Source organism: Chionomys nivalis, chromosome 15, assembly GCF_950005125.1.
Source record: "Chionomys nivalis chromosome 15, mChiNiv1.1, whole genome shotgun sequence".
NCBI lineage: Eukaryota > Metazoa > Chordata > Mammalia > Rodentia > Cricetidae > Chionomys > Chionomys nivalis.
The window spans coordinates 69,757,991-69,829,647 of NC_080100.1; the positions used below are offsets into that span (position 1 = coordinate 69,757,991).

At 45.6% G+C, this 71,657-nt stretch overlaps 2 protein-coding genes and 3 pseudogenes across 3 annotated transcripts; 3 read left to right on the top strand and 2 right to left on the bottom strand.

The window, feature by feature from the left end:
- The first annotated feature begins 14,936 nt into the window (after window positions 1-14,936).
- On the top strand, window positions 14,937-15,602 carry LOC130887267 (transcription initiation factor TFIID subunit 10-like; annotated as a pseudogene).
- A 373-nt stretch (window positions 15,603-15,975) lies between these two features.
- LOC130887265 (splicing factor U2AF 65 kDa subunit-like) lies at window positions 15,976-53,233 on the top strand. 2 transcript variants are annotated; one of them, XM_057789581.1, is made up of 2 exons: window positions 15,976-16,027; window positions 52,076-53,233. In XM_057789581.1, exon 2 carries the CDS (start codon window positions 52,130-52,132, stop codon window positions 53,231-53,233), a length of 1,104 nt encoding a protein of 367 aa, XP_057645564.1. In that variant the 5' UTR covers window positions 15,976-16,027; window positions 52,076-52,129. The 2 variants fall into 2 exon arrangements, with proteins under 2 accessions (XP_057645564.1, XP_057645563.1); XM_057789580.1 differs by lacking the exon at window positions 15,976-16,027 and having other exon boundaries at window positions 51,812-53,233.
- LOC130887227 (splicing factor U2AF 65 kDa subunit-like) lies at window positions 28,608-29,350 on the bottom strand (annotated as a pseudogene).
- Window positions 29,521-30,186, bottom strand: LOC130887266 (transcription initiation factor TFIID subunit 10-like). Its single transcript, XM_057789582.1, has one exon. It carries the CDS (start codon window positions 30,184-30,186, stop codon window positions 29,521-29,523), a length of 666 nt encoding a protein of 221 aa, XP_057645565.1.
- On the top strand, window positions 44,116-44,611 carry LOC130887268 (transcription elongation factor A protein-like 8; annotated as a pseudogene).
- Window positions 53,234-71,657: the final 18,424 nt, after the last annotated feature.

Here is a 71,657-nt window from a genome sequence, read left to right on the forward strand (position 1 = left end):
CCAGCACTCGGGAGACAGAGGCAGGAGGATCTCTGGGAGTTTGAGGCCAGCCTGGTCTAGAAGAGCTAGTTCCAGGACAGGAACCAAAAGCCACGGAAAAACCCTGTCTCGAAAAATCACACACACACACAAAAAAAATCCAGCTTGATCAAGCAAGACCACCTGAAAAATCTCCAGGAGGAAGAGATAGCCCAGATGTCTGAGGTCTACATCCAGAACAGATTAAGACTGCTGCCTGAGATGATCAGGACTCACAGGATATTCCAGTCAGGACTTGACTATAACTCTAAATTTTCTTTAGGTCCCCATTAGATTATCAGCGGCCCCCAATCAGCAGGAAGTAGCCTGAAAAACTACACCCACTTTCCCCAAAAAGATGAACTAAGAATGTTTTCCTTTGATTATATAAAAAGAGGGGGAAGTGGTGTGGGAGAATTTTCTGTATTCTGTCAAACATGTTTTAAATAAACGCTGGTTGGCCAGGCTGAAGGATAGGTTGGTAAACAAGACAGGAGTAGAAGAGGAGAATGCTGGGAAGGAGGAAGCCCTATCCTCACAGGGCAGACCAGACCACCAAAGAAGCAACAGGGGAGCTGCCCAGCTAGAAAAGGTACTGAGTCATTTGGCTAGCATAGATAAGAACAGTGGGTTAATATACGTGATATGAGGGTGATAAAAAGCCTGAGCTAATGGGCCAATCAGTTTATAATCTTATGGAGACCTCTGTGTAATTTTCTTTGGGGCTTGCCGGTTCTGGGGTAAAGGGTGGGATGGAAATCCCCACAGCTGGCCCTCATGTTACAGACACCTGTCATTCTCTTGAGCCTCCTGGTGAGTCCCAATCAAGTGGAAAGCACTGTGTGAAGGCTGGTAAGAAACCCCCTTGTATTGACCAGTGAGCCAAGCTAGTTCTTTGTAGGGGGTGGGGGTGGTGGGGAGTGGGTTGGGGTGCTGCCATCCTGAGGTCATATAGAGGCAGATCACAGTTTATTGGGGCCGCTGTTGCTGTTTGTATTCGGGAGTGTGCAACAATTCGGTTTTTTTCATCCAGATAATGACTGTGATCGACCCGCAGAATGACAACTGGGTTGCTGTTTTTACTATTATGAGAGTTGCCACAAGTGTTTGTGTGCAGGCTTTGAGGGGGCTCAGTTTGTCTTCCTCTCCTCCTCCTTGTTTGCAATACCCGCCCCACCATATAACTGCTGTTATATGGAAGTATTCTGGGTACATTGATTTGAATAAATATTTGTTGAGTGCTTATTGCATGTTAGGTATCGTCCAAAGGCCCAGGGTCTGTGGGGAATGAACCAGGTAAAGGTCACTGCCCTCCTGGAATCTCTACCCTTCTCTCTGGGTCAGAAAATGCTAAGGAGAAAGTAACAACAAAGCAGAGGGTATGCCAGGTGGGGACAGACACTAGACCAGAGGCAGATAGAATTTGTTGAGCAAACGGGTAGTGAGTGAGAAAATGTTTGGGGAAATAGTTTTGGGATAGGGTGAGGGTGCCATAACAGATGCAGAAATCCTGGGCCAAGGCCCAGCTCGGTTTACTTCGATGGAACAGCCCATCAGGGAAGACATCTCCAGCGCTTCTCTGAGGAGCCATAGCATGTTGTGAGGGGGCTTCCAGAGCCGAATGCTATGGGACACGCCACCTGTGAAGTCTTTGAAAACCTCCATAGTGCTGCCCCCTCCTCATCCCCGCCGCTGCCACGGCCTCCTAGGGTCCATTTAACCTGCAAGCAGACAGTGTGCTGTTAAGCGCCAGGCTGGAGATGTGAACTGGAGGGAACAGTCAGGCAGAATGGTGAGGGAAGTGAGACATGCCTGTCTCCTCCCCTGGTTCAGCCAGTGTGCCATGGCCCTTGGCCAGGCTTCTGAAGTCCAGTCTGGTTCCTAGTCCGGTTAACTGACTTGCCATATGCCTTCTCCAGCAGGATGCTCCAGAATTCCTGGCGCTGGGCACCATGCATGAACAACAGCTTGTTATTCTTAGTGGGCAGTCGGTCATCCACCACCACATTCATCCACTGCCAGAACTGCCAAAGCTGTGGGTGGCAAGGGGACATTTCTCTGCATACAGGTGAACTTTATCCCCAGAGCGTCTCCTGGTGGCCTTTCCGAGAACATACATTACGATTTTTGTAAAAAAACTGGTGTGTGTGTGGCGGGGGCTGGGGGGTGTTATGTTATTTCTTTCCTACCACCTTCTAAGTTTCAGGGATCAAACTCAGGTCATCAGGTTTGGGATAAGTGCACTGAAGGCACCTTGACCAAGGCCCTTAGAATACGTGAAGGAAAGATAACAAAAGCCCCCAAATTTCTCGAAGTAATCAAAGCCAGGTATTGCACCAGTGACAAGAAAACCCTACCCATGGGGCTGGAGATTTGGCTCAATGCTTAAGAGTGCTGACTGTTCTTCCAGGGAGCACGGTTCAATTTCCAGCTAATGCATATAAAATTAGAATAAATCAGTCAATGAACAAGAAAAGAGAAAAGAAAACCCCACCTTCATTTAGACTAAGGGCCTGTCTTGATAAAAGACATCTGGAGGTTGAGCTTTCAGATCTTAAAATCTTCTCCCTATTCTATGACATTCAGAATTGTTCCTGGATCAGCTAAAGGGTCAGGTCATACAAAATACATGGTGGAGATTTTCAGTGTCATGATAACCATGTGTGTTCCTGAGAATGTGCATGCATGTGGGTTCAAATGTGTGTGTGCTCATGAGTGCGCTCACACACAAAAATGGGAATGGGGAAAGAACAACAAACAACTAATTATTTTTTTTAGCACTTTCAAAAACTTAGCTGACATGATTTCTTCCATGAGTGGGTATTTCTCTAAATATTGTGAGAAAGCTATTTCAATTAGTGCTATATTTGGGAATCCAAGTAAGTGCATACATGATCTCTCTCTCTCTCCTCTATCTTTCTCTGGTGGTTTGAATGAGAATGACACCCATAGGCTCATATATTTGCCTGTTTATCACCAGGGAGTGCAAGTATTTGAAAAGATTGGAAGCACAGGGAGGTGTGGCCTTGCAGAAGTAAGTGTCTCACTGGAAGTGGGCTCTGAGGTTTCAAAAGCCCAAGCCAGGCCCAGTAGTTCTCTCTTCCTACTGCCTGTGGGTCAGGATTGTAGCTCTCAGCTCTAGATTCAGTGGCATGCTTGCCTGCGTGCTGCCAACGCTCCCTGCCTTGGTGGCAATGGACTAACCTCTGAAGCTGTAAGCCAGCCCCCAGTTAAAGGCTTTCTTCTATAAGAGTTTCCATGGTCATGGTATCTCTTCAAAACAATAGAACAGTGATTCAGTCTCCCTCCGTCTCACCCTGCCTTCCTCCCTCTTCCGTCACTTCCCTTCACCTGAAAATGGAAGATGCTGGCATAGTTTTCCTTGACATTCTGCCCCTGGACATCACATAGAACAGCAGTTTGGGACATGTAATAAGGGTGCCAATGGCAGCTAGCAGCCTGCAGTCCCCTTAAAGGCAGACAGGAGGGGTTGATACTTGAATATCCCCAGTGTGTAGAGGCCCCAGATCCCAGTCAGGGGAGCATCCCCCAGATCTCCCCAGCAGAGATAGCTCTGCCTTTTACTGAGGTGTGTTGGGTAAGGGGCCAAATGGAAAAACTGAGGCAGAGCTTGGGTTCTGAAACAGTGAGGACATTTTTAGTTCAGTCTGGGGAGCCACAAATCAGGGTATCATTTGTGGTTTGGGGGAACTTGGGGAGGCTGCATAGCACCCTGCTTTCCTATTTGTTGAACATATCCAATAACCCTTCTGTATGATTCCTTGTGAACGGGCTTGAGATGCGGTCAAAGGCCCAAGAGGTCTCCCTAGAAAACTTCTGCCATCTCATCTCAGTATTTAGGTGGCAAAGGATAAAAGCATTCTAAGTTCCTTGGTCACCAACCCGGTCTACAAAGTGAACTGAAAATGTGCTCACTGGGCTATTCAAGGATCAACCCCTCCTGTCTGCCTTTAAGGGGACTGCAGGCTGCTGGCTGCCATTGGCGCCCTTACTGCGTATCCCAAACAGCTGTTCCCTGTGGTGCCCAGGGGCCAGAATTTCAAGAAAAACTATGTTGGCATCTTCCATTTCCATGTGAATGGAAGAGTGGGAGGAGGGAGGGAGGGAGGGAAGGAGGGAGGGAGACGGAAGGAGAGAGGAAGGGATGAAGGGAGCATGAGTCACTGTTCTATTGCTTTGAAGAGACACCATGACCATTGTAACTCTTATAGAAGAAAGCCTTTAACTGGGGGCTGGCTTACAGCTTCAGAGGTTAGTCCATTGCCACCAAGGCAGGGAGCGTTGGCAGCACGCAGGCAAGCATGCCACTGAATCTAGAGCTGAGAGCTACAATCCTGACCCACAGGCAGTAGGAAGAGAGAACTACTGGGCCTGGCTTGGGCTTTTGAAACCTCAGAGCCCGCTCCCAGTGAGACACTTTCTCCAGCAAGGCCACACCTCCCTGTGCTTCCAATCTTTTCAAATAGTTGCACTCCCTGGTGATGAACATGCAAATATATGAGCCTTTGGGGGTCATTCTCATTCAAACCACCAGAGAAAGATAGAGGAGAGAGAGAGATCATGTATGCACTTACTAGGATTCTCAAATATAGCACTAATTGAAATGGCTTTCCGACAATATTTAGAGAAATACCCGCTCATGAAAGAAATCATGTCAGCTAAGGTTTTTTAAGTGCTAAAGAAAACAGTTGTTTGTGGTTCTCGCCCCAATCGCATTTGTGTGTGTGCACACGCATGCACACACACACACATGTGAACGCACGTGCGTGCCCATTCCCAGAACACACTTGGTTAGCATGATACTGAAATTCTCCACCATGTATTTTGTATGACCTGGCCCTTTCGCTGATCCAGGAACAATTCTAAATGTCATAGAATAGGGAGAGGATTTCAAGATCTGAAAGCTCAACTTCCAGATGCCTTTTATCAAGACAGGGCCTCAATCTAAAGATAGATGGGGATTTCTTTATTTCTTTTCTTGTTCATTGACTGATTTATTTTAATTTTATATTCATTAGCTCGAAATTGAACCTTGGTCATTGGAAGAACAGTCAGTACTCTTAACCACTGAGCCAAATGTCCAGCCCCATGGGTAGGGTTTTCTTTTCGCTGGTGCAATACTCAGATTTGGAAACTTCGAGAAATTTGGGGGCTTTTGTTATCTTTCCTTCATGTATTCTAAGGGCATTGGTCAAGGTGGCTTCAGTGCACTTATCCAAAACCTGATGACCTGAGTTTGATCCCTGAAACTCAGAGTGTGGTAGGAAAGAAATGACATAATACAAACATATACACACACACACATAAACACACACATGCACACACAAACACCCCCCCAGTTTTTTACTGAAATCTTAATGTGAGTGATTACTGCTAGTATGTTCTCGGCATGGCCACCAGGAGGCGCTCTGAGGATAAAGTTCACCTATATGCAGACAAATGTCCCCTTGCCACCCACAGCTTTGGCAGTTCAGGCAGTGGATGAATGTGGTGGTGGACAACTGACTGCCCACTAAGAATAACAAGCTGTTGTTCGTGCATGGTGCCCACGCCAGGAATTCTGAAACGCCCTGCTGGAGATGGCCAATGCCAAGTAAGTTACCCAGACTAGGAACCAGACTGGCCTTCAGGAGCCTGGCCGAGGGCCAAGGGCCACTGGCTGAACCAGGGGAGGAGACAGGCATGTCTCACTTCCCTCACCACTCTGTCTGACTGTTCATTCCCTCCAGTTCATATCTCCAGCCTGGCGCTTAACAGCACACTGTCTGGTTGCAGGCTAAATGGACCCTACGAGACCCTGGCAGGGTGGTAGCACTATGGAGGGTGTTGTGGACTTCACAGGTGGCGTGGCCCAGAGCATTCGGCTCTGGAAGCCCCCTCACAACATGCTATGGCTCCTCAGAGAAGCGCTGGAGATGTCTTCCCTGATGGGCTGTTCCATCGAAGTAAACCGAGCTGGGCCTTGGCCCAGGACTTCTGCACCTGTTAAGGCACCCCCACCCTATCCCAAAACTCTTTCCCCAAACATTTTCTCACTCACTACCCGTTTCCTCAACAAATTCTATCTGCCTCTGGTCTAGTGTCTGTCCCCACCTGGCATACCCTCTGCTTTGTTGTTACATTTTCCTTAGTATTTCTGACCCAGAGAGAAGGGCAGAGATTCCAGGAGGGCAGTGACCTTTACCTGGTTCATTCCCCATGGACCCTGGGACTTTGGACGATACCCAGCATGCAATAAGCACCCAGCAAATATTTATTCCAATCAATATACCCAGAATACTTCCATATAACAGCAGTTATATGGTGGGGGCGGGTATTGCAAACAAGGAGGAGGAGAGGAAGACAAAATGAGCCCCCTCAAAGCCTGAACATAAACACTTGTGGCTACTCTCATAATAGTGAAAACAGCAACCCAGTTGTCGTTCTGCGGGTCAGTCACAGTCATTATCTGGTTGAATAAACCGAATTGTTGCACACCGCAGAATACAAACAGCAGGTTCTCGTCCCCAGGAAAGCCATCTTTGGGGTGAGTTTCTGACCTGCGCCAGCAGCCCACGACAGGAAACTCAAAAGTTCCTCATCCCCACCCCACTACACTTCCTGGGCTCCCTGCAGGGGCTCTACTCCCTGCATACTGCCTCTCTTCCTATCCCACCCAGCTTGCATCCAGTACCCTCCTCCCCTTTGCCTGCCTTCCCTCTTTGGGCACATAATGCCACCCAGCTCAGCCTGCCTGGGCGCTGGGGTCGAATCCTAAGGGCAAGCGGGTGGGCGGGAGTTTCTGTTTGTCAATAACCTGCCTGCACCAAGCAAGGTAGGTGCTTTGTTTACGAACTACCAAACCAGGATGGAGATCTGTTCTCGGAGCCAGGAGAGCCATCCTTGGGATGAGTTTCTGACCCATGCCAGCAGCCAAAGACAGGAAACTCAGAAGTTCCTCATTCCCACCCCCCTATACTTCCTGGGCTCCCTTCAGGGGCTCTACTCCCCACATACCGCCTCTCTCTTCCTATCCCACCCAGCTTGCATCCAGGACCCTCCTCCCCTCTGCCCGCCTGCCCTCTTTAGGCACATAACACCACCCAGCTCAGCCTGCCTGGGCGCTGGGGTCGAATCCTCAGGGCAAGCAGGTGGGCGGGAGTTTCTGTTTGTCAATAACCTGCCTGCACCAAGCAAGGTAGGTGCTTTGTTTATGAACTACCCAACCAGCATGGAGATCTGTTCTCGGGGCCAGGAGAGCCATCTTTGGGCATGGAGATCTGATCTCGGCATCAGGAGAGCCATCACTGGAGCACCAGGAGAGATATCACTGGGGAGTTCCATCACTGGGAAAGTACATCAGTAGGCAAGGAGACCTGATCCTGTAAAAGAAGATCCATAGGGGAACACTCAGAGGAAGAGATGGGCAGGCGCCAATGCAAGAATTCAACCAACAATCTGAAAAAAATATCAAACCACCAGAACCCAGTGACCTCACAACAGGAGGTCATGAACACCTTAATCAAGAAGAAGTAGAAAAAATCGACTTTATGAAAGTGATTGATGCCCTTAAACAGCATGTAAAAAATGCCCTTATAGAAATGGATATGAAGTATAACAAAAAGTTTGAAGAATTGAGTAAATCAGTGAATGATACCCTAGGAAACCAAGGAAAAACAATCAAACAGATAATGGAAACAGTTCAAGACTTGAAAACTGAAATGGAAGCAAAGAAGAAAACACAAACAGAGAGCCGGCTGGACATGGAAAATCTAGGTAAACAAATAGAGACTACAGAAACAAGCATAACCAACAGAATACAAGAGATAGAAGAAAGAATCTCAGATTCCGAAGATACCATAGAGAAAATAAACACGCTGATCAAAGAAAACAGCAAGGCCAACAATCTCTCATCACAAAACATTCAGGAAATATGGGACACAATAAAAAGACCAAACCTAAGAATAATAAGAGTAGAAGAAGGGGAAGAAGCGCAGCTCAACGGTCCAGAAAATATATTCAATAAAATTATAGAAGAAACTTTCCCAACCTAAAGAAAGATATACCTATGAAGGTTCAAGAAGCATATAGAACACCAAATAGGCTGGATCAAAAAAAAAATCCCCTCGCCATATAATAAAACACAAAGCATACAGAATAAATAAAGAATATTAAGAGCTGCAAAGGGAAAAGGCCAAGTTACTTATAAAGGTAAACCTATCAGACTTACACCTGACTTCTCTATGAAAACCATGAAAGCCAGAAGGTCCTGGATAGATGCATTGCAGAAACTAAGAGACCGTGGATGCAAGCCCAGACTATTATACCCAGCCAAGCTTTCGTTCACTATAAATGGAGGAAACAAAATTTTCCAGGATAAAAACGAATTTAAACAATATGTAGCCACAAATCCAACCTTACAGAAAGTAATAGAAGGAAAATCACTAACCAAGGAGTCCAACAATGACCACAATAACTCAGACATCTAGAGACCCTTCACCAGCACACCTCAAAGAAGGAAAACACACAAACTCTACTACAAAAAAAGTGACCGGAGTTAACAACCACTGGTCATTAATATCACTTAATGTGAATGGACTCAACTCACCTATAAAAAGGCACAGGCTAAGAGATTGGATACGAAAACAGGACCCAACATTCTGCTGTTTACAAGAAACACACCTCAACCACAAAGACAGGCACCTATTCAGAGTAAAGGGCTGTGATAAGGTTCATCAAGCAAATGGACCTAAGAAACAAGCAGGTGTGGCCATACTAATTTCTAACAAAGTTGACTTCAAACTTAAATCAATCAGAAGAGATGGAGAGGGACATTTTCTACCCAAACAGAAATAGTTCATCAGGATGAAGTCTCAATCCTGAATATCTATGCCCCTAATATAAAAGCACCCACGTACGTAAAAGAAACATTGCTAAAACTCAAGCCAGACATCAAACCACACACAGTAATAGTAGGAGACTTCAACACTCCTCTCTCACCAATGGACAGGTCAATTAGACAGAAACCTAACAGAGAAATAAGAGAATTAATGGAGGTAATGAATCAAATGGACTTAACAGATATCTATAGAATACTCCACCCAAATAGAAGAGAATATACCTTCTTCTCTGCAGCTCATGGAACCTTCTTGAAAATTGACCACATACTCGGTAACAAGCAAACATCCAGAGTTACAAAAAAATATTAGTAACCACCTGTATCTTATCAGATCACCATGGATTAAAGCTAGAATTCAACAACAATGCTACCCCCAGAAAGCTTACAAACTCATGGAAACTGAACAGTCAACTACTGAACCATACCTGGATTAAGGAAGAAATAAAGAAAGAAATTAAAGTCTTCCTTGAATTCAATGAAAATAAAGAAACAACATACTCAAACTTATGGGACACTATGAAAGCAGTCCTGAGAGGAAAGTTCACAGCACTAAGTGCCCACTTAAAGAAAACAGAGAAAGCACACATTGGAGACTTAACAGCCCACCTGAAAGCTCTAGAAAAAAGAAGCAGACTCACCTAGGAGGAGTAGAAGACAAAATAATCAAACTGAGGGCTGAAATCAACAAAATAGAAACACAGAAAACAATTGAAAGAATCAATGAAACAAAAAGCTGGTTCCTGGAGAAAATGAACAAGATTGATAAACCCCTATCCAAACAAATCAAATGGCAGAGAGAGAATTTGCAAATTAATAAGATCAGAAATGAAAAGGGGGACATAACCACAGACACAGAGGGAATTCAGAGAATCATTAGATCTTACTACAAAAGCCTGTATGCCACAAAACTGGAAAATGTAAAAGAAATGGACACTTTTTTAGATGAATACCATATCCCAAAGTTAAACCAGGACCAGGTGAACAACCTAAATAGACCTGTTAGTCACGAAGAATTAGAAGCTGTTATGAAAAAGCTCCCATTCAAAAAAAGTCCCGGACCAGATGGTTTCAATGCGGAATTCTACCAGAACTTCCAAGAAGACCTAATACCTATACTCCTTAGTGTATTTCACAATATAGAAATAGAGGAGTCATTGCCAATTCCTTTTATGAAGCTACAGTAACTCTGATACCAAAACCACACAAAGACTCAACCAAGAAAGAGAATTACAGGCCAATCTCACTCATGAACATCGACGCAAAAATCCTCAACAAAATACTGGCAAACCGAATCCAAGAACACATTAGAAAAATTATCCATTATGATCAAGTAGGCTTCATACCAGAGATGCAGGGCTGGTTCAACATACGCAAATCTATCAATGTAATCCATCATATAAATAAACTGAAAGAAAAAAAACATATGATCGTTTCATTAGATGCTGACAAAGCATTTGACAAAATTCAACATCCCTTTATGATAAAAGTCTTGGAGATATTAGGGGTACAAGGGTCATACCTAAATATAATTAAAGCTATTTACAGCAAGCCAACAGCTAACATCAAATTAAATGGAGAGAAACTTAAAGCCATCCCACTATAATCAGGAACACGCCAAGGCTGTCCACTCTCTCCATACCTCTTCAATATAGTCCTTGAAGTTTTAGCAATAGCAATAAGACAACATAAGGGGACCAAGAGGATTCGAATTGGAAAGGAAGAAGTTAAACTTGCATTATTTGCAGATGATATGGTAGTGTACATAAGTGACCCCAAAAACTCCACCAAAGAACTCCTACAGCTGATAAACACCTTTAGCAATGTGGCAGGATACAAGATCAACTCCAAAAAATAAGTCACCCTCTTAAACACAAAGAATATGGAAGCAGAGAGGGAAATAAGAGAATCATCACCTTTCATGATAGCCACAAACAGCATAAAATATCTTGGGGTAACTCTAACCAAGGAAGTGAAAGATCTATTTGACAAGAACTTTAAGGCATTGAAGAAAGAAATTGAAGAGGATACCAGAAAATGGAGGAATCTCCCCTGCTCTTGGATTGGGAGGATCAACATAGTAAAAATGGCAATTCTACCAAAGGCAATCTATAGATTCAATGCAATCCCCATCAAGGTCCCATCAAAATTCTTCACAGATCTTGAGAGGACAATAATCAACTTTATATGGATAAACAAAAAACCCAGGATAGCCTAAAGAATCTTATACAATAAAGGAACTTCTGGAGGCATTACCATCCCTGACTTCAAACTCTATTACAGAGCTACAATAATGAAAACAGCGCGGTACTGGCATAAAAACAGAGAAGTCGACCAATGGAATCGTATTGAAGACCCGGATTTTAACCTACAAACCTATGAACTCCTCATTTTCGATAAAGGAGCTAAAAGTATACAATGGAAGAAGGAAAGCATCTTCAACAAATGGTGCTGGCACAACTGGATGTCAACCTGTAGAAGAATGAAAATAGACCCATATGTATCACCATGCACAAAAATCAAGTCCAAATGGATCAAAGACCTCAATATCAATCTGAACACACTGAACCGGATAGAAGAGAAAATGGGAAGTACCCTACAACACATGGGCACAGGAGATCGCTTCCTATGTATAACCGCAACAGCACAGACATTAAGGGCAACATTGAATAAATGGGACCTCCTGAAACTGAGAAGCTTCTGTAAAGCAAAGGACACTGTCACTAGGACAAAAAGGCAGCCTACTGACTGGGAGAAGATCTTCACCAACCCCGCAACAGACAAAGGTCTGATCTCAAGAAACTAGACTTTAAAATGCTAAATAACCCAATTAAAAAATGGGACACTGATTTGAACAGAGAATTCTCAACAGAAGAAGTTCAAATGGCCAAAAGACACTTAAGGTCATGCTCAACCTCCTTAGCGATCAGAGAAATGCAAATCAAAACAACTTTGAGATATCATCTTACACCTGTCAGAATGGCTAAAATCAAAAACACCAAGGATAGCCTTTGCTGGAGAGGTTGTGGAGAAAGGGGTACCATAATCCATTGCTGGTGGGAATGCAAACTTGTGCAACCACTTTGGAAATCAGTGTGGCGGTTTCACAGGAAATTTGGGATCAACCTACCCCTGGACCCAGCAATACCACTCTTGAGAATACACCCAAGAGATGCCCTATCATATGACAAAAGCATTTGTTCAACTATGTTCATAGCAGCATTATTTGTAATAGCCAGAACCTGGAAGCAACCTAGATTTCCTTCAATGGAAGAAAGGATGAAGAAAGTGTGGAATACATATACATTAGAGTACTACTCTGCGGGAAAAAAAAAATGACTTCTCGAATTTTGCATGCAAATGGATGGAAATAGAAAATACTATCCTGAGTGAGGTAACCCAGACCCAAAAAGAAGATCATGGGATGTACTCACTCATAATTGGTTTCTAGCCAAGGATAGGGGCCACTGAGTCTATAATTTGTGATCCTAAAGAAGCTAAATAAGAGGGTGAGCCCAAGGAAAAACATATAGTTATCCTCCTGGCTATGGGAAGTAGACAAGATTGCCGGGCAAAAAATTGGAATCTTGGTGGTGGGGGGAGATGGGGGTAGGGGGAGATGGGGAGAGAAAAGTTTGAAGGAGAGGATGGGGGGATCTTGGGGAAATGGGATGATTGGAGATAAAGGAAGATTGGATAGGTGAGCAGGGAAGCACATATTTTAGTTAAGGGAGCCACCTAAGGGTTGGCAAGAGACTTGAACCTGGAGTGGCTTACCAGGTGCCAGGGCAATGTCCCCAGTTATTTCCTTGGGCAGCTGAGGATAGGGAACCTGAAATGACCCTATCCTATAGCCATACTGATGAATATCTTGCATATCACCATAGAACCTTTATCTAGCGATGGATGGAGATAGAGACAGAGGCCCACACTGGAGCACCAGACTGAGCTCCCAAGGTCCTAACTAGGAGCAGAAGGAGGGAGAACATGAGCAAAGAAGGCAGGACCACGAGGGGTGCACCCACCCACTGAGACAGTGGGTCTGACCTATTGGGAGCTCACCAATGCCAGCTGGACTGTGACTGAAAAAGCATGGGATAAAACCGGACTCTCTGAACATGGCGGACAATGAGAGCTGATGAGAGGCCAAGGACAATGTCATGAGGTTTTGATCCTACTTCAGGTTCTGGCTTTGTGGGAGCCTAGACAGTTTGGATGTTCACCTTCCTAGACCTGGATGGAGGGGGAGGACCTTGGACTTTCCATAGGGCAGGGAACCCTGACTGCTCTTGGGGCTGGAGAGGGAGAAGAAGAGGAGTGTGGGAAGGGGAGAGGGGAGGGAGGAGGGAGAGGGAAATGGGAGGCGTGGAGGAGGTAGAAATATTTTTCAATAAAAAAGTAAAAAAAAAAAAGAATGCAAACAGCAACAGCGGCCCCAATAAACTGTGATCTGCCTCTATATGACCCTAGGATGGCAGTACCCAACCCTACTCCCCGCCAACCCCATCCCCTACACAGAACTAGCTTGGCTCACTGGTCAATACAAGGGGGTTTCTTACCAGCCTTCACACAGTGCTTTCCACTTCATTGGGACTCACCAGGAGGCTCAAGAGAATGACAGGTGTCTGTAACTTGAGGGCCAGCTGTGGGGATTGACAGAATACAGACAATTCTCCTGCACCACTTCCCCCTCTTTCTTTTATAAACAAAAGAAAACATTCATAGTTCATTTTTTCGGGAAAGTGGGCGTAGTTTTCCAGGCTACTTCCTGCTGTTTGGGGGCGCTGATAATCTTATGGGGACCTAAAGAAAATTTAGAGTTATAATCATGTCCTGACTGGAGTATCCTGTGAGTCTTGATCATCTCAGGCAGCAGTCTTGAATCTGTTCTGGATGTAGACCTCAGGCATCTGGGCCGTCTGTTCCTACCGGAGCCTTCTCAGGTGGTCTTCCTTGAGCAAACTGGATTTTTCTTAACTCAGAATGAATCCACAGCCTCTCATTTTCTGTGGTAACAAAAGCAAAATCTCTTCTCCAAAGTAACATGCCTTTTACCTTCAGTTTTCAAGCCAAGGTATTTTCAAAATACCTATCTTGGGTTAGTTCAGCAGCATTTATAAACAAAAGTCTTTTAGCAGCTGTTGCTCCTTCCTCAGCATTCAAGCAGTTCAAAGAGAGCATAATAGCATACAGTATCAAGATTCTCTGTGTATTTTCCATCTTTATGCAGCTTTATTTTAACCTCTTACGTTTATTTTTATTTTTACTTTTACTTTTTGAGACAGGTTCTCTGTATATCTGGAATAACTCTGTATACCAGGCTGTCCTTGAACTCACAGAGGGAGAAGCACCAGTCTCTGCCTCCCCAGTGCTAGGCTTAAAGGTGTGTGCAACCACAACTTGATCTCACAGAGATGAGTCTGTCTCTGCCTCCCAGGCATTGGGATTAAAGGTGTATGCTACTACCACACCTTGAAGTCACAGAGATCAATCTACCTCTGCCTCTCTGCCTTGCAAGTGTTGCGATTAAAGGTGTGTACCCTGGTTCCTGGGGTGCATCTTGAGGACAGTTTCTGGTCAGCTAACTAAAGCATTCTGTTTGTGTCTGGTCAGCTAACTAAAGCATTCTGCCCCACCTGGAGATTAGCTGCAGGGCTTTGACTCCACCCTTGGTATGGAAATTTCCCACCTGCGTGGGTGGAAATCCTAATGCAGCAGCTAGGTATATAAGGATTTCCCCAAGGTTGAATAAATGGCATTCTGCTGATCTCCTTCGAATGACCTAGGGCTCTTTGTGTGTTCTTTCAATCTCCAGGCCCTTGCCTGACCTGCAGAAGGTACAGTGGCCCGCGAACTGTACCGAGGGTGTAACACAAAATCGGGTGTTACACACCCAACTACTTTCTTTCTTTCTTTCTTTCTTTCTTTCTTTCTTTCTTTCTTTCTTTCTTTCTTTCTTTCTTTCTTTCTTTTATACTTTTAAATCTTTACCTGGGGGTTCGCGGCCTCTCCCACCAGCCCCATGAGCTGCAGTGGCTTGGGTCCGGACCCCGAGGCGGCGCTGCTGGCCTGTGCTGCCTGAGTTTCGCATCCGGGTCCGACGCCTCAGGTGTCTGCTCCCGCCAAGCTGCCCACCAGCACAGCCTCGGAGAGCAAGGCCAGCCCGACGGGGACGGCAAGGGGACCCGGGGCTGGAGTTGCCACTCTGGCCGCCGGCCCCATAGCGGCGCCAGCCAGGGAGCCTGAGGAGCTGCGCCAGCCGGCCTTGGTGGCAGTGGGCTGCGCGGCTCCCCCTGAAGGGGCAATGTCTAAGGGGGTTTACGCCCTGCCGAGCACGCCCAACAGAGAAGTGAAGCCCATAGTGTCCAGCACGCCACCGGTGGACTTCTTGATGCAGCTGGAGGATTACACCCCTACGATCCCAGATGCAGTGACTGGTTATTACCTGAACCGTGCTGGCTTTGAAGCTTCAGACCCACGCATAATCCGGCTCATCTCACTAGCTGCCCAGAAATTCATCTCAGATATTGCTAATGATGCCCTACAGCACTGCAAAATGAAGGGCACAGCCTCTGGCAGCTCCCGGAGCAAGAGCAAGGACCGCAAGTACACCCTAACGATGGAGGACTTGACCCCAGCCCTCAGTGACCATGGCATCAATGTGAAGAAGCCGCACTACTTCACCTGAACCACCTAACCCAGGTGTATTTGTCTTTCCCTCTGTCCCCACAACAGCCTGTTTTCATAATAAACTTTATTGTGGAAAAACAGCAACAACAACAACAACTAACTTTACCTGGGACAGGTGGCAAGGTGAGGGGAGAGTTGGACAGGGCCCCACGTGGCCGCATAAGCATGTGGGAAGTTGACGAGTTCGAGCTGAAGCTCAACAAGAATAAATAAGAACGGGACAAGGAGAACCTGCATCGGAAGAGTAGCCGCAGCCACTCTAGAAGCTGGGACCTGAAGCACAGGAGCCGGAGCCGAGATCTGCACAACCGGGACCAGTGCAGGGTCTCATGAGTCAGACTAAGGCGAAGCAAACCTTTGACCAGAGGCGCTAAAGAGAGGCACTGTGGATTGATTCGTTCCCCTCGCCATGAGAAGAAGAAGGTGCATAAATACTGGGACGTGCCACCACCTGGCTTTGAGCACATCACCCCAATGCAGTACAAGGCCATGCAAGCTGTGGGTCAGATTCCAGCCACTGCCTTTCTTCCCACGGTGACTCCTGATGGTCTGGCTCTGACCCCAACGCCCGTGCCTGTTGTTGGCAGCCAGATGACCAGACAGGCCAGACGCCTCTACGTGGCAACATTCCATTTGGCAACACTGAAGAAGCCATGATGGACTTCTTCAATGCACAGATTCGCTTGGGGGGATTGACTCAGTCCCCTGGCAACCCAGTCTTGTCTTGATTTATCTGCACAGCCAAGAATTTTGCCTTTTTGGAGTTCTGCTCAGTGGATGAAACGACAGGCCATGGCCCTGGATGGCATCATCTTCCAGGGCCAGCCACTGAAGATTCGAAGGCCTCATGACTATCAGCCACTGCCTGGCATATCAGAGAACACCCATCTGCACTCTTTGCGTTAGAATCCATTTCGCCAGATTCGGGCAAGGGGCTCGAGGCTGAGGAAACACAGGCAGAGACAGACCAACACACAGACCTCCAATCGCTGGTACAAAAGCCCTTCTTTAATAGCACCATGGAGGCTTAAGGACCCTGCAGTCAATGGCCAACAGGTGAAAATCCCATCCTCTGATCCTCTAGGCAAACCACAGCTTTCAGTAACTTCAATTAGAAGGGTCTAGTGGGGAAGAGCAGCTGACGGCCGGTACTCAATTAGTCTCAAACATTCTTCCCATTTCCGCAGTGAGAGAAGTCCTCAGCAAGGTCAGCAGTCTCTCACTGAGCCCTACTCTTGAGACTTTTATCTACATAACAAGACAATCTACTTATTCTCCATGCTGCTCTGCGTATCTGCCACCCCTACTTTGTCTCTCACTCCAGGAAGCCTCGTGATGCTATCATTTCTGTTGCTCAGGATGGTACACTGGCCACAATGCTTGCACCCTTACGTTTTTCCCTATAGAACTCCCATTAGTCCATACATAATGAAAATTGATTTCCCCCATCAATCTGTTTTCAGATCAGTTTCACTTATACACTAGGCAAAGAATTTTGGAAAGTCAAGGGACGCAGCAAAGCCTTGGGCAGAATTTACTGTTGTCTGAGGCATAATTAAGGAACAGTAAAGAGGCCAGGCCTGCCTGGAGTAGACAGTAAGAGAGGCAAGAATCAGAGGCTGGGGACTGGAGAGATGACTCCATGGTTCAAAGCAGTTAGCTGCCCTTGCAGAGGAATCAGGTTCAATTTCCAGCATCCACATGGTGGGTCACAACCATGTGTATCTCCAGCTCCAGAAGATCTGATGCCCTCTCCTGGCCTCAGCAGGCACTGCATGCATGAGGTTCATAAATATACCTGTAGGCAAAGCCCTCATATACATGAATTAAAAATGAATAAGTAGGGGGCTGGAGAAATGGCTCAGAGGTTGGGAGCACTGACTGCTCTTCCATAGGTCCTGAGTTCGGTTCCCAGCAACCACATGGTGGCTCACAGCCATCTATGAGCTGTGCCCTCTTCTGGCATGTAAGCATACATGGAGGGAATGTTGTATACATAATGAATACATAAATCTTTAAAACAATAAATAAAAATAAATAAGTAGGGGCTGGAGAGAAGGCTCAGTAGTAGTTAGGAGCACTAACTGCTCTTCCAGAGAATCTGGGATTTCGTTCCCAGCACCCACATGGTGGCTCACAACTGTCTGTAAAATTCCAGTCCCAGGGGACCTGATGCCTTTTTCTGGCCTCCATGGGCAATCCTGTAGTTTATAGACATCCTCACACACAAACAAAAACAAAACAGAACATAAATATACCTAAAATAATCATAATACTGTTTTGTTTTCCTTTTTTGAGACAGGGTTTCTCTGTAGCTTTGGAGCCTATCCTAAAAACGAACTCTTGGAGATCAGGCTGGCCTCGAACTCATAGAGATCTGCCTGCCTCTGTCTCCCGAGTGCTGGGATTAAAGTGAAAGACCCCCATACTTGAAAAACCCCCATGCCCATGTTCTATGTTAAACTTTGCTGAAATTCAGTTGGGCCCCTCAGCTCAGCAGCCGATGCTAAAACTGGATATCTATGGGTTGCAGATTCACTGACTAGGTAAGAAGAGGGAATGCTCCACCCCCCCCCCCAAGGCAGTCTATCCAAATTGTCAAACTTGCTGCAGAGTGCTCTATCTAGCTTTGTGGATTTTGGGGACTATTCCACCCCCCACCCAAGACATCCTATCTAAATTGTCAACCTGCTACAGGGTGTTTTATCTGGCTTCATGGTTTTTTGGCGAAATTTGAGAATAGACACGGTGCCATCCCCAGGGTGATCTAAGCCCGCCAATTTGAAAATGCTGTTGCTAGACAAGCTTCTTATGTAACTCCTAAATCCTTATAAATACATGATGTGCCATCAGCCTGGCGTGCTCAGTAACTTAATTGTAACTTAGTTGCTGCAGCATCTCAGGCACCTGTGTAATCAAAAGACACCTCTTGCTGATTGCATCTGTTGGCCTGAATTATTGAGACTGGCAGATTTCTCCCACCACCCTTGAAAACGAGGACTGTTCATCTTCTAGGTTCCACCAAGATTTACCCCCTCCTCAATAATTCATATAACCATCAGGAGGTAAGCTGGCCGGCCGTTGTGTGTTTCTTTGTATGGTTGTCTCTCCGTTTGAAGTCGTTTGTATGTACAAACGCTCTGTAGGCTAAGCGAAGGATGGTGCTAACGGGTTCCGTACTCCTCACTAGCCACCTGGCAGATGTGCCAGGGATTCTGGGGCCCCTATTTTTGGGGGTCCAATTTGTATCTGAGGGTGATCAGGCCATCCTGTTGGAGGATCGGAGACACTTTGCCTCTGCGCCTCCATCTGAACTCTGCTTTATGCCAGTCTATTGCTGTGCAGCTTCTGGCCTGCTGTCTGTGCTGTCTTTGTTCACTTTGTTTTATGTTTCATGTTTTTAGTTTTATGTTATGTCTTTTTGCACTCGGGTTTAATTCTGATAACATGGGGCAATATGTAACCACCTCTCTGACTCTAACTCTTTTTTTAAAATATTTATTTATTTATTATGTATACAATATTCTGTCTGTGTGTATGCCTGCATGGCAGTGGAGGGCATCAGACCCCATTACAGATGGTTGTGAGCCACCATGTGGGTGCTGGAAATTGAACTCAGAACCTTTGGAAGAGCAGGCAATGCTCTTAACCTCTGAGCCATCTCTAAGCACTGAGCTATCTCTCCAGCTCTTCTGACTCTAACTCTTAACTTTAACGAAAATCTGCAGACCCAGCTGTGGTAATCTGAAAGAAATGCTGGCAGTCTGCCCCTTCCCATGCCTCTCTAGGCTGTGCCTTCCTGGGGCTGCGCCACTGAACCGCCCTGCTTGCAGTTGCTATTACTGGAGAGTGCAGGTCTCTGGGGCAGGGAGCAGGGCCCGCAGGAGCAATCTTTGCAACCAGGTTGGGCATGGCAGGCCACCCTGGTCACTGTAGGATTTGGGGGGCAGCCGTGGTCTTGCTGAGGGGACTCTCCCGGCAGCCATCACCATAGGTAAAAAAGCAGGCCCAGGGAGAATTCGCCACAAGCTCCAGCTATGTTGCCCAAGCTAGGAACCTCTGTGCACAGTCCCGGGCACCACGCTGTGGGGACTCTCAGAGCAGCTGCAGCCTCCCCTGTCACAAAGGGGCTCCAAGGCTAGGAGCCTCTGCTCCTGAGCTCAGCTGCCAACAATCCTTCCCACCTCTACTCACAGATAGCTCTCCCTGCTACTGAGTGGAGAGATAGCTCAGTGGTTAAGAGCACTGCCTGTAATGTGAGATGTCCTGGGCTTGATTCCCAGTGGAGACAGGGTGGCTCTTGGCTGTCTGTCCTGAGGTCCTGCACCCTCTCGTGGTATGAAAGAGATGAGCTTAGATCAAAATGGCTCTTTTGATTCTTTATAATGTTTATGGATATTTAAAAACATGATTTTCATTTATTATTGATATAAAAGAAAAACATTTGGGGTTCTCTTTAGTTTCTGTCTATGGTAAATTAATTCTGCTATGTAATATAGGCCGAACCAATACGGGGTCTCGCTATTGTGCAGCAAGTGCTCTTGACTGTGGTGTCATCACTCCAGGACAAAGGCAGAGCAAGCATCATGTCTGCAGAGTGCTTGGGTTATTGTCACCCGGCCTCTGAAAACGAAAACGGGGTGGCTGGTTCACAGAAGAGAAGACCAAAGCTTCAAGGGTATCAAGAAGAGATGCCCTTCCTGCTCACAGATGGGAGGAATGGTGAGGCATTCATAAGGCACAGCGAAGAAGTGAAGACATTGGAGGCCTTGAGCTCAGCCAGGGAGAGCAGAGATGATGGGGTCCCTTTGGAGGGCATTGTTTGACAGCACTGACTCAGATAACAGAGCACAAGGACTGGAGGGATGGCTCAGAGGTTAAGAGTGCTTGCTGTTCTTCCAAGGATGCAGGCTTGGTTCCCAGCACCCACATGGGAGCTTCTTGGGTACCTGCACCCATGTGCATATACCCACACATAGACACATAAATTAAAATAAACAATCAGTGGCTGGAGCTATTCCTCCATGATTTAGAGCACTGGCTGCTCTCCCAGAGAATTCAGGTTCAATTCCCAGAACCCACATGACAGTTCACAAGCATCTGCAACTTTAGTTACAGGGAAGCTGATTCTTTCTTCTGGCCTCTGAGGGCACCAGGAACTCATATGATGCACAGATATGCATGCATGCAAAACACCCGTGCATATTTAATAACAAAGCAACAACAACAAAATATAGCACTTGGGAGGCAGAGGCAGGTGGATCTCTGTGAATTCAAATTTGGTCTAAATAACAAATTCCAGGCAGGGCTACATAGTGAGTGAGATCCTGTTTCAAAGAAAGGAAGAAAGGAAGAGAGAAGGAGAGGAAAAAAGGGAGAGAAAGAGAGAGAAAGGAAGGAAGGAAGAAAGAAAGGAAGGAAGAAAGGAAGAAAGGGGGAGTGACAGAGAAAGGGAGCGAAGGAGGGAAGAAGGAAGGAAGGAAGGAAGGAAGGAAGGAAGGAAGGAAGGAAGGAAGGAAGGAAGGACAGAAGTTCTCAACAAGGGAGACTATTTTACCCAGCCTAAGGATTCTTGGCCATGTCTAGAGACTCTGTTGGCTGCCACAGCTGGAGGCTGGTTGCTATTGGCTTCTAGCAGACAGCACCCACAGATGAGCTAACTACTTTACAATGCTTGGGACAGCATTGCCTCTATATGGACCAAAGGTCACTCATCCTGAGATGTCAGCAGCTCTGCAGAGGCTGGAAAATCTGGGTCAGATCTCAGGCCATCTACACAGGGAAGTGAGTGACTTGGGTGCCTTCCACTCTGAGCTTTCCTGGGAGGCCTCTGTCATGGCTGCACTAGGACTGAGGGGGCTCAGCCTCTGCTGGAGGTCTGCAAGCATCTCAGAAGGTCCTGGCACCCAAGAGAATTGGACATCACCATGGACAGCCCAGGCCATTTAAGGTGAGCTTTACCTCCTCATTTCCCTGCAAGTGCCGTCCAGGATCATCGTCCACCTAAGAGTCATGTCTCACCATTCTGACTGTAAAGGTTGGTTAGAACCCCCATTTGGGTTGCCAGTGTCTGAGCTTGTTTCTTAGTGCTGACAGCAGCGAGTCATAAACCCTGCTTTGCCCCCCACTGCCATTGCTATGGCTAACATTTCTAAAGAAGACAGCTGCCCCAAGTCCTTTCGCATGGTGTTGTGGGGCCTTGTGCTGCAAGTACAGCAACCATTGTCATCTTTGTCAAGAGTAGGTGGGATTACTAGCAATGGACTCTCAAGACAAAAGCCACTGGATTCTCACCTAGGTCCCAGCCACTCGATTTTGTGCTTTCTAGCCACCTAAGAGACTTGGTGACGCTAGACGGCAGTGACACACACTTTCAATCCCAGTACTCGGGAGGCAGAGGCAGGTGGATCTCTGACTTCAAGGCTAGTACAGTCTACAGAGTGAGTTCCAGGACAGCCAAGGCTGGGATTTTTGTTTTATTTTCCAGACAGGATCTTACATAGCCCAGGTTAGTCTTTGTCTTGGTTTGGGTTTCTACTGCTGTGAAGAGACACCGTGATCATGGCAACGCTTATAAAGGAAAACATTTAATTGGTGTTGCTTACAGTTTCAGAGATTTAGTCCATTAACATCATGGTGAGAAGCATGGTGTGGTGCAGGCAGACCTGGTGCTGGAGAAGAAGCAGAAGAGTTCTACATCTTGATCCACTGGCAATGGCAAGTAACTGTCATATTGGGTGTGGCTTGAGCATATGGGAGGCCTCAAAGCCCACCTCTGCAGTGACACACCTACTCCAACAAGGCCACACCTCCTAATAGTACCCCTCCCTATGGGCCAAGCATTTAAAGACATGAGTTATGGGGGTCATACCTATTCAAGCCACCACAACCATGAACTGACTTTGTAGCAAGGATGACTTTGAACTTCTATCCTCCTTTCTCTATCTCCAATGTGCTAGGATTACAGGGCTGCACCAACATCCCTGTGTGGTGCTAGGGATCAAACCCAGAGATTCATTCTCTACCAAGTGTCCAGTATCGCTAATCCTGACCTAGTGTTTCGTCTGATCTGCTCTGATCTTCCCTGCATATTTCAGGGATCTCATGAAATGATTAGGATTTAAATATAATAGCTTTAAAACCCACCAAAAGTGAGTGGGGGGGGCTCCTTTGGGAAAACAATACCCACACTTCTGTTTCACTTTTTCCCTGAGTTGCTTTCTAATAATCCCTGTTCTTCAATCTGATAAAAACGTTCTATAATAAACTTCAAATCTGGGGGCTAGAGAGATGGCTCAGAGGTTAAGAGCACAGACTGCTCTTCTAGAGGTCCTGAGTTCAATTCCCAGCAACCACATGGTGGCTCACAGCTGTCTATAATGAGGTCTGGTGCCCTCTTCTGCTGTGCAAGCATACATGGAAGGAATGTTGTAAACATAATAAATAAATAAATCTTTAAAAAAAACAATAAACTTCAACTCTGCTTCATACTGATTTTTATGAAACTCTTTTCCGTGCCAAAGGATTTTCCTGTGTGGAGGTCTCTAGACTCTCTGGCCCAGAGGATTAAGGGAACTAACTCCTCAAGTGCCTGCAGACAAGGAACAGTGAGTGTCTGCACCCCTTTACCACTGATTACTTCATCTAGCCTGAGGCTGCAGAGTCTCTGCTGCTATTGTAACTACTCTCCTGAGAACGCTCTCTAGGATTACTGCAATAGCCATTAGGCTATGTTTCTACTTCTCTTTTAGGGCCCAAAAGGTTTTCAGAAAGCATGAATTGAATCTGCCCTCCTCTCTTCTGTAGTAGGGGCTGCGTGCCTCTTCCCACAGCCCGGCTCATGGTTGCCTGGCTAGCTTATGCCCCAAAATAATGACACACAAACTCTATTCATTTAAACACTGCCTGGCCCATTTCTATTCATGTATGTAGCACCCCAAGGTGTGCTTACCAGGAAGATTCTAGCCTACGTCCATCCTGGGTCAGAGCTTCATCGCATCTACCAGGGAGAGGGGAGCATGGCGTCTGCTCCAGAGAGCAGAGCTGTCGAGTCTGAGCTCACTTCCTCTTCCTCCAAGCATTCTGTTCTGTCTACTCCACCCACCTACATTTTAACCTATGAGGGCCAAGCAGTTTCTTTATTACTTAACCAATGAAATCAACAGATTGATATATGACACTCCCACATCACTTCCCCTTTTTCTGTTTAAACAAAAAAAGGAAGGCTTTAACTTTAACATAGCAAAATTACATATGACAAAACAGTTATATCTATTTTATCTTTTATCATAACAATGGAAAACTATAACTATCTATCTATTCTTCAAATCCATCAAAGACGCCAGAAGAATACAATATTACCTAAGCAAACAAAAAGTAAGCAATATTCAAAACTCTAGAAACGACAGAGACATCTCGCTGCCTGGACAGTCACCCAAAGTTTCTCTGTACCGTTGGGGCATCCATCTTCGGCCTACAGGCCCATCGTATCCAGAGACTTTTCCATGAAGCAGGAAATTTAAAGGCAGTTCAGTCACTATCTGCTAGGTCCTGCAGAATGTCTCACAGACTCTTTCATAAATCAGGAACCCCGAAAGATCATCTCACCTTTAGGCAAGTTCAGCAGTCCTCTCTCTGCGGGTTCTTTGTGTCCAGTTTATGCAATAGTCCAGGCAAGAACAGTTTCTTGCCCAGATGGCTATCAGACTCCATAAGGATCCTCTTCGATGCCATCTTCTTCTTGAAGTAGATTGGTGCTGCCAGGAGCAGAGTGTCTCATTGTCATGAAAAACCCTAAGTTATTAAAACATTTAAAATACCATATTCTCTAGCCTTTGAAAGATATGATGAATGCCTATCTGAAATATATGCATGCACATCTAGAAAATCTAACTAACATGACTACAAACTTGACTATTATTGATAATTATCCATTAACAACCTATAGACATTACATTTTTAAGTGAACTACACAATCACAATACCTTAATCAATATCAGAAATACATATACATATAATAAAATTGACCTTAAATTAATATCAGTAAACCAAGATTCATATCAATGCAAATTATTCACATCTATATCATCTCCCTCTTTAAATGTAAAAGAACATTTATAAACAATATATGGGAACATGGGCGCAGTTTTTTCTCTCCAAACTGCTTCCTGCTGAATGGGGGCGCTGTTATTCGGGTCTTTTATAGGATAACCTGTTGTCTGCTAGGTTCATCTCAGTTGGCAGTTGAGCGAAGCAATTTTTTAAGGGTGTTCACAGCAACCCTTCAGGAGGGCATGGTCTATCATACCATATTGTGATCAAAGAAGCAATCCACGGTGTCTCATCCTCTGTGAAAACAAAAGAAGAAACTCTTTTCCAAAGTATCATATCCTTAGATCCAAATTCTGAAGTCAAGGTATTTTGAAAATATCTATCTTGGATTAGTTCAGCAGCATTTATAAACAAATATCTTTTAGCATCTGTTGCTCCTTCCTCAGCATTAAAACAATTCAAAGAGAGCATAATAGCATACAGTATCAAGATTCTCTGTGTATTTTCCATCTTTGTGCAGCTTTATTTTAACTCTATTTTGTTTACTTTTACTTTTATTTTATATTTTCTGTATATCTTCGTCCTGGAATAACTCTTTAGACCAGGCTGTCCTTGAACTCACAGAGATCTGTCTGTCTCTGCCTCCCAGGCAGTGGGATTAAAGGCGTGTGCTACCACACCTTGAAGTCACAGAGGTCAATCTCCCTCTGCCTCCCAAGTGTTGGGATTAAAGGTGTGTACTACCACACCCAACTACTTCCTTATTTTTGTTTTTTTTTTTTTTACTTTTAAGAACTTTATCTTTCAGCCTCAATATATTTTTAAACACACTGTAAATCATTTAAAATTTTCTTTGTCTTTGAATCTCTCTTTACTGTATCTCTCTCTTTTTCTGACCACATGAGTCTTTAATTTACCAAGCAATATCAGTAGGACGAAAGCCGTGGCTTTGACGGCTGGATCAAGTCATTCCTTAGCTTTCCAGCCTCATTGCTGAGGTACCGGCTGTAGCCATGTTTATCACCACAACTCTGTGGCGTTTCAAGGTCTTTGCCAACAAGCAAACTGCAGCATTACATCCACAGACAACAATCAAGTCCTCTCTGTAGTCGGCCCTCCCGCCTCAAACAGTCAGAGTTTGCCCTGGCAGGATGGACCAGAATGCCAGCATTTTAAAACAGCACAACTTTTTTTTTTTTTTTTTTTTTTTTTTTTTTTTTTTTTTTTTTTTTTTTTTTTTTTTTGCTACGGCCGAAAACAAGCATTCAGTCAGCTTTTATCAATACCATTTAAGTGTTTCGTGGCAGGACCTCTTAATGAGCTGCAGGGTTTTGCAGCTGAAGCTGAGTCAGGAAGCCTCTCTTAGATGAGAGTGCTTGCTTGCCTCTAGCAGGCAGAGCAGACCCAAGAAATTGTTGCTACCAAGAAAACACACTTTATTCTTTCCCAAGCTTTCTCAGGCTTTCTGTAGATTCAGTGCCCCATGTCTGGGCGCCACTCTTCCAATGGCCCATGGTTCCCACCTCATCTTTAAGTCAGGAAAGGCCTTAGCAGTTAAGGCCAGGATTTCAGGATGTATAGCTCAGTAATAGGCCTCTCACCGACAAAATTTGGGGACCCGGGTTTCACTCCCAGCTCTGAACCAGGCAACCCAAAGCCAAAATATAAACAAACACCACAAATAAACAAACACAAAGGGTTCTGCGATCACCCTCAGGGGCCATGGATAATGTGACCTCTCTTCCTGATTGGTTTCTCCCTGATTTCATTTCTAACTCATCTAAAAAATGTTTTATGGCTTTGTAAGGATATTCATAATTTCTTTTCCTTTAAAAAGGAATGATGAGCTGGGTGGAGGTGGCACACGCCTCAAGGGTGGTGGGAGAAATCTGCCAGTCTCAATAATTCAGGCCAACAGATGCAATCAGCAAGAGGTGTCTTTATTGATTACACAGGTGCCTGAGGATGCTGCAGCAACTAAGTTACAATTAAGTTACTGAGCACGCCAGGCTGATGGCACATCATGTATTTATAAGGATTTAGGAGTTACATAAGAAGCTTGTCTAGCAACAGCATTTTCTTGGTTCTCAAATTGGCGGGCTTAGATCACCCTGGGGATGGCCCCGTGTCTATTCTCAAATTTCGCCAAAAAACCATGAAGCCAAACAAAACACCCTGTAGCAGGTTGACAATTTAGATAGGATGTCTTGGGTGGGGGGTGGAATAGTCCCCAAAATCCACAAAGCTAGATAGAGCACTCTGCAGCAAGTTTGACAATTTGGATAGACTGCCTTGGGGGGTGGAGCATTCCCTCTTCTTACCTAGTCAGTGAATCTGCAACCCATAGATATCCAGTTTTAGCATCGGCTGCTGAGCTGAGGGGCCCAACTGAATTTCAGCAAAGTTTAAAATAGAACATGGGCATGGGGGTTTTTCAAGTAAGGGGGTCTTTCACTTTAATCCCAGCACTCGGGAGGCAGAGGCAGGCAGATCTCTATGAGTTCGAGGCCAGCCTGATCTCCAAGAGTTCGTTTTGAGGATAGGCTCCAAAGCTACAGAGTAACCCTGTCTCAAAAAAGGAAAACAAAACAGTATTATGATTATTTTAGGTATATTTATGTTCTGTTTTGTTTTTGTTTGTGTGTGAGGATGTCTATAAACTACAGGATTGCCCATGGAGGCCAGAAAAAGGCATCAGGTCCCCTGAGACTGGAATTTTACAGACAGTTGTGAGCCACCATGTGGGTGCTGGGAACGAAATCCCAGATTCTCTGGAAGAGCAGTTAGTGCTCCTAACTACTACTGAGCCTTCTCTCCAGCCCCTACTTATTTATTTTTATTTATTGTTTTAAAGATTTATGTATTCATTATGTATACAACATTCCCTCCATGAATGCTTACATGCCAGAAGAGGGCACAGCTCATAGACGGCTGTGAGCCACCATGTGGTTGCTGGGAACCGAACTCAGGACCTATGGAAGAGCAGTCAGTGCTCCCAACCTCTGAGCCATTTCTCCAGCCCCCTACTTATTTATTTTTAATTCATGTATATGAGGGCTTTGCCTACAGGTATATTTATGAACCTCATGCATGCAGTGCCTGCTGAGGCCAGGAGAGGGCATCAGATCTTCTGGAGCTGGAGATACACATGGTTGTGACCCACCATGTGGATGCTGGAAACTGAACCTGATTCCTCTGCAAGGGCAGCTAACTGCTTTGAACCATGGAGTCATCTCTCCAGTCCCCAGCCTCTGATTCTTGCCTCTCTTACTGTCTACTCCAGGCAGGCCTGGCCTCTTTACTGTTCCTTAATTATGCCTCAGACAACAGTAAATTCTGCCCAAGGCTTTGCTGCGTCCCTTGACTTTCCAAAATTCTTTGCCTAGTGTATAAATGAAACTGATCTGAAAACAGATTGATGGGGGAAATCAATTTTCATTATGTATGGACTAATGGGAGTTCTATAGGGAAAAACATAAGGGTGCAAGCATTGTGGCCAGTGTACCATCCTGAGCAACAGAAATGATAGCATCACGAGGCTTCCTGGAGTGAGAGACAAAGTAGGGGCGGCAGATACACAGAGCAGCATGGAGAATAAGTAGATTGTCTTGTTATGTAGATAAAAGTCTCAAGAGTAGGGCTCAGTGAGAGACTGCTGACCTTGCTGAGGACTTCTCTCACTGAGGAAATGGGAAGAATGTTTGGGACTAATTGAGTCCCGGCCTTCAGCTGCTCTTCCCCTTCTAATTGAAGATACTGAAAGCTGTGCTTTGCCTAGAGGATCAGAGGATGGGATTTTCACCTGTTGGCCATTGTCTGCAGGGTCCTTAAGCCTCCATGGTGCTATTAAAGAAGGGCTTTTGTACCAGCGATTGGAGGTCCATGTGTTGGTCTGTCTCTGCCTGTGTTTCCTCAGCCTCGAGCCCCTTGCCCGAATCTGGCGAACTGGATTCTAGCGCAAAGAGTGCAGATGGGTGTTCTCTGACATGCCAAGCAGTGGCTGATAGTCATGAGGCCTTCGAATCTTCTGTGACTGGCCCTGGAAGATGATGCCATCCAGGGCCATGGCCTGGGTCGATTCATCCACTGAGCAGAACTCCAAAAAGGCAAAATTCTTGGCTGTGCAGATAAATCAAGACAAGACTGGGTTGCCAGGGGACTGAGTCAATCCACCCAAGCGAATCTGTGCATTGAAGAAGTCCATCATGGCTTCTTCAGTGATGCCAAATGAAATGTTGCCATATAGAGGCGTCTGGCCTGTCTGGTCATCTGGCTGCCAACAACAGGCACGGGCGTTGGGGTCAGAGCCAGACCATCAGGAGTCACCGTGGGAAGAAAGGCAGTGGCTGGAATCTGACCCACAGCTTGCATGGCCTTGTACTGCATTGGGGTGATGTGCTCAAAGCCAGGTGGTGGCACGTCCCAGTATTTATGCACCTTCTTCTTCTCATGGCGAGGGGAACGAATCAATCCACAGTGCCCCTCTTTAGCGCCTCTGGTCAAAGGTTTGCTTCGCCTTAGTCTGACTCATGAGACCCTGCACTGGTCCCGGTTATGCAGATCTCGGCTCCGGCACCTGTGCTTCCGGTCCCAGCTTCTAGAGTGGCTGCGGCTACTCTTCCGATGCAGGTTCTCCTTGTCCCGTTCTTATTTATTCTTGTTGAGCTTCAGCTCGAACTCGTCAACTTCCCACATGCTTACGCGGCCACGTGGGGCCCTGTCCAACTCTCCCCTCACCTTGCCACCTGCCCCAGGTAAAGTTAGTTGTTGTTGTTGTTGTTGCTGTTTTTCCACAATGAAGTTTATTATGAAAACAGGCTGTTGTGGGGACAGAGGGAAAGACAAATACACCTGGGTTAGGTGGTTCAGGTGAAGTAGTGCGGCTTCTTCACATTGATGCCATGGTCACTGAGGGCTGGGGTCAAGTCCTCCATCGTTAGGGTGTACTTGCGGTCCTTGCTCTTGCTCCGGGAGCTGCCAGAGGCTGTGCCCTTCATTTTGCAGTGCTGTAGGGCATCATTAGCAATATCTGAGATGAATTTCTGGGCAGCTAGTGAGATGAGCCGGATTATGCGTGGGTCTGAAGCTTCAAAGCCAGCACGGTTCAGGTAATAACCAGTCACTGCATCTGGGATCGTAGGGGTGTAATCCTCCAGCTGCATCAAGAAGTCCACCGGTGGCGTGCTGGACACTATGGGCTTCACTTCTCTGTTGGGCGCGCTCGGCAGGGCGTAAACCCCCTTAGACATTGCCCCTTCAGGGGGAGCCACGCCGCCCACTACCACCAAGGACAGCTGGCGGAGCTCCTCAGGCTCCCTGGCTCGCGCCACTATGGGGCCCATGGCCATAGTGGCAACTCCAGCCCCGGGTCCCCCTGTCATCCCCGCGGGGCTGGCCTTGCTCTCCGTGGCTATGCTGGTGGGCAGCTTGGCAGGAGCAGACAACTGAGGCGCCGGATCCGGATGCGAAACACAGGCGGCACAGGCCAGCAGCGCTGCCTCGGGGTCCGGACCCAAGACACTGCAGCTCATGGGGCTGGTGGGAGAGGCCACGAACCCCCAGGTAAAGTTTTTAAAAGTATAAAAGAAAGAAAGAGAGTAGTTGGGTGTGTAACACCCGATTTGTGTTACACCCTCGGTACAGTTCGCGGGCCACTGTACCTTCTGCAGGTCAGGCAAGGGCCTGGAGATTGAAAGAACACACAAAGAGCCCTAGGTCATTCGAAGGAGATCAGCAGAATGCCATTTATTCAACCTTGGGGAAATCCTTATATACCTAGCTGCTGCATTAGGATTTCCACCCACGCAGGTGGGAAATTACCATACCAAGGGTGGAGTCAAAGCCCTGCAGCTAATCTCCAGGTGGGGCAGAATGCTTTAGTTAGCTGACCAGACACAAACAGAATGCTTTAGTTAGCTGACCAGAAACTGTCCTCAAGATGCACCCCAGGAACCAGGGTACACACCTTTAATCGCAACACTTGCAAGGCAGAGAGGCAGAGGTAGATTGATCTCTGTGACTTCAAGGTGTGGTAGTAGCATACACCTTTAATCCCAATGCCTGGGAGGCAGAGACAGACTCATCTCTGTGAGATCAAGTTGTGGTTGCACACACCTTTAAGCCTAGCACTGGGGAGGCAGAGACTGGTGCTTCTCCCTCTGTGAGTTCAAGGACAGCCTGGTATACAGAGTTATTCCAGATATACAGAGAACCTGTCTCAAAAAGTAAAAGTAAAAATAAAAATAAACGTAATAGAGGTTAAAATAAAGCTGCATAAAGATGGAAAATACACAGAGAATCTTGATACTGTATGCTATTATGCTCTCTTTGAACTGCTTGAATGCTGAGGAAGGAGCAACAGCTGCTAAAAGACTTTTGTTTATAAATGCTGCTGAACTAACCCAAGATAGGTATTTTGAAAATACCTTGGCTTGAAAACTGAAGGTAAAAGGTATGTTACTTTGGAGAAGAGATTTTGCTTTTGTTTCCACAGAAAATGAGAGGCTGTGGATTCATTCTGAGTTAAGAAAAATCCAGTTTGCTCAAGGAAGACCACCTGAGAAGGCTCCGGTAGGAACAGATGGCCCAGATGTCTGAGGTCTACATCCAGAACAGATTCAAGACTGCTGCCTGAGATGATCAAGACTCACAGGATACTCCAGTCAGGACATGATTATAACTCTAAATTTTCTTTAGGTCCCCATAAGATTATCAGTGCCCTCAAACAGCAGGATGTAGCCTGGAAAGCTACGCCCACTTTCCCGAAAAAAATGAACTATGAATGTTTTCTTTTGTTTATAAAAGTAAGAGGAGGAAGTGGTGCAGGAGAATTGTCTGTATTCTGTCAATCCCCACAGCTGGCCCTCATGTTACAGACACCTGTCGTTCTCTTGAGCCTCCTGGTGAGTCCCAATGAAGTGGAAAGCACTATGTGAATGTTGGTAAGAAACCCCCTTGTATTGACCAGTGAGCCAAGCTAGTTCTTTGTAGTAGATGGGGTTGGCGGGGAGTAGGGTTGGGTACTGCCATCCTAGGGTCATATAGAGGCAGATCACAGTTTATTGGGGCCGCTGTTGCTGTTTGCATTCTTTTTTTTTTTTTTACTTTTTTATTGAAAAAATATTTCTACCTCCTCCACGCCTCCCATTTCCCTCTCCCTCCTCCCTCCCCTCTCCCCTTCCCACACTCCTCTTCTCCTCCCTCTCCAGCCCCAAGAGCAGTCAGGGTTCCCTGCCCTATGGAAAGTCCAAGGTCCTCCCCACTCCATCCAGGTCTAGGAAGGTGAACATCCAAACTGTCTAGGCTCCCACAAAGCCAGAACCTGAAGTAGGATTAAAACCTCATGACATTGTCTTTGGCCTCTCATCAGCTCTCATTGTCCGCCATGTTCAGAGAGTCCGGTTTTATCCCATGCTTTTTCAGTCACAGTCCAGCTGGCATTGGTGAGCTCGCAATAGATCAGACCCACTGTCTCAGTGGGTGGGTACACCCCTCGTGGTCCTGCCTTCTTTGCTCATGTTCTCCCTCCTTCTGCTCCTAGTTAGGACCTTGGGAGCTCAGTCCGGTGCTCCAGTGTGGGCCTCTGTCTCTATCTCCATCCATCGCTAGATAAAGGTTCTATGGTGATATGCAAGATATTCATCAGTATGGCTATAGGATAGGGTCATTTCAGGTTCCCTATACTCAGCTGCCCAAGGAAATAAATGGGGACATTGCCCTGGCACCTGGTAGCCACTCCAGGTTCAAGTCTCTTGCCAACCCTTAGGTGGCTCCCTTAACTAAGATATGTGCTTCCCTGCTCACCTATCCAATCTTCCTTTATCTCCAATCATCCCATTTCCCCAAGATCCCCCCATCCTCTCCTTAGCACTTTTCTCTCCCCATCTCCCCTTCCCCCCATCTCCCCCCACCACCAAGATTCCAATTTTTTGCACGGCAATCTTGTCTACTTCCCACAGCCAGGAGGATAACTATATGTTTTTCCTTGGGCTCACCCTCTTATTTAGCTTCTTTAGGATCACAAATTATAGACTCAGTGGCCCCTATCCACGGCTAGAAACCAATTATGAGTGAGTACATCCCATGATCTTCTTTTTGGGTCTGGGTTACCTCACTCAGGATAGTATTTTCTATTTCCATCCATTTGCATGCAAAATTCGAGAAGTCATTTTTTTTCGGCAGAGTAGTACTCTAATGTATATATATTCCACACTTTCTTCATCCATTCTTCCATTGAAGGAAATCTAGGTTGCTTCCAGGTTCTGGCTATTACAAATAATGCTGTTATGAACATAGTTGAACAAATGCTTTTGTCATATGATAGGGCCTCTCTTGGGTATATTCCCAAGAGTGGTATTGCTGGGTCCAGGGGTAGGTTGATCCCAAATTTCCTGTGAAACCGCCACACTGATTTCCAAAGTGGTTGCACAAGTTTGCATTCCCACCAGCAATGGATTATGGTACCCCTTTCTCCACAACCTCTCCAGCAAAGGCTATCCTTGGTGTTTTTGATTTTAGCCATTCTGACAGGTGTAAGATGATATCTCAAAGTTGTTTTGATTTGCATTTCTCTGATCGCTAAGGAGGTTGAGCATGACCTTAAGTGTCTTTTGGCCATTTGAACTTCTTCTGTTGAGAATTCTCTGTTCAAATCAGTGTCCCATTTTTTAATTGGGTTATTTAGCATTTTAAACTCTAGTTTCTTGAGTTCTTTATATATTTTGGAGATCAGACCTTTGTCTGTTGCGGGGTTGGTGAAGATCTTCTCCCAGTCAGTAGGCTGCCTTTTTGTCTTAGTGACAGTGTCCTTTGCTTTACAGAAGCTTCTCAGTTTCAGGAGGTCCCATTTATTCAATGTTGCCCTTAATGTCTGTGCTGTTGCGGTTATACATAGGAAGCGATCTCCTGTGCCCATGTGTTGTAGGGTACTTCCCATTTTCTCTTCTATCAGTTTCAGTGTGTTCAAATTGATATTGAGGTCTTTGATCCATTTGGACTTGATTTTTGTGCATGGTGATACATATGGGTCTATTTTCATTCTTCTACAGGTTGACATCCAGTTGTGCCATCACCATTTGTTGAAGATGCTTTCTTTCTTCCATTGTATACTTTTAGCTCCTTTATCGAAAATGAGGTGTTCATAGGTTTGTGGGTTAAAATCCGGGTGTTCTATACGATTCGATTGGAAGATTTCTCTGTTTTTAAGCCAGTACCGCGCTGTTTTCATTATTGTAGCTCAGTAATAGAGTTTGAAGTCAGGGATGGTAATGCCTCCAGAAGTTCCTTTATTGTATAAGATTGTTTTGGCTATCCTGGGTTTTTTGTTTATCTATATAAAGTTGATTATTGTTCTCTCAGGATCTGTGAAGAATTTTGATGGGACATTGATGGGGATTGCATTGAATCTATAGATTGCCTTTGGTAGAATTGCCATTTTTACTATGTTGATCCTCCCAATCCAAGAGCAGGGGAGATTCCTCCATTTTCTGGTATCCTCTTCAATTTCTTTCTTCAATGCCTTAAAGTTCTTGTCAAATAGATCTTTCACTTCCTTGGTTAGAGTTACCCCAAGATATTTTATGCTGTTTGTGGCTATCGTGAAAGGTGATGATTCTCTTATTTCCCTCTCTGCTTCCATATTCTTTGTGTTTAAGAGGGTGACTTATTTTTTGGAGTTGATCTTGTATCCTGCCACATTGCTAAAGGTGTTTATCAGCTGTAGGAGTTCTTTGGTGGAGTTTTCGGGGTCACTTATGTACACTACCATATCATCTGCAAATAATGCAAGTTTAACTTCTTCCTTTCCAATTCGAATCCCCTTGATCCCCTTATGTTGTCTTATTGCTATTGCTAAAACTTCAAGGACTATATTGAAGAGGTATGGAGAGAGTGGACAGCCTTGGCGTGTTCCTGATTATAGTGGGATGGCTTTAAGTTTCTCTCCATTTAATTTGATGTTAGCTGTTGGCTTGCTGTAAATAGCTTTAATTATATTTAGGTATGACCCTTGTATCCCTAATCTCTCCAAGACTTTTATCATAAAGGGATGTTGAATTTTGTCAAATGCTTTTTCACCATCTAATGAAACGATCATATGGTTTTTTTTCTTTCAGTTTATTTATATGATGGATTACATTGATAGATTTGCGTATGTTGAACCAGCCCTGCATCTCTGGTATGAAGCCTACTTGATCATAATGGATAATTTTTCTAATGTGTTCTTGGATTCGGTTTGCCAGTATTTTGTTGAGGATTTTTGCGTCGATGTTCATGAGTGAGATTGGCCTGTAATTCTCTTTCTTGGTTGAGTCTTTGTGTGGTTTTGGTATCAGAGTTACTGTAGCTTCATAAAAGGAATTGGCAATGACTCCTCTATTTCTATATTGTGAAATACATTAAGGAGTATAGGTATTAGGTCTTCTTGGAAGTTCTGGTAGAATTCCGCATTGAAACCATCTGGTCCGGGACTTTTTTTGAATGGGAGGTTTTTGATAATAGCTTCTAATTCTTCGCGACTAACAGGTCTATTTAGGTTGTTCACCTGGTCCTGGTTTAACTTTGATATATGGTATTTATCTAAAAAAGTGTCCATTTCTTTTACATTTTCCAGTTTTGTGGCATACAGGCTTTTGTAGTAAGATCTAATGATTCTCTGAATTCCCTCTGTGTCTGTGCTTATGTCCCCCTTTTCATTTCTGATCTTATTAATTTGCAAATTCTCTCTCTGCCGTTTGATTAGTTTGGATAGGGGTTTATCAATCTTGTTCATTTTCTTCAGGAACCAGCTTTTGTTTCATTGATTCTTTCAATTGTTTTCTGTGTTTCTATATTGTTGATTTCAGCCCTCAGTTTGATTATTTTGTCTTCTACTCCTCCTAGGTGAGTCTGCTTCTTTTTTCTAGAGCTTTCAGGTGGGCTGTTAAGTCTCCAATGTGTGCTTTCTCTGTTTTCTTTAAGTGGGCACTTAGTGCTGTGAACTTTCTCTCAGGACTGCTTTCATAGTGTCTCATAAGTTTGAGTATGTTGTTTCTTTATTTTCATTGAATTCAAGGAAGACTTTAATTTCTTTCTTTATTTCTTCCTTAATCCAGGTATGGTTCAGTAGTTGACTGTTCAGTTTCCATGAGTTTGTAAGCTTTCTGGGAGTAGCATTGTTGTTGAATTCTAGCTTTAATCCATGGTGATCTGATAAGATACATTTGGTTACTAATATTTTTTTTGTAACTCTGGATGTTTGCTTTGTTACCGAGTATGTGTTCAATTTTCAAGAAGGTTCCATGAGCTGCAGAGAAGAAGGTATATTCTCTTCTATTTGGGTGGAATATTCTATAGATGTCTGTTAAGTCCATTTGATTCATTACCTCCATTAATTCTCTTATTTCTCTGTTAGGTTTCTGTCTAATTGACCTGTCCATTGGTGAGAGAGGAGTGTTGAAGTCTCCTACTATTACTGTGTGTGGTTTGATGTCTGGGTTGAGTTTTAGCAATGTTTCTTTTACGTACGTGGGTGCTTTTATATTAGGAGCATAGATATTCAGGATTGAGACTTCATCCTGATGAACTATTCCTGTTATGAGTAGAAAATGTCCCTCTCCATCTCTTCTGATTGATTTTAGTTTGAAGTCAACTTTGTTAGAAATTAGTATGGCCACACCTGCTTGTTTCTTAGGTCCATTTGCTTGATAAGCCTTATCCCAGCCCTTTACTCTGAATAGGTGCCTGTCTTTGTGGTTGAGGTGTGTTTCTTGTAAACAGCAGAATGTTGGGTCCTGTTTTCGTATCCAATCTCTTAGCCTGTGCCTTTTTATAGGTGAGTTGAGTCCATTGATATTAAGTGATATTAACGACCAGTGGTTGTTAACTCCGGTCACTTTTTTAGTAGTAGAGTTTGTGTGTTTCCCTTCTTTGAGTTGTGCTGGTGAAGGGTCTCTAGATGTCTGAGTTATTGTGCTCATTGTTGGACTCCTTGGTTCGTGATTTTTCTTCTATTACTTTCTGTAAGGCTGGATTTGTGGCTACATATGGTTTAAATTTGTTTTTATCCTGGAAAATTTTGTTTTCTCCATTTATAGTGAATGAAAGCTTGGCTGGGTATAATAGTCTGGGCTTGCATCCACGGACTCTTAGTTTCTGCAATGCATCTATCCAGGACCTTCTGGCTTTCTTGGTTTCCATAGAGAGGGCAGGTGTAAGTCTGATAGGTTTACCTTCATAAGTAACTTGGCCTTTTTCCTTTGCAGCTCTTAATATTCTTTCTTTATTCTGTATGCTTTGTGTTTTGATTATTATATGGCAAGGGGATGTTTTTTTTTGATCCAGCCTATTTGGTGTTCTGTATGCTTCTTTTTGCGTCGATGTTCATGAGTGAGATTGGCCTGTAATTCTCTTTCTTGGTTGAGTCTTTGTGTTGTTTTGGTATCAGAGTTACTGTAGCTTCATAAAAGGAATTGGCAATGACTCCTCTTTTTCTATATTGTGAAATACATTAAGGAGTATAGGTATTAGGTCTTCTTGGAAGTTCTGGTAGAATTCCGCATTGAAACCATCTGGTCCGGGACTTTTTTTGAATGGGAGGTTTTTGATAACAGCTTCTAATTCTTCGTGACTAACAGGTCTATTTAGGTTGTTCACCTGGTCCTGGTTTAACTTTGATATATGGTATTTATCTAAAAAAGTGTCCATTTCTTTTACATTTTCCAGTTTTGTGGCATACAGGCTTTTGTAGTAAGATCTAATGATTCTCTGAATTCCCTCTGTGTCTGTGCTTATGTCCCCCTTTTCATTTCTGATCTTATTAATTTGCAAATTCTCTCTCTGCCGTTTGATTAGTTTGGATAGGGTTTTATCAATCTTGTTCATTTTCTTCAGGAACCAGCTTTTGTTTCATTGATTCTTTCAATTGTTTTCTGTGTTTCTATTCTGTTGATTTCAGCCCTCAGTTTGATTATTTTGTCTTCTACTCCTCCTAGGTGAGTCTGCTTCTTTTTTCTAGAGCTTTCAGGTGGGCTGTTAAGTCTCCAATGTGTGCTTTCTCTGTTTTCTTTAAGTGGGCACTTAGTGCTGTGAACTTTCCTTTCAGGACTGCTTTCATAGTGTCCCATAAGTTTGAGTATGTTGTTTCTTTATTTTCATTGAATTCAAGGAAGACTTTAATTTCTTTCTTTATTTCTTCCTTAATCCAGGTATGGTTCAGTAGTTGACTGTTCAGTTTCCATGAGTTTGTAAGCTTTCTGGGAGTAGCATTGTTGTTGAATTCTAGCTTTAATCCATGGTGATCTGATAAGATACATTTGGTTACTAATATTTTTTTTGTAACTCTGGATGTTTGCTTTGTTACCGAGTATGTGTTCAATTTTCAAGAAGGTTCCATGAGCTGCAGAGAAGAAGGTATATTCTCTTCTATTTGAGTGGAATATTCTATAGATGTCTGTTAAGTCCATTTGATTCATTACCTCCATTAATTCTCTTATTTCTCTGTTAGGTTTCTGTCTAATTGACCTGTCCATTGGTGAGAGAGGAGTGTTGAAGTCTCCTACTATTACTGTGTGTGGTTTGATGTCTGGGTTGAGTTTTAGCAATGTTTCTTTTACGTACGTGGGTGCTTTTATATTAGGAGCATAGATATTCAGGATTGAGACTTCATCCTGATGAACTATTCCTGTTATGAGTAGAAAATGTCCCTCTCCATCTCTTCTGATTGATTTTAGTTTGAAGTCAACTTTGTTAGAAATTAGTTTGGCCACACCTGCTTGTTTCTTAGGTCCATTTGCTTGATAAGCCTTATCCCAGCCCTTTACTCTGAATAGGTGCCTGTCTTTGTGGTTGAGGTGTGTTTCTTGTAAACAGCAGAATGTTGGGTCCTGTTTTCGTATCCAATCTCTTAGCCTGTGCCTTTTTATAGGTGAGTTGAGTCCATTGATATTAAGTGATATTAACGACCAGTGGTTGTTAACTCCGGTCACTTTTTTAGTAGTAGAGTTTGTGTGTTTCCCTTCTTTGAGTTGTGCTGGTGAAGGGTCTCTAGATGTCTGAGTTATTGTGCTCATTGTTGGACTCCTTGGTTCGTGATTTTTCTTCTATTACTTTCTGTAAGGCTGGATTTGTGGCTACATATGGTTTAAATTTGTTTTTATCCTGGAAAATTTTGTTTTCTCCATTTATAGTGAATGAAAGCTTGGCTGGGTATAATAGTCTGGGCTTGCATCCACGGTCTCTTAGTTTCTGCAATGCATCTATCCAGGACCTTCTGGCTTTCTTGGTTTCCATAGAGAGGGCAGGTGTAAGTCTGATAGGTTTACCTTTATAAGTAACTTGGCCTTTTCACTTTGCAGCTCTTAATATTCTTTCTATATTCTGAATGCTTTGTGTTTTGATTATTATATGGCGAGGGGATTTTTTTTTTGATCCAGCCTATTTGGTGTTCTATATGCTTCTTGAACCTTCATAGGTATATCTTTTTTTAGGTTGGGAAAGTTTTCTTCTATAATTTTATTAAATATATTTTCTGGACCGTTGAGCTGTGCTTCTTCCCCTTCTTCTACTCTTATTATTCTTAGGTTTGGTCTTTTTATTGTGTCCCATATTTTCTGAATGTTTTGTGATGAGAGATTGTTGGCCTTGCTGTTTTCTTTGATCAGCGTGTTTATTTTCTCTATGGTATCTTCGGAATCTGAGATTCTTTCAAAACAATAGAACAGTGACTCTTCAAAACAATAGAACAGTGTCTCGGTCTCCCTCCCTCCCTCCCTCACTCCCTCCCTCCTCCCACTCTTCCCTTCACATGGAAATGGAAGATGCCAACATAGTTTTTCTTGAAATTCTGGCCCCTGGGCACCACAGGGAACAGCTGTTTGGGATATGCAGTAAGGGCGCCAATGGCAGCCAGCAGCCTGCAGTCCCCTTAAAGGCAGACAGGAGGGGTTGATCCTTGAATAGCCCAGTGAGCACATTTTCAGTTCAGTCTGGGGAGCCACTAATCAGGGAATCATTTGTGGTTTGGGGATACTTGGGGAGGCTGCATAGCACCCTGCTTTCCTATCTGTTGAACATATCCAATAACCCTTCTGTATGATTCCTTGTGAATGGGCTGGGGAAGCAGTCAAAGGCCCAAGAGGTCTCCCTAGAAAACTTCTGCCATCTCATCTCAGCTTTTAGCTGGCGAAGGATAAAAGCTTTCTAAGTTTCTTGGTCCCCAACTTGGTCTACAAAGTGAGCCCTTGTCTCTGAAAACCAGCCAAGAGCTGGAGAGATGGCTCAGCAGTTAGGAGTACTTCCTGCTCTTTCAGACGGCTTGGGTTCAGTGCAGCACCCACATCAGATCCTTTGCAACCACCTGTAACTCTAGCTGCAGGGGACCTGACAGCGCCCTCTCCTGGCCTCTACAGGCACTGCACTCAAATGCACAAACCCATGCACAAAACACCTATACATAATTAAAAAGAAAAATTGCAAGTCCCTCCAAAATGCAGACAACCAACCAAAAAAAGATGCCTCGCAACTGGAAAGAAGTCTCAGGAGTTAAGAGCACTTGCTGCTCTACCATGAGCACCAGAGTGCAGGTCCCAGCATCCACATCAGCTATCTAACACCCTGTATTCCCACCCCAAGGAATTGTAATACTCTTTTCTGGACACTGAGGGCATCAGACACACATCTGTGCCTACTCTGACACACATCTGTGCAAACTCTGACCCACACACACACACATCAATAATTAAAATAAAAGTTTAAATCAAAAATTGAAAAAATGTCTATCCCATCGCCCACACTCTACTGGAAAATCTGGGCTCTGTCCATATGGCACCATGAGCCCTGAAGCTAGCTGAGCATGGAGCACAGTGCTCCTGTGGAAGCATGGGAGCATGGTGCCATGAATCAGTCGCCCACTGCCATCTGTCCCCTTGGGTCGGCCCTCAGTGACAGGCCAGGTAAAAGGTGGTGCTGTGTGGGCTCCAGGGTCTGGGAAGTTTCTGTCATGGTTGGTAGCCTCTGGGACTTGGAGGGAGGCTGCAGTCCGGAGGGAATGGTAAAGACTCCACAATCATCAACATAAGGGAGCTACAAAGGAGACACTGATCTTCTCCTCCTGTACCCAGCAACCCTCAGGCCCATTGAGCCACAGAGACGATTGTGGTCCTAGGGCTCTTTGGCCTCTTGCTATACTTATTTCTGCCATTTTCCCTGCCACAAATATGAAATAGAGTGGCCCTGGCTCCTGCCCTGGGCCTGAAAGGGTGCGAGATTATGAGGGAGGACTACCTCAGGGAGGAGGAGATAACCTGGTGCCTGGAGTAGTGTCATGTGACTCTATTGCCCAGTTATTGATGGCCCAGACCAAAGAAGTCCTACCCCCTGTGACAGGTGAGAAAGTTTTGAGCTTTGTCTGAAAGACAAAAGACGGGGTCTCCTCTAGCCACGCTACCCTGAACTCACTGCATTGCTGGGAGTGACCTTAAATTTCTCACCCCCCTTTACTGTTTTTGTTTTTGTTGCAAGGTCACTAAGCTCTTGGCTAGCCTAGAACTCACTTTGTAGACCAGCCTGACCTTGAAATCATGAGTAATCCTCTTGCCTCCTCTGGATTTTGTGATTCCAGGTATATGCCACCATACTCAGTTTATTACTTTATTGAAATAAGTTTTTCATTTTTCTTTTATGCGCATTGGTGATTTCTTTGCCTGTGTGTATGACTGTAAGAGGTTGTCAGATCTTGCAACTCTTGGCGGTTGTGAACTGCCACGTGGGTGCTGGGAATTGAACCTGGGTCCTCTGGAAGAGCAGTCAGTGCTCTTTTTCAATTTTTATTATTTAATTTTTATTGTTCTTAGTTTTGTTTGTTTGTTTTGTTTTTGACACTATGGAACAGCCCTAGCTACATAGTGAGACCTTGTCTCAATAAATAAAATTTAAAAACCATGAACAAAACAAATAAACGTAAAGTGCCTGTGTTTACTCTTCGGCTACCATGGAGCCCCACAGAGCTTCTGGGAAGGGGCTCAGGGTGCACTGAGATCTCATGCACAGAGGGCAGTATCTCAGCTGTGGAGCACTGGACCCAGCCACACCTTCAGAGGAACAGAGTCCCACAGTGCAGCTTACGTCAGCTGGAACCACCAGGCCTAGTTTGACAACTAAAAATAATTGTCTGTGTGAGAATGTGTGCACCTGTGGTGGTCTTGGGGCGGTTGCTGGGGTGGGGTGGGGTACATTCCTGTGCACATGGTGGTCGGCAGGGGGTGCTGAATTCCTTGGAGCTGGAGCTGAGAACTTGGCTGTTGGGGTTTGAACTCTGGACTTCACTATTTTGTAGCAAGTGCTCTTAACTGCTGGGCTGTCTCTTCACGTGCCTCCAGTTGCTAAGCCTTGGGTAATACATTATGCAGCAACAAATATCTACTAACTGTATCATCCCAACTCACTCCCAAACCAGACCACAGTAGGTACAGAAGGGCCCTAGAGAACACAAGCAACCCACTCTTCCAGGATTGAGAGCCATTCCATAGCCCCCTCTCCCACCCCAACCTTTTTTTGGGGGGTGGCCCACTTTCCCGATGGGGGCCAGCCCCTCGTTTTCCACTCACCGAGAACCCCATTGGCCTTGAGACAGCTACTTTTTATAGAAGCCTCCGTTCCCTTTTCAATATAAATGGGCTCTGTTCGATAAAAAAAAAAGTAAAAGACAAGTAACCCAATTTAAAGCTGTACTGAAGCTGGGTGGGTGGGAATAGCAGGTGTTTGGACGGTGGGAACAGGAGAGTTAGAAGCTGACCATCTTCGCTTATATAGGTTTTATCCTTTTAATACTCTTGTGGGTGGTTTGTTGTGTCGCAAACTAGAGTCATTAGGGAGGAAGGAACTCTGAGGAGGATTCTCAATTAGTGATCAAGGGGGAGGGTCCACTTCACAGTGAGTGGTGCCATCCCAGGGTTGATTTGGCTTACACTTCCACATCTCTGTTCATCCCTGAAGCAAGTCAAGACAGGAACTCAAACAGCAGGATCCTGGAGGCAGGAGCTGATGCAGAGACTGAGGAGGAGAGCTGCTTACTGGCTTGCTTCCCATGGTTTGGTCCATCTGCTTTCTTATGGAACCCAGGGCCACCAGACCAGGGATGGTATCACTCACTGTAAGCAGGACCCTCCCCCTTGATCACTAATTGAGAAACCTCCTCAGAATTCCTTCCTTCCTAATGACTCTAGTTTGAGTCAGTTTGACATATAAAACCACCCAGAATAGTATTAAAAAGATAAAACCTCTGTAAGCATAGACGGTCAGCTTCTGAATCTCCTATTCCCACCACCCAAACTGTTGCTATTCCCACCCACCCAGCTTCAGTACCACTTTAAATTGGGTTACTTGACTTTATTTTTTAATCGAACAGAGCCCATTTATATTGAAAAGGGAACAGTGCCTTCTATAAAAAGGAACGGGCTCAAGGCCAAGGGTGTGGGCCAACACCAAAATGCCCACAATTACAAGAATCAAATCTTTGAGGAGCTCTGAGCGGCATGTCTAAGGAAGGGGGAACTGTTTGAGCACCATGTTTACCCTGCTGTATCCAAGTCTATAGGCTCCAAGGATCTCGGTCAAAATGCTAAAAAGATGCAGAACATCTCCTGGCAGCGGCCCAAGGTGGGCACTGGGAAGCAGGGAGGTCCCTGGCACTAGGTCCCAATGCCATCAGAGCTAAGGCAGTTCTGATCATGCTATTGCCAAGCCTCCTAGTTTAATCCTGGGCTAGCACCCAAGCCTGTCTCTCAGAACCAGGCTGTGGTCAGATAGCTCAGCACCTCCTACTGCTCACTAGAACTCAGAGGTGCATGGGAGGTAGGGAGGGGGCCCTTCATCCCTTAACATTCTTATTCCTTCACCATAGGATATCACGAATTCATCATTAATTCATCACTAATGAGCTCTCTCACATAGACTTCTGCCAACGCGTTCTCAGTGAGTGGAAAACAAGAGGCTGGCCTCCATCGGGAAAGTGGGACCCCCAAAAATAATGATTGTTGTGAGGGACTGGTCTGTGGAATGACTCTCAATCCTGGAAGTCTGGGTTGCTTGTGTTCTCTAGGGCCCTTCTGTACCTACTGTGGTCTGGTTTGGGAGTGAGTTGGGATGATACAATTAGTAGATATTTGTTGCTGCATAATGTATTACCCAAGGTTTAGCAACTGGAGGCACGTGAAGAGACAGCCCAGCAGTTAAGAGCACTTGCTACAAAATAGTGAAGTCCGGAGTTCAGACCCCAACAGCCAAGTTCTCCGCTTCAGCTCCAAGGAATTCAGCACCCCATAATGGCCACTATGTGCACAGGAATGTACCCCACCCCACCCCGGTCACTGGCCCCAAGCCACCAGAGTTGCACACATTCTCAGACAGACAATGTTTTTTAGTCGTCAAACTAGGCATGGTGGTTCATAGCTACAATTTTAGCACCAAGATAAAAAGGGCAGAGTAGCAGCTCAGTCCTGCAAGAGAAGAGTATCCCAGCGCTTTCCAGGACTCTTGTCTTTGGGGCGCGACATAAATCAAGGTGCAAGAAGAGAGGCAAATCTTCAGGTACCTACAGGGTTAATTTATTCAAAAAAAGAAATACTCAACATGCAAAAGTCTTGTGACAAGTGTGAAGGAACACCCCAGAATACACCAAAGGCAGATGAAGGCCATCCTTCAGAAGACTGCCCTCAGCAGGCAAGAGGAAATCTTCTGGCTTCTGGAGAAAGTGTGGGGGAGGATGCAGATGGAAGTCTTAGAGCAGAGCCTGCTGAACCCAGCCCTGAACCCTAAGAGGACACTCCCACAAGGCATCTGAACCCTGATGAAGTGATAAGAGGAGTGGATGAGTTGGAAAGGCTTAGGGAAGAGATAAGAAGAGTAAGAAACAAGTTTGTGATGATGCATTGGAAACAAAGACATTCCCGAAGCCCTCTGTATCCTGTGTGCTTCAGGCCTTGAAATCTTTTTTTTCTCTGATGTTGAAATCTGGCTGCTGCTTTCTTTCTCTTAGCGTTTTCTGATGTATCTTTGAACTTCATTTTACTTTTAATTACCTGGCGGTATTTTAGATAGTTTTGGTGTTACCAGCATCTCATTGGATTTTAGGATTTTGACCCATTTTCCACGTTTATTTTTCAGTTGGAAAGTTTCACCCTTATGCATGGAAATGTGTTCATTCCATATTATACAATTTAAAAGCAGCATATATAGTATCAACTCGCATATATAGGTAAATTCCTAATTATGTGTGTACATGTATAATTATACGTATCAAAAAACTTAACAGTGCTTTTTTGTGTGTTGTGTTTTAATTTTGCCTTTTGCTTGTGTGTATTTTTTAATGAATATGTGTCTCACAAAGAACTGCAGATTTTTTAATAAGTGGGAGTTAATTAAAATTAATTTGTAACCAGCTTGTAGAGGCAATAAAGGCACTAAACTCTTGATGAAGAACTATTAAAAAAATGTAAACCTGGAATTACCTCTAGATTTCTTAGCCAGAGGAATAAAACTGGCAATCATAGATAAAAAAATAAAATAAAATAAAAAGGACAAAAGAAGCAAAAGTTCAAGGACAACCTGAGGCCATGTGAGACTGTCCCAAACAAAACAACCAGCAAGAAATTCTCACCTCCCAGGTTCTGTTGGAGAGCCTCAGAAGTGGAGGGGCAGGGCTAACCCAGTGTCTCATGAGGTTGCAGCTGACATCAGCTGTACTCTGGGACCCTGTTCGTCTCATGGCGTGGCTGAATCCAGTGCTACACACTGTTGAGATACTGCCTTCTGTGCATGAGATCTAGGTGTAGCCTGAGCCCCTTCCCAGAAGCTCTGTGGGGCTTCTTGGTAGTCCAACGGTAAACACAGGCACTTTACGTTTATTTGTTTTGTTCAAGGTTTTTAAATTTTATTTATTGAGACGAGGTCTCCCTATGTAGCTAGGGCTATTCCACAGAGAAACCCTGTCTCAAAAACAAAACAAACAAAACTAATAACGGTAATAAATAGATAATAAAAATTGAAAAAGAGCACTGACTGTTCCTCCAGAGGACTCAGTTTCAATTCCCAGAACCCACGTGTCAGTTCACAACTGGCAAGAGTTCCAAAATCAGACACCCTCACACAGTCATACACAAAGGCAGAGAAGCAGCGATGCGCATAAAAGAGAAACGAATAAATTATTTCAATTAAGAAAAAAACTGGATATGGTGGCATGTCCCTGTAATCCCAAAATCTAGAAGAGGCAAGAGGATTACTCATGAATTTAAGTTCAGGCTGGTCTACAATGTGATTTCTAGGCTAGCCAAAGGCCTAGTGACCGAGCAACAACAACAACAACAACAAAAGGGGATGAAAAATTTAAGGTCACTGCCAACAATCCAATGAGTTCAGGGTAGGTGGTAGGACTTCTTTGGTCTGGGCCATCAATAACAGGGCAATAGAGTGACATGACACTACTCCAGGTACCAGATTATCTCCTCCTCCCTGAGGTAGTCCTCCCTCACAATCTCGCACCCTTTCAGGCCCAGGGCAGGACCCTGGGCCACTCTAATTCATATTTGTGGCAGGGAAAATGGCAGAAATAAGTATAGCAAGAGGCCAAAGAGCCCTAGGACCACAATCGTCTCTGTGGCTCAGTGGGCCCGAGTGATGCTGGGTACAAGAGGAGGAGATCAGTGTCTCCTTTGTAGCTCCCTTGTGTTGATGACTGTGGAGTCTTTACCATTCCCTCCAGACTGCAGCCTCCCTCCAAAGCCCAGAGGCTACCAACCATCACAGAAACTTCCCAGAACCTGGAGTCCACATAGCACCAACAGTTACCTGGCCTGTCACTGAGGGCCAATCCCAGGGGACAGATGGCAGTGGGTGACTGATGCATGGCACCATGCTCCCATGCTTCCACAGGGGCACTGTGCTCCATGCTCAGCTAGCTCCAGGGCTCATGGTGGCATATGGACAGAGCCCAGCTTTTCCAGTAGCATGTGGGCGATGGGATAGACATTTTTTTCATTTTTACATTTAAACTTTTATTTTAATTATTGATGTATGTGTATGTGTCAGAATTTGCACAGATGTGTGTAAGAGTATTCACAGATGTGTGTCTGATGCCCTCAGCATCTGGAAAAAGATATTACAATCCATTGGGGTTGGAATTACAGGTGTTAATAAGATAGCTGATGTGGATGCTCGGACCTGCATTCTGGTGCGCACGGTAGAGCAGCAAGTGCTCTTAACTCCTGAGATGTTTTCCAGTTGCGAGGCATCTTTTCTTGATTGGTTGATTGGAATTTGGGGGGATTTTGCAATTTTTCTTTTTAATTTTGTATAGTTGTTTCTGTGCATGGGTTTGTGCATTTGAGTGCAGTGCCTGTAGAGGCCAGGAGAGGGCGCTGTCAGGTCCCCTGCAGCTAGAGTTACAGGTGGTTGCAAAGGATCTGATGTGGGTGCTGCACTGAACCTAAGCCCTCTGAAAGAGCAGGAAGTACTCCTAACTGCTGAGCCATCTCTCCAGCTCTTGGCAGGTTTTCAGAGACAAGGGCTCTCTTTGTAGACCAGGTTGGTGGCCAAGGAACTTAGAAAGCTTTTATCCTTCACCACCTAAATACTGAGATGAGATGACAGAAGTTTTCTAGGGAGACCTCTTGGGCCTTTGACCGCTTCTCCAGCCCGTTCACAAGGAATCATACAGAAGGGTTATTGGATATGTTCAACAGATAGGAAAGCAGGGTGCTATGCAGCCTCCCTACGTTCCCCCAAACCACAAATGATACCCTGATTTGTGGCTCCTCAGACTGAACTACAAATGTCCTCACTGTTTCAGAACCCAAGCTCTGCCTCAGTTTTTCCATTTGGCCCCTTACCCAACACACCTCAGTAAAAGGCAGAGCTATCTCTGCTGGGGAGATCTGGGGGATGCTCCCCTGACTGGGATCTGGGGCCTCTACACACGTGGGGCTATTCAAGGATCAACCCCTCCTGTCTGCCTTTAAGGGGACTGCAGGCTGCTAGCTGCCATTGGCACCCTTATTACATGTCCCAAACTGCTGTTCTATGTGATGTCCAGGGGCAGAATGTCAAGGAAAACTATGCCAGCATCTTCCATTTTCAGGTGAAGGGAAGGGAGGGAAGAGGGAGGAAGGGAGGGTGAGATGGAGGGAGACTGAGTCACTGTTCTATTGTTTTGAAGAGATACCATGACCACGGAAACTGTTATAGAAGAAAGGCTTTAGCTGGGGCTGACTTACAGCTTCAGAGGTTAGTCCATTGCCACCAAGGCAGGGAGCGTTGGCAGCACAAAGGCAAGTATGCCACTGAAGCTAGAGCTGAGAGCTACAATCCTGACCCACAGGCAGTAGGAAGAGAGAACTACTGGGCCTGGCTTGGGCTTTTGAAACCTCAGAGCCCACTCCCAGTGAGACACTTCCTCCAGCAAGGCCACACCTCCCTGTGCTTCAAATCTTTTCAAATACTTGCACTCCCTGGTGATGAACAGGCAAATATATGAGCCTATGGGGGTCATTCTAATTCAAACCAACAGAGAAAGATAGAGGAGAGAGAGAGAGATCATGTATGCACTTACTTGGATTCTCAAATATAGCACTAATTGAAATAGCTTTCTCACAATATTTAGAGAAATACCCACTCATGAAAGAAATCATGTCAGCTAAGTTTTTCAAAGTGCTAAAGAAAATAATTAATTGTTTGTGGTTCTCTCCCCATTCCCATTTTTGTGTGTGAGCACACTCATGAGCACACACACATTTGAACCCACATGCATGCACATTCTCAGGAACACACATGGTTATCATGACACTGAAAATCTCCACCATGTATTTTGTATGACCTGACCCTTTAGCTGATCCAGGAACAATTCTGAATGTCATAGAATAGGGAGAGGATTTTAAGATCTGAAAGCTCAACCTCCAGATGTCTTTTATCAAGACAGGCCCTTAGTCTAAATGAAGGTGGGGTTTTCTTTTCTCTTTTCTTGTTCATTGACTGATTTATCCTAATTTTATATGCATTAGCTGGAAATTGAACCGTGCTCCCCAGAAGAACAGTCAGCACTCTTAAGCACTGAGCCAAATCTCTAGCCCCATGGGTAGGGTTTTCTTGTCACTGGTGCAATACCTGGGTTTGGTTACTTCGAGAAATTTGGGGGCTTTTGTTATCTTTCCTTCACGTATTCCAAGGGCCTTGGTCAAGGTGCCTTCAGTGCACTTATCCCAAACCTGATGACCTGAGTTTGATCCCTGAAACTCAGAAGGTGGTAGGAAAGAAATAACATAACACCCCCTACCCCACCCCCGCCACACACACACACCAGTTTTTTACAAAAATCGTAATGTATGTTCTCGGAAAGGCCACCAGGAGACGCTCTGGGGATAAAGTTCACCTGTATGCAAAGAAATGTCCCCTTGCCACCCACATCTTTGGCAGTTCGGGCAGTGGATGAATGTGGTGGTGGACGACCGACTGCCCACTAAGAATAACAAGCTGTTGTTCATGCATGGTGCCCAGCGCCAGGAATTCTGGAGCACCCTGCTGGAGAAGGCATATGGCAAGTCAGTTAACGGGACTAGGAACCGGACTGGACTTCAGAAGCCTGGCCAAGGGCCATGGCACACTGGCTGAACCAGGGGAGGAGACAGGCATGTCTCACTTCCCTCACCACTCTGCCTGACTGTTCCCTCCAGTTCACATCTCCAGCCTGGCACTTAATAGCACACTGTCTGCTTGCAGGTTAAATGGACCCTATTAGGCGTGGCGGCGGCGGGCGGGGGGTCACTATGGAGGTTTTCAAAGACTTCACAGGTGGCGTGGCCCAGAGCATTCGGCTCTGGAAGCCCCCTCACAACATGCTATGGCTCCTCAGAGAAGCGCTGGAGATGTCTTCCCTGATGGGCTGTTCCATCAAGAAAACCGAGCTGGGCCTTGGCCCAGGACTTCTGCACCTGTTGTGGCACCTCCACCCTATCCCAAAACTCTTTCCCCAAACATTTTCTCACTCACTACCCGTTTGCTCAACAAATTCTATCTGCCTCTGGTCTAGTGTCTGTCCCCACCTGGCATACCCTCTGCTTTGTTGTTACTTTCTCCTTAGCATTTTCTGACCCAGAGAGAAGGGTAGAGATTCCAGGAGGGCAGTGACCTTTACCTGATTCATTCCCCACAGACCCTGGGCCTTTGGACGATACCTAACATGCAATAAGCACTCAACAAATATTTATTCAAATCAATGTACCCAGAATACTTCCATATAACAGCAGTTATATGGTGGGGCGGGTATTGCAAACAAGGAGGAGGAGAGGAAGATAAACTGAGCCCCCTCGAAGCTTGCACACAAACATTTGTGGCAACACTCATAATAGTGAAAACAGCAACCCAGTTGTCGTTCTGCGGGTCGATCACAGTCATTATCTGGATGAAAAAAACCAATTGTTGCACACTCCCGAATACAAACAGCAACAGCGGCCCCAATAAACTGTGATCTGCCTCTATATGACCTCAGGATGGCAGCACCCCAACCCACTCCCCACCACCCCCACCCCCTACAAAGAACTAGCTTGGCTCACTGGTCAATACAAGGGGGTTTCTTACCAGCCTTCACACAGTGCTTTCCACTTGACTGGGACTCACCAGGAGGCTCAAGAGAATGACAGGTGTCTGTAACATGAGGGCCAGCTGTGGGGATTTCCATCCCACCCTGTACCTCAGAACCGGCAAGCCCCAAAGAAAATTACACAGAGGTCTCCATAAGATTATAAACTGATTGGCCCATTAACTCAGGCTTTTTATCACCCTCATATCACGTATATTAACCCATTGTTCTTATCTATGCTAGCCAAATGACTCAGTACCTTTTCTAGCTGGGCAGCTCCCATGTTGCTTCTTCGGTGATCTGGGCTGCCCTGTGAGGAATGGGCTTCCTCCTTCCTAGCATTCTCCTCTTCTACTCGTATCTGGTTTACCAACCTATACTTCCAGCCTGGCCAACCAGTGTTTATTTAAAACGCGTTTGACAGAATACAGACAATTCTCCCGCACCACTTCCCCCTCTTTTTATAAACAAAGGAAAACATTCTTAGTTCATTTTTTGGGGGAAAGTGGGTGTAGTTTTTCAGGCTACTTCCTGCTGATTGGGGGCCGCTGATAATCTAATGGGGACCTAAAGAAAATTTAGAGTTATAGTCAAGTCCTGACTGAAATATCCTGTGAGTCCTGATCATCTCAGTAGCAGTCTTGAATCTGTTCTGGATGTAGACCTCAGACATCTGGGCTATCTCTTCCTCCTGGAGATTTTTCAGGTGTTCTTGCTTGATCAAACTGGATTTTTTGTGTGTGTGTGTGTGTTATTTTTCGAGACAGGGTTTTTCCGTGGCTTTTGGTTCCTGTCCTGGAACTAGCTCTTCTAGACCAGGCTGGCCTCAAACTCCCAGAGATCCTCCTGCCTCTGTCTCCCGAGTGCGGGGATTAAAGGCGTGGGCCACCACCACCCTGCTCAAACTGAATTTTTTTTTTAACTCAGAATGAATCCACAGCCTCTCATTTTCTGTGGAAACAAAAGCAAAATCTCTTCTCCAAATTAACATAATTTTTGACTTCTGTTTTGAAGGCAAATATTTTCACAGTATCTATCTTGGGTTACGAGGCAGCATTTATAAACAAAAGTCTTTTAGCAGCTGTTGCTCCTTCCTAGGCATTCAAACAAATCAAACAGAGCTTAATAGCATACAGTATCAAGATTCTCTGTATTTTCCATGTTTATGCGTCTTTCTTTTAACCTCTATTTCTCTTATTTTTACTTTTCTTTTTTGAGACAGGCTCTCTGTACATCTTTGTCCTGGAATAACTGTGTAGATCAGGCTGTCCTTGAATTCACAGAGAACCACCAGTCTCTGGCTCCCCAGTGCTAGGATTAAAGGTGTGTGCTACCACAACTTGAACTCACAGAGATCAGTCTGTCTCTGCCTCCCAGGCATAGGGATTAAAGGTGCACGCTAGCACACCTTGAAGTCACAGAGATCAATCTACCTCTGCCTTGCAAGTTTTGGGATTAAAGGTGTGTACCGCCACACCCAACTACTCTCTTTCTTTTAAAAGGGGCAGGCAGCACACAGTGAGGCAAAGCTGCACAGGACCCTATGCAGACGCATAAGCATGCTGGACTTGGACGAGTTCCAGCTGAAGCTCAACGAGAACAAACAACAACGGGACAAGGAGAACCACCATTGGAAGTGTAGCCACAGCCGTTCTAGAACCCGGGACCAGAAGCACAGGAACCGGAGCCGAGATCATCTTAACCAGGATGAGCACAGTGCCTACCGAGACAGACGAAGGCAAAGCAAACCTTTGACCAGAGGCGATAAAGAGGAGCATGGTGGATTGATTCATCCCCCTCACCATGAGAAGAAGAAGAAGAAGAAGGTGCGTAAATACTGGGACGTGCCACCACCTGGCTTTGAGCACATCACCCCAATGCAGTACAAGGCCATGCAAGCTGCGGGTCAGATTCCAGCCACTGCCCTTCTCCCCACTATGACTCCTGATGGTCTGGCTGTGATCCCAACGCCCGTGCCTGTTGTTGGGAGTCAGATGACCAGACAGGCCAGACGCCTCTACGTGGGCAGCATTCCATTTGGCATCACTGAGGAAGCTATGATGGACTTCTTCAATGCCCAGATGTGCTTCTGCGGATTGACTCAGGCCCCTGGCAACCCAGTCTTGGCTGTGCAGATCAATCAAGACAAGAATTTTGCCTTTTTGGAGTTCCGCTCAGTGGATGAAACGACCCAGGCCATGGCCTTGGATGGCATCATCTTCCAGGGCCAGTCACTGAAGATTCGAAGGCCTCATGACTATCAGCCACTGCCTGGCATGTCAGAGAACCCCTCTGTTTATGTGCCTGGCATTGTATCCAGTGTAGTTCCAGACTCTGCGCACAAACTGTTCATCGGGGGCTTGTCCAACTACCTGAATGATGACCAGGTGAAAGAACTGCTGACATCCTTTGGGCCTCTGAAGGCCTTCAACTTGGTCAAGGATAGTGCCACAGGGCTCTCCAAGGGTTATGCCTTCTGTGAGTACGTGGACATCAGCGTCACAGATCAGGCCATTGCGGGGCTGCATGGGATGCAACTAGGGGACAAGAAGCTGCTTGTCCAGAGGGCGAGTGTGGGAGCCAAGAATGCCACGCTGAGTACCATCAATCAGACAACTGTAACCCTTCAAGTGCCCGGCCTGATGGGCTCTCAGGTGCAGATGGGCGGTCACCCGACTGAGGTCCTCTGCCTCATGAACATGGTGCTGCCTGAAGAGCTGTTGGACGATGAGGAGTACGAGGAGATTGTGGAGGACGTGCGAGATGAGTGCAGCAAATACGGGCTGGTCAAGTCCATCGAGATTCCCCGGCCCGTGGACGGCGTCGAGGTGCCTGGCTGTGGAAAGATCTTTGTGGAGTTCACCTCTGTGTTAGACTGCCAGAAAGCCATGCAGGGCCTAACTGGCCGCCAGTTCGCCAACAGAGTGGTGGTCACAAAATACTGTGACCCTGACTCTTACCACTGCCGGGACTTCTGGTAGAGGTGGCTGGGAGAGGGTAGGGGGAGGGCTGGCTGGGGACTTTCCCCCCACCTTTCCCCCCCTCCTTTCTCCCCTCTGAAGATGATGGATGGGCAGAGGAGTGACAGCCGAATGACAGACGGCAGCAACTGGAATGGCAGCAATTATGGGGGTGGGGGGTTCGGGGGGCTAGGGCAGGAAGGGGACTGGGCAAGTGCACACAGGCCCACATAGACACACGCACCCACACAGACACAGAGGGAAGGGGCTGGGATGAGGACTGTGTGCACAGCCAGGCAGGTAGGACCCCCACAGCCCCGTCCCAAACAGCTTCTTATCCCTTGACACCTTTTTCCTCGGCCTTTTCCCACATGGTAGGAACATAGCGTGTTTATATTTTATGGCCAAACTATTTTGAATTTTCTTGTCTGGCCCTCAGTGCCCTGCCCTCTCCCTTTGCGGACCACAGCTCCCGTCCTCTGGCTTTTGGTCCTTCCAGTTCTCCATCCTGGTTTCTTTTTTTTTTTTTTTATTCTTTTTTACTTAAAATTTCCAACTGCTCCCCGTTTCCCATTTCCCTCCCCCAACTCCCACATATTGCCCCCTCCCCCCGCTCCTGGTTTCTTAAGTAGTTGATTCTTTAGCCTTTTCCTGACCCCCAACCCATTGTCTCTGTCCTGCTCTTCTTCTCTGTGGCAGTTTTATATTTGCTAATAAGAATTTGCTCATTAAACATTTTGTTGTATATAAGAAAAAATTAACCTTTAGCCTGCATATATTTTTAACACATTGTAAACCATTTAGAGGTTTTCTTCATCTTTGAATCTCTCTATCTGACTACATGAGTCTTTTTGGAGAGGATTAAAGCCGTGACGTAGAAGGCTGAATTCAGCCCATTCCTTAGCGAGGCCTACCTGGGCCTGCCTATCTTCAGCTTCTATATTAAGTGTACACACTGCTTGGCTGAAGCCAACAGGGGCTCAGCAGCTCCAGATGCCTGTCATGGGTGTCCCCAAGAGCAGGAAGACAGACAAACTTGCAACCCAGACATCCCGGGCCTCCTCCCTGAGCCAGCTGGGTGCATATGGGGACAGCGAGGACAGTGACAGCTGTCCCTTACAGCGACATCACAGACCCAAGAAACCAGAGGAGGAGATGGGATCAAGGAAGGCACCCCCAGCAAGTTCCTCTTGACCTTGTCTGCCACGGTGGGACCTCCAACTGCCCTGTGCCTCACAACCCCCGTCTGCACTCTATGCACTAGAATTCAGTTGGCCAGCTTCAGGCAAGGCACTGGAGGCTGAGGAAACACAGGCAGAGAGGGCATGAAGGGATCTTGCAGCAATGGTCACGAGTCAACATTTGGTCACGAGTCAGTCACAAGGTCACGAGTCTTTGGTCAGAAGGTCACAAGTTGTCGGTTAGGAGGTCACAAGTCAACACACCTAGTGTTCTCTATGAAAACGGAATCGTTCCTTTTGTGATTCCAACCACAAACAGTTTTCTACCCAGTTGGAATGTGGGGCAGGTTCAGCTAACAGATACCTCTCAAGATAGGTGGGTGTGGAGTGGGCTGTGCCAACAAACAGTTCTCAATACAGTTCGGTCGTGGGGCTCTCTGCAAACACCCCCAGGACAATGATCCTTGCTATAATCTTTGGGAAATTGGCTCCTGACACACACGCGCATGTGCGCGCACACACACAAACACACACACAAACTTTTGGTGAGTTTTGAAGCTATTATATTTAAATCCTAATCATTTCATGAGATCCCTGAAATATGCAGGGAAGATCAGAGCAGATCAGACGAAACACTAGGTCAGGATTAGCGATACTGGACACTTGGTAGAGAAAGAATCCCTGGGTTTGATCCCTAGCACCACATAAACCAGGGATGCTGGTGCAACCCTATAATCCTAGCACATTGGAGATAGAGAAAGGAGGATAAGAAGTTCAAAGTCATCCTTGCTACAAAGTCAGTTCATGGTTGTGGTGGCTTGAATAGGTATGACCCCCATACACTCATGTCTTTAGATGCTTGGCCCATAGGGAGGGGTACTATTAGGAGGTGTGGCCTTGTTGGAGTAGGTGTGTCACTGCAGAGGTGGGCTTTGAGGCCTCCCATATGCTCAAGCCACACCCAATATGACAGTTACTTGCCATTGCCAGTGGATCAAGATGTAGAACTCTTCTGCTTCTTCTCCAGCACCAGGTTTGCCTGCCCCACACCATGCTTCTCACCATGATGATAATGGACTAAATCTCTGAAACTGTAAGCCACACCAATAAAATTAGAGTTGCCTCGATCATGGTGTCTCTTCACAGCAGTAGAAACCGAAACCAAGACAAAGACTAACCTGGGCTATGTAAGATCCTGTCTGGAAAATAAAACAAAAATCCCACCCGAGCACAGGGATATAGGAGGTCAGGGTAGCTTCGCTGTGAACCAAGGTGAGTCGTCTTATTTGTGAGACTCTCACAAAATATCTGGGCAAGAGTGAGGCCCTCACTGAGATCATACGAATCGAGGCATTAAGATTGGTTTATTGCCATTTCAACATTTTTATTTGAAAACATAGATATATAAAAGAAATAATGTCCCTCTGTGGGCAGCTTTCAAAGCAAGTGTTGTTAATTATGCCGGAATTCCTGCTTTTCAGCAGGGAGAGTTTAACTAGACTCAGATGGAGAGGTTCCTTTCTGTTCTCATGTTCCGATAATTTTCCCTTGTTATCCAAGCTTGAGCTCTCTGCCACTAAGCTACACCCTCAGCCCCAGATTTTTTTTTTTTTTTTTTTTTTGGTCCAGATAGGCCTCAAACTCTATGGAGCTCAGGAAAGTCTTGTAATGTTCATCCTCCTGTCTCCATCTTCCAAATGTTGGGATTTTAAGTATAAGCCACCATACCTTGCTCACAGGTTCTAGTTTTTAAAAGATCTGATTTTGGGGGATGGAGAGATGGCTCAGTGTTTAACAGCAGTGGCTGCTCTTCCAGAAGACCTGGGTTCAATTCCCATTACCCACATTAAAAATTATCTGATTTTATTTGTTTATATTTTTCTTCTTCTTGAGACAGGGTTTCTCTATGTAGCCCTGGCTGTCCTGAAACCTGATCTGTAGACCAGACTGACCTCATACTTAGAGATCCACCTGTCTCTGCCTCCTACTTGACTCTGCCTCCCAAGTGCTAGGATTATAGGCATATTTTTAAAGAAAGAAGAGTATAGTGGCACTTGCTTTTAGTCCCAGGGAAGCAGAGGCAGGCAGATCTTCAAGAATCAGCCTGGTCTACATACTGAGTTCAAGGACAACTAGGGCTATGTAGAATTTTTTGTTTTGCTTTGTTTCTAATAAATTGTATGTGTGTCTGTATCTGATTTTGAGTGCAATGCCAGCGAAGGCCGGAAGATGTTGGAACCCCTAAAGCTGGAGTTATGGTGGTTGTGAGACACCTGACATGGGTGCTGGGAACGGAACTCGGGTCCTCCTCAGGAACAGTGTGTGCTTTTAACTGCTGAGCCGTCCCTCCATCTTCCCAAGTCCATTTTTGAAAGTTAAGGCATGCAGATTTACTAATGAGCAGAAACAGCATCAGGAAGCAAGGATTCTAGGGAAACACCCCAAATCACTGGAAAATGCAAACCCCAGTTACAGAAGTTGCGGAAACCTGCAGATAGGGCAGACCTGTCCATTCATCCCAGGACTCTGAGCAGGGTACTTGGACCCTCAACCTCAGGTCCCTCACTTGAGACAACGGTAACTGATGCTTCCTCCAAGGTGGAGGAGAGATTAGCAGGCTCAGTAGCAGACTGACAAGGGTGATGTGAGGGGTGGGGTTGGGCCTGGTGGGGCAAACTTGTGACTACCGAACCTGTTTGCCAAAAGAAGAGAACTGGATGCCTGGCGATCTGCATCCTCGCCTCTGTCCAGGTTTCCATTCTTAATCTTTAACACGATCTCCTCCAGGGTCTTTGATGCTGATGAGTACAGTTATGTGGGAGGGTCTTCTGTTTGTGTTGATTTCATTGGTTAATAAAGAAACTGCCTTGGCCCATTAGATAGTCTAACCTTAGGTGGGTGGAGTAGACAGAACAGAATGCTGGGAAGAAGGGCAATGAGGTCAGATGCCATGGAGCCAGATGCCATTGATCCAGCCACCAGGTTAGACATGCTGAATATTCCCCGATAAGCCACCATGTCGTGGTTCTACACAGATTATTAGTAATGGGTTAATCAAGATGTGAGAATTAGGCAATAAGAGGGTAGAAATTACTGGGCCAGGCAGTAATTTAAATGAATACAATTTGTGTGTTGTTATTTCAGGTAAAGCTAGACGGTGGCCAGAAGCCTGGTGGTTGGAAGCGGCCCTCTGCTCGCCTCATCTTTACAGTACAGTTAATGACAAGCGACCATATTCCCACAGCTTTGAAGTTTGCAAAAGCACTTCATGGCAAACAGAACCAATCGGATGACTATATCAAAACTAAAGATTAAAATTTTTTTAGAGACATACATAGATCTAATCTACATGGGAAGTAGAAGAAGACATGATCTCCTGAGATCTTCCGAGTAAATTGGGAGCATGGAGACCATGGAGGAGGGTTGAAGGGGAGCAGAAAGTCAGGGAGGGGAGCAGAGAAAATTGTTGAGTGCAGTAAAAATCAGTTAAAAAAAATTTAAAACTACAAACCGAAAAAAAATTTACTATTTCAAAAGCATTTCTTTGCTGAGATATTTAAAAATATTTTTATTTTTTAATGAGTATTGAGTGGTGTGTTGCCTGCATGTGTGTCTGTGTGAAAGGTATAAGATTCTCTGGAACTGGAGTTACAGGGAGTTATAGTTGGGAGCTGCCACATGGGTGCCGGGAATTGAACCTGCATTCTTTGGATTTTTTTTTCTTTTTTCTTTTTTCCTTTTTTTTTTTTTTTGTTTTTTTTTTTTTTTTGTTTTTCAAGACAGGGTTTCTCTGTAGCTTTGGTGACTGTCCTGGAACTAGCTCTTCTAGACCATGCTGGCCTCAAACTCACAGAGATCTGCCTGCCTCTGCCTTTCGGTGTTAGGATTAAAGGCGTGTCCACCACTGCCCGGCTGTACCTGCATCCATTGGAATAGGAATCAATGTTCTTAACCCCTGAGCCATCTATCTCTTCAGCCCCCGATTAAAGAATTTAATTAAATCAATTAAGAACAAGAGGGACGCCAATCCACGAGAGTCATATCAATTTCCTTCTGTCATGTCCTTTTGATCAGGACTCCTGCTTCCACCACTAGGGTGACTCTTCCTAAATCAATTAAGACAATCAGGATGTTCTTCAGGAGAGGCTCCCTACTTAGGTGACCTTAATTTGTGGCAAGTTGACATAAAACCAACCCTAATAGCCACTATCTCTCCTGAATGCAGCCTTGAATTACAGCTCCTTTCTGAAGGAGAATGAAATTCTTCTGAAGTCTTAATTATTCACATATTTCATGTATATGAGTCTGTCTTCATGCACACCAGAAAAAGGAATCTGATCCCATCACAGAGGGTTGTGACCCACCATGTTGTTGGTGGGAATTGAACTCATGACCTCTGGGGAGCAGTCAAGTGCTCTTAACCGCTGAGCCACCTCTCCATCCCTGAGTCCAAAATTCTTAAAATAAGAAAAAATACAAAACCAAATAAAATTCAGGTCATATACCCAACCAGACATGGCTAGAACTCATGTGTGTGTGTGTGTGTGTGTGTGTGTGTACACCCTCATTTAGTCTAAGTCTTTGGGATGATGCAGAACTTTATGTCCCTCCTTCTGTTCAGGAGTGGCCATGCCATTCACCTATGACAGGAGCTGTGTGTCCCACCCTCTGCCTCTGAAGATGGCCTACAGAGAACCCTAAGGCCCTCACTGGCTTGGCCTTTGGAGTAACATGGAAGGGCTTAGGAATTGTCTGTACACATCGTTACTGCATCTGAGGTATCAACCACTGCTGTCGTCTTCTGTGCTTCCTCCTGTTCTTTCTCCACTTCCAGTGGTAACACGTAAAGTGACCAGAGCCCAGAAGAGTCCACACGCTTCAGGTCACAGAGCAGACTCTGAGCTCTGTCTTTCCCAGGGGAATTCCTGCATGTGTCCCCTCTTCCTTTTCAGACTGGAAGAGGGACCAGCTGTACTCATTATGCCAGGTGCCAGAACACAGCTGTTCCCTCATTGTAGGCCTCCACACCCAAGTGAGCTGAGCATGGGGGAGCCTAATGGGGGGTGGGGCTACCTCGTGCTAGCCAGTGATGCTGTGTCCACAGTAGGCAAATGCATCCTGAAACTGATTCAGAGCAGCAGTTCTGACTGGTGAGAGCCACCACTGACCGGTTAGAGGTGGTGGATGGCAGGGCAAGGAGTAGAGGCCTCGGGTCAGATTATGCAAAGGTGTGTGTACATATGTGTGTGTGTGCGCAGGCACACGCGCAAGTACATGTGTATCTAAAGGGGGTTAATTAAAGGAAGTGGGACTGGAGAGTAACAGTGCCAGTGAAGGCAAGAACATCAAGCTTTAGCCCCAGTTCCCCTGCACCCTGGGGTTCAGTTCCCATCTGGACCAACAGTGAGTGAACCCCCTGAGCCAGTGGTCTTCCTGCGATCAAGGATTGCACCAAAACAAAGCTAATCCATGAGCTGAAGGCTAGGAAGCACACAGGTATGAGCTGAAGGGAGGACTCCTGTCTGCCCGCAGTGTAGTCTAGAACCTGGGTTCTCTTTACATGTCTAGGCTCTGCCATGCCCTCTCCACATCTCTCATTGCTGCTTCCATAGCTGCTCTCCAGCCTCCTGCTGCTTTACTCAGGAAGTGTTGGGCACAAAGCATGAGCCAGCATTCACAAACAAATGCTTCAGTTTTCAAGATGGCTCTGGGAAGGTAGCTCACCTTTAGGATTGATTGCTGCACAATCATGATTACATGCCAGCACCCATGTAATCGATCACCTGTGTAACTCCAGCTCTGAGGGATCCAACTGCCTTTGTGCAGGAACAGACTTGAGAAGTCACACACAGGTGCACACACACAGGGGCACACATACAAGTGCGTGCACACACAGACACAGACACACACACACACAACTTGACAGAGTGTAGGGACATAGCCCCACCCATTGGGGGCGTGTTCGCCTCGGGCTAATGTTTACCGATAAATCTGCTGGGCATGAGCCCAGCAGCCCCTTTTCTTTTGCTCCGCTTTTCCAGTGCTCCACGGGAACCTGTGGTCCTGTAAGTCTATTTCCTTATTAAAGCTGTGTATATCTATATAATCTGTCTGCATTCATTTGCGCCACCACAACAGAGGACTAGGGGTTTAAGCCCAGTTGTAGACCTCTGGTTTAGCATCTAAGGGAGAGCCTGGTTTAGTTCCCAGGACAACAAAGAATACAGGGAAAGGATTTGATTTGACTTCTTTGGCACCAGATCCCCTATAGTGATGAGGCTATCAGGCCTGCTTCATCCCACCCAGATCCCACACGTTGATCTTTACACCGGAAAAGATTCAGCATGTCTGATCTGGTGGCTGGCTCCATTGTGTCTGATCAACTATGCTGTCTTTCTCCCAGCATCCTGTTCTGTCTTCCCTGCCTACCTATGTTCTGACCTATTGGGGCTAGAAGTTTTCTTTATTAATCAACCAATGAAACAACAGATAGATAAAAACCCTCCTACATCATTTCCCCTTTTTCTGATTAAACAAAAAGGAAGGCTTTCACTTTAACATAGAAAATTATATATAAAGCCGGGCGGTGGTGGCGCACACCTTTAATCCCAGCACTCGGGAGGCAGAGGCAGGCGGATCTCTGTGAGTTCGAGACCAGCCTGGTCTACAGAGTAGTTACAGGACAGGCTCCAAAACCACAGAGAAAACCTGTCTCGAAAAAACCAAAAAAAAAAAAAAAAAAAAAGGAAAATTATATATAGCACAGCAGTTATAAACTAGAATTACAGTCACAATATTTACATCTATTTTATCTTTTATCATAATAATGGAAAACTATAATTATAACTATCCATCTATTCTTCAACTCAATCAAAGACTCCAGAAGGATATAATATTCCCTAAGTAAACAAGAAGTAAGCCGCTTCCAAAACTCTAGAAATGACAGAGACGTCTCACTGCCTGGACAGTCACCCAAAGTTCTTTTGTACCATTGGGGCATTCATCTTCAGCTTAAAGGCTCATAGTATCCAGCAGATATTGCCATGAAGCAGGAAATTTCAAAGACAGTTGAGTCACTATCTTCTGTGTCCTGCAGAATGTCTTCCAGACTCTTTCATGAGTCAGGACCCCGAAAGACCATCTCACCTTTATGCAAGTTCAGCATTCCTCTTTCTGTGGGTTCTTCATGTCCAGTTTATGCAACAGTCCAGGCAAGTGCAGTTTCTTGCCCAAATGGCTATCAAAGTCCATAAGGAGCCCATTCAATGCCCATCTTCCTCTTGAAGTAGCTGGTGCTGCCAGGAACAGACATGTCTCATTGTCATGAAAAGCCCTAAGTTATTAAAACATTTAAAATGCCATATTCTGTAGTCTTTGAAAGATATGAAGAATGCCTATCTAACTAAAATATATCTCTATATATCCAGAAAATCCAACTAACATGACTACAAGCTTGACTATTATTGATGATTATCCATTAACAACCTATATACATTACATTTTAAATGAACTACACAATCACAATACTTTAATCAAGATCAGAAATACATATACATATAACAAAATAGACCTTAAATTTAAATCACTAAAGCAAAATCCATATCAATGCAAATTATTCATATTTATATCTCATCCCCCATTAAATGTAAAAGACCATTTATAAACAATATTTGGGAACATGGGCACAGTTTTTTCTCTCCAAACTGCTTCCTGCTGTTTTGGGGTGCTTTTAATCAGGTCTTTTATTTTATAACCTGTGTGCTTGATTTAACTCAGTCAGCAGCTGAGTGAAGTAATTTTTGAGGGTGGTCACAGCAACGTTTCAGGAGGGCATGGTCTATCATACCATATTGGGATAGAAACAATCCACAGGGTCTCATCCTCTGTGAAAAAAAAAAAGAAGGACTTTCCCAAAGCATTATAACCTTAGATCCAAATTTTGAAGTCAAGGTATTTTCAAAATATCTATCTTGGATTAGTTCAGCAGCATTTATGAACAAATATCTTTTAGCATCTGTTGCTCTTTCCTCAGCATCAAACAATTCAAAGACAACATAATAGCATACAGTATCAAGATTCTCTGTGTATTGTCCATCTTTGTGTGGCTTTATTTTAACCTCTATTTTGTTTATTTTTACTTTTAGTTTTTGGGACAAGCTTTTCATATATCTTTGTCCTGGAAAAACTCAGTATACCAGGCTGTCCTTGAACTTACAGAGATCCTTTGGTCTCTGCCTCCCAGGCATTGGGATTAAAGGTGTGTCCTGCCACACTTTGAAGTCACAGAGGTCAATCTATCACTGCCTAGCAAGTGTTGGGATTAAAGGTATGTACTACCACACCCAACTACTCTCTTTCTTTCTTTCTTTCTTTCTTTCTTTCTTTTTTGTTTTTACTTTAAGAACTTTAACTTTTAGCCTGTATATATTAGCCTGTATATGTATATATACATATATATAATATATATATATATATTTTTTTTTCCAAGAAAGGGTTTTTCTGTGGCTTTGGAGCCTGTTCTGGAACTAGCTCTTGTAGACCAGACTGGTCACGAACTCACAGAGTTCTGCCTGCCTCTGCCTTCCGAGTGCTTCGATTAAAGGCATGTGCCACCAATGCCCGGCCTTTTTTTTTTTACCTGCATATTATTTTAACACACTATAAATCATTTAGAGGTTTTCTTTAATTTTGAATCTCTCTTTACTGTTTCTCTCTCTCTTTATCTCACCACATGAGCCTTTAAATTATTTAACAATATGACTAATATTAAAGCCGTGGCTTGCGGGCAGGATCCAGCCCATTCCTAAGCCTTCCTGCTTTCTCAGGCTTGATGTAGATTCAGTTATTCAAGTCTGGGCACGTTGATAGTGATGAGGCTAGCAGGCCTGCTTCATCCCACCCAGCTCACACATGGTTAGCTTGACAACGGGAAAGATTCAGCATGTCTGATTTGCTGGCTGGCTCCATTGTGTCTGATCAACTATGCTTTCTTTCTCCCAGCATCCTATTCTGTCTTCCCCACCTACCTGTGTTCTGACCTATCAGGCAAGAAGTTTTCTTTATTAATCAACCAATGAAACAACAGATAGATAAAAACCCTCCTACATTAATCCCCTGATGTGTGAGTAGCAGGAATCCAAGATCTATTCAGCATGGGAGTTGGGATCCAAACTGAGTTCCTCTGGAAGCCCAGCAAGCTCTCTTAACTGCTGAATCACCTCTCCAGTCTGAGACGCCTTTACACACGCACACACCCCACACACACACCAGACAGGACAGGCTAGGCTAGATACTATGCTTCTATACGGTGCACATAAACTTCATTTTCCTGCCTCTTATCCCCCAAGTGCTAGATTACAAGAATGAGATTATAAGAATGAATCATGGTTCAGTCAGCTCTCAGACTCCATCCTAGGACTTTCTATATGCCACGCAAACACTCTCTATCAGCTGAGCTACAATCTAACCTTAAAATATTTCCATTTGGGAAGCTGGAGAGATGGCTCGGCAGTTAAGAGCACTTGCTCTTGCAGAAGATGAGGGTTTAATTCCCAGAGCCCAGGGTGTGGCTCACAAGTATCTGTAATTTCAGTTCTAGGGAAACAGTGCCCTCTTCTGGCCCCAAGGGGTACTGTGTGCACAAGCTGCACAAAGAGATAGGTTGGCAAAGTACCCATACACATAAAATAATACTTAAAAATAAATGAATAGAAAAAAATTTTAAAAGATGCGCGAAATTTAAAGATACTAAAATTTATATTTCATGTCATTTTCACTTTTCAAAATACCGTCTTTAACTCGGGCAATGTGGCATTTGCTTGTCCCGGCATTCTGGAAGCTGAAGCAGAGTAGCCTAGACATCACTGGGAAACCAGCCAAAGTGAGAAAAAGGCAGGCAGCTAGACTGACGACAAACAGGAGTGCGAAGGGATTAATTTTATGTTTCTGACTTTTTTCCAACAAAAGATGGAAAAAATGAGTCTTTGCCTACAGGTCATGAAAGAGAAGCATGGGCTCAGATGTAGCAGCTAGTGGCCTGTTCATTCCTGTTTTAGCTGGCCACCTTCCAACAGCTTTTGAGGCCTGACCAAGCAAAATCACCATCTTCGGAACAATGGTGGTTGATGTTGCAGATGGGCACAAGGGTCACTTTCCCTAGTGACCTTCCTCACACTTCAGCTTAGAATTTAGCTAGGTACCTGCAGTCTTTTATAACCCAGCCCCTGCCTCAGGGCCACTTTCAGTTCTTCTCCAGCTTTCCAGTAGGGGTTCCTGAGCTATGGTTCCTCTCTAGGTCACTGACAGTCTCCTGGCTTTTTCTGTTTTTCTGGGAGCAGACTTCTCCACTAACCTGACTCCACAGGCCCTAACCCTGTCCCCTTCCTCAGGCCACCCTGATTCATCCTTGGCCCAAGCAGACTAATGGTTCCTGATCCCCACCCATCTAGTGCACATTTTTTTGCATCCTCAGGCAAGGCTTTTCAGTGGGGACCCAAGAGTGTCAGTGGAAGGAGGGGGGGGAATCTTCCGGACACAGAGAGGTCTCCAGACAGCTAGGAAACCATCCTACTACTCAACTATCTCTCCGGTCCTCCTCCCTCCTTTTAAAAGTTTTTTTTTAAGAGAGAGAGAGAGAGAGAGAGAGAGAGAGAGAGAGAGAGAGAGAGAGAGAGAGAGAATTTATCAGCTGGTGCATTCCTTCAATCCCAGCACTCAGAAGGCAGTTGGATCTCTGAGTTCGAGGCCTGTCTGGTCTACAAATGGAGTTCCTACAAAGCTACACTGAGAGATACTATTTTTTGGCATCCTGTGCCCCAAGAAGAAGAGAATTTATGATATGAATAAGATATGTGAGAGCCAGGTGGTGGTGGCATATGCCTTTAATACAAGCACTTGCAGGCAGGGGCAGGTGGATCTCTAAGTTCAAGGCCAGCCGGGTCTGCAGAGTAAGTTACCGGAAGCTAGGACTCCATAGAAAAACCTTGTTCCAAAAATAAAAAAGCATTTGTGTGTGTGTGTAAACATGGTAAGTACGGTGCACTGGCACCTCTGTGCACATACAGAGGCTGGAGGACAATTTTAGGGTTAAGTTCCCTCCTTTCGCCATGGATCTGGGATCAAGTTCAGGTCTAGTCTGAGGCTTGCAGGACAAGGGCAAGTGCTTTTAGCCACTGAGTCATTAGTTCCCTAGGCAAGCCATCTCCCCCTCTGTTTTTGAGACAGAGTCTACTACTTAACCCTTAACTGTTCTGGTAATGTGTAGGAACACTGGCCTTGGAATTACAGGCATCCTTCTGTCTCAACCACACTAATACTGAGACAGACGTGTGCCACCAGATCCAGCAAGGTAAAATGAATCCTTGAGTTGGAACAAAATGACTTTTTCTCATTTTTAGTAACTATTAATGCAACAGGATCTCTCTTAGCCTATGCCAGCCTATAACTTGTAATCCTTTTGCCTCCGTTGCTCCTGTGCTGGAATTATAGGTGTGTATCACAATGCCCAATGATTTTTTCCCAATGAGATTCACCAGTAAGGGGGGGGAGGGGCCCTGGAGGTCACGCCCTGCCCCTCAACCCCCCACCCCCACTCCTTGGACACTAAAAAACAATTTATTAGAATAAAAGCCCCTCCTCCTTGCCTGTCCCCTGCTTTCATTAAGGTATTTAAACCTGGGGATTTCACTGCTCTCCCCCATCATGGAGGGAGGATGGGAGCCCCTCAACCTCAGTGAGGACAGCCCTGAGCAAGCCCCGGCAAAGAGGGGTGTGGTGGGAGTTTCCCCAGATCAGCCTCAACACTCAGTAACGTGGGCAGGAAAGGGTTAATGAGGGCCAAGGTGGGTACTTGGTGCCATGACTGGAGACCTGGGGAGAACAAACACATCTCTGGCTGCTCCCAGCTCTCCTCTTCCCTGCTCCTGATTCAGGGCCTCCAGGGACATGGAGTCTGCAGCCCTCTGTGATGCAGTAGAAGGGAGGGGTGCAGAGTGAGAGGTGGAGTCAGTCCTATACCAGGGGATGACCAGGGGGGCTATGGCTGACACTGTAAAATGGAATTTTGCACTTGGTCTGATTTTTGTTTTTGTTTTCCTTTAAAATTAAAACAAAAGCTCCAAACTTGTGTCTGATTGGGAGCACAGCCCTGGAACCTCATGCCCTGCTCTTCAGTGAGGTCCTAATTACAGTACTAGAATGAGCTCCCTGCTTTGTTAAAGAGGGACCATCCCTTAAGGAAGAAGCTCTGGGCTCAGGCCACCTCAAGCCAGCCCTATGCTCTGAGCATCCCAAGAATTCCTAGAGACAAAGGGTCATGAGAGAAAACTGCACTAGCTTTGCACCAGGTGGACCCAAGAAGAGGGTGGGGCCTCTCCAGCACCTCGGTGTGGCGTACCTCAAACCCACATGTCTCCCGGAGCCCCATTCTCTAGGTATTTTTTTCTTAAGTCCCCAAACTCACCTTCTCTAAGGGCTCTCTCTAGGCATCTCAGCAAGGACAGCCATGTGTATACCCACAGCGTGTCATGTGCCGCAAAGGCCAGAGAGCCTCTGTCCCAGGCTGGTTGTGTCACCAGCTGGCTATGTGTCTCTGAGAAAGCCTACAGCCCTCTCTGGACTTGTTTTCTAAGTCAAATCAAGCTGTATGGCCACGTAACCTTGAAAGCCAACCTCACGTGCCATTCTCCAGCCTTGGTCTCTGTTGACAGGAGTTTAATGTCCTGTTGGTTTGCTTGCTGGTTTTTACAGAGACAGGGTTTCTCTTTGTAGCCTTGGCTGTCCTCGAACTCACTCTGTAGACAAGGCTGACCTTGAAGTCAGAGATCCTCCTGCCTCTGCTTCCTGAGTGCTGGGATTAAAGGCATGTGCTACTACTGCCTAGTAAATTTTCCATCCTTCAACAAAAAGATGGGAAAGTGAGTTGAGGTCTGTCCAGAGAGAAGAGGTCCAGTATAGGAAGACAACAAAACAAAACAGATACCCAAAGGCCTGTAGAGACAAGAGGGTAGGCAGAGAAGACCACAAGGACCCTGATGATGGCATCTTGAACAGAAGTTAGGTACCTCCCTAGAAGTGGTGGTACCATCTGCACCATAAAAACCTCCAACAAATGCACACAGAGGTAGTGCTCATGGCAACTGATCATGGGCATAGGACCAAGCTAGTTACTGTGAGGAAAGCACCATAAATCTCCTCCCCCACATACACACACAACACAGTGCTCACAGCAACTGACCATGGGCGTAGGACCAAGCCAGTTACCATGATGAAAGGCATGGCCTTGGTCCTAGTCCAAGTCCTCCTGTAAACTCTGAGCTGCAGCCTTCAGTATGAGCTCCCAGGCAGAGTCCCTTAAGTGCTAGAAGGGGAACAGCTGCCAGGCCAAGGGCTGGAGGCAGAGTACCAGCTCCTGGTAGCAGAAGCTGAGGAGAGTCTGAAGCAAGCATCTCAGCTTCAGAAAGGATCCTAAGCATCGTCTGTATGGCTGTGCAGGCACAGCACACCCTACCTTGAAAGTTCCAATGCCTGCCCAATGTATCCTGGACAACTGTAGCCCTGACCTCGCTGCTCAACTGTATAGTGTACCTCCTGGCCCTGGGGTGGAGGTGGAAATGGGGTCCTCGTGGTTCTACCATGGGGAGTCTCCTGGTGGGCCTCAAGTTCTAAGCCAAACTGAAATGCTTAGGGATAAGAAATGAGGTAAGATTCAAACAGCTCATAGCGGGGGTATTGAGGAGAGCCATTCCCTAGGGTCAAAGGCTGCAATGGAGAAGGCCCAAGCCCACCTATTCCTGGCTCCTGGTATTCAACAGAACTCAGGTCAACTGGGACCCAGTTGTAGTAGTATTCGGCAAACAGTACTTAGCTCTGGTCTGGGTTCTTCAAGAAACCTAACAGTCTCCACAACCTATTGTCTTTCTCCTGGCTACAGGTAGAGGAAGAGCAAGGAAGTGGCCTCAGGGAGTCTCCCGGGTATCCTCCTTCTATGGGATAATAGGTAAGGGCTGAGGCTTTAGGTTCACACCCCTGGACCTCACCTACAAATGGAGACTAGGAGCTGGGGTGTTGCTCAACTGATGTGGTGTTTGCCTAGCATGCCCAAATATGGATTTGATCCCTAGCAAGGTGTGAACTAGGTGTGGGGGTGCACTAAAGGTCAGAAGGTCAGGGGCCCAGGAGATGGCTCAGCAGGATGAAGCATTTGCCATAATGATCTGAGTTCAAGCCCTGGAACCCACAGTGGGAGAGAACAGGATGTCAGAGTTGTCATCTGGTGTTCTCATGCACATGGCATATGAAGGAAGGAGGAGGGGCAGGTAGCACGTGCCCACAGTCTCAACACTTGGGAGGAAGCGACAAGGAGGACCCTGGGTTCAAGGCCTTAGCTATGAAGCAAGTTCGAAGCTAGCATGGGCTATGTATCTTCAAAAAAATGGTGAGGTAGTAATACACAAAGACATGACACAGACTTGTGACATGATAGCTTTTTCGTAAACGAGAAGCTTTTCAGGATAAAAAATGCAGGCTGAAGGGATAGGAACAACCACTTCCAGAAATCTCAGACTGACAGGGAGGGACTTGCCCTAGGGTGGCTCCCCAGTTAGGTGCTTGTTCCCATCCCACTAGGGACAGGCCTTGGACCTAGCAGATCGGAAGGGCCAAGGTAAAAGGGCCAAGTGGGAAGGACAGAAAGGCAACTGCCCCTGGCTTAAGGCTCCCCCTACATTAGAGAGTTCTGGGTGGGGGAGGGGTGGTATGTGCCCCTCCAAAACCTTCATCTGTCAAGCACTGTGCTAGGTGCTCACCTGATTGCCTTCGGTATGCTGTACTCCCCAGGTAGGCACTAAAGGGGCCAGTCCCTTCTGTATACTAGCACTTCCTGCGGAAATGGAGCTGTGTTCTCTGAGACCTCAGACAGGGAAGAGAGGGTCCTTCTTCATGCTGGATTCGCTGAGGGTAAAAGCTGGTCTTTTTCCTCAGACGTAGGGAAAGAATGTCATTTCACCAACACTCTGATAGGTAGGGCAATGTCCCATACCCTTCAGTCATGGCTGGCCACAAATGGGTTTGTGTAAGGGGCCCCCATTAGCCATTAGAGATATGTCAAACCCTAGGGAACAGAGAATATCTCCCAATCCTAGAAATGTTGCCTTCTTATTCCCAAAACCTGAGGTTGGAAGATAACGCAGAAGCAAGCTACTTGCAAGGAGCCTGAGCCCTCATCTTGGATCCAGGATGGTTTGGTCTGGTAGCAGGGCAGGTAAGAGAGGCCTTTGGGGGATCCAGCTTCAGCAGCAGAGGAGGATCAGGGCTCAGCTCTGGCCCTCCCCCTTAAACCTGTAAGAGGGAGGGAACTGAAAAGGCCTCTAGACCCTGCCTCTAGGCTTCTGTGACAAGCAGGAGACCAGACCCCTGTATGTGTAGGTTTGAAGGAGACCCCAAACCCCTAGAGAATTCTGAAGCAGAATCTCAGTTTCCTCCACTCACTGGAGAGCAAACTCTCCATAAAACTACTGGTTCCCTGATTGCAATGTAATAGGTTTAAAAGTCACTGGGAATGGGACTGGAGGGGTGGCTCGTTAGACCCTATAATGCTCTTGCAGAGGACCCAAGTTTGGTTGCCAGCACCCATGTTGAGGGGCTCACAACCACCTGTAAATCCAGCTCACAGGAGACCCATACACATAATTAAAAACAGATTTTTTTATATCACTGACAATAGCAATTGGAATGTAACTGAGGCGGTAGAATGATCGAATGCATGAAACCCTGAGTTCCATCCCTGTAAAATGATAAACTGAATGCTAAGACCCAGACCTTTCATCTGAGCACGCAGGAGGTAAAGTGGGAGTGTCTGCAGTTCAAGGTCTCCTTCCCTACACTACTGGGAGAGTGTGAAGCCATCCTAGTCTCTCTGAGACCCTGTCTTCAAAACAAAACAATAGCATCATAGTGTTCTTACCACAACAAAAAGTGTGTGAGGTTGGGCTTCACATATTAATTATAATTAGCTCAACTGACGCAACCAAAATAAATAGATTTACGGCATTGGGAGGCAGTATTCTTGGTTTTTTGTTTCAGAGACTGGATTTCATTCACTCTGTGGCTTTGGTCTCAAAAGCAGGATCCTTGCCAGCAAAATAGCTCAGCAGATAAAGACACTTGCCCCGAACCATGAGGACCTGTGTTCAATCCCCAAGAACCTACAGGTTGTTCTCTGACCTCCAGATAGATATGTTCTGGCACATATATGTGCCTATAAAACATAATGAACACGGAAATAGGTGCAATATGCATGATCCCTAGTCTGATGAGGTTGCTCATCTTGACGTTTAGTCTGATGGAGGAGGCAGTTTCATATGTAGTGGGTCTCCTTTTGTTGTTGTTGTTCAAGACAGGATTTCTCTGTGTAGCCTCGGCTGCCCTGGAACTCACTCTGTAGACTGTACTAGCCTTGAAGTCAGAGATTCACCAGCCTCTGCCTCCCGAGTGCTGGGATTGAAAGTGTGTGTTACCACCGTCTAGCGTCACCAAGTCTCCGGTCACTGGAAAGTGCAAGACCGAGTGGCTGGGACCTAGGTGAAGATCCAGTGGCTTTCGTCTTGAGAGTCCATTGCTAGTAATCCCCGCTAGTCTGATCAAGATGACAATGGTTGCTGTACTTGCAGAAAAAGGCCCCACAACACCATGCGACAGGTCTTGGGTCAGCTGTCTTCTTTAGAAATGTTTGCCATAGCAATGGCAGTGGGGGGGGGGAAGTAGGGTGCATGACTCCGTGCTGTCAGCACTAAGTAACAAGCTCAGACACTGGTAACCCGAATGGGTGCTCTAACAGCCATTACAGTCAGAATGGTGAGACATGACTCTTAGCTGGACAATGATCGCCGAAGGAACTTGCAGGGAAATGAGGAGGTAAAGCTGCACCTTCACTGGGCTGGGCTGTCCGTGGTGATGTCCAATTCTCTTGGGTGCCAGGACCTTCTGAGATGCTTGCAGACCTCCAGCAGAGGCTGAGCCCCCTCAATCCTAGTGCAGCCATGACAGAGGCCTCCCAGGAAAGCTCAGAGTGGAAGGCACCCAAGTCACTCACTTCCCTGTGTAGATGGCCTGAGTTCTGACCCAGATTTTCCAGCCTCTGCAGAGCTGCTGACATCTAAGGCTGAGGGAACTTTGGTCCATATAGAGGCAATGCTGTCCCAAGCATTGTAAAGTAGTTAGCTCATCTGTGGGCGCTGTCTGCTAGATGCCAATAGCAAGCACCCTCC

Bases quoted from the DNA above. Each gene is read 5' to 3' on its own strand.
- LOC130887265 (XM_057789580.1), top strand. From the start codon at position 51,812: ATGCTGGACTTGGACGAGTTCCAGCTGAAGCTCAACGAGAACAAACAA.
- LOC130887266 (XM_057789582.1), bottom strand. From the start codon at position 30,186: ATGAGCTGCAGTGTCTTGGGTCCGGACCCCGAGGCAGCGCTGCTGGCC.